Below are 62,650 nucleotides of genomic sequence, written 5' to 3'. Positions count from 1 at the left end.
GAACACGTTTGGGTTCGTTGACAACTTGCAGCAAGTCAAAACTAAGCATAATATCAAGAGCAATTTCAGAACAATGAGAGCAATAGCACATGGTTTGCTTATTTATGTCTGGAAGATTGAAGTGCCCAAGAAGCACTAGTCTGTCGTTTTGTACACGATGTTGCACGTGTTTATGCAGTGATATCATTGCACGTTCGTCAAAGTGCTGCATTACACTCAACTAACAGTGATAGTGGTCGCATCAAAAATCATTTTACAAAAGAATGTCTCAGTACCCTCGACTTACGACAAGACCATGAAAATATTTTTGTTTTCTTTATTAGTATAGCCACACCTCCTCCGCGTGTTAACCTGCCTCTGCGTACAATGGCATAGTTTGGGGGTGCAGTTTCATGAGCGCTTCATAGCCAAGACAGGCCGTGGCGGGACGACGCTCAACGGCAGGGGAATTATAGTTCCATGTTGTCTCTGTGTGAGGTGTTTATCTGTCGGTCGTCGTCTTCACGCTGTTTCAAAAACTAAACACTAACACGGACCAACTAACTTAGACATCATTTTGTAAATGTATAGCACGTTTACACGCGGAATGAACGCGTCCTCTATTTTCCAGGCCAGGAAGTACATTTTTCCCCTCGCTCATGTAATAAGCGCACCTGATTCTTTTTGGCTCTGGCATAGTAAATGCTATGAGGCTCCCTCTCTTTTTTTTTTTTTTCTTTAACCGCGGAACAATTATGCTATCTGTCCAACGTAAATACCTTCATTTTTACCCCACGGGACGGACATTTCAATAAGGATATTTAGCACCGAGGACATTGAGAACCAATAGAAGACACGCCTGCTAACAAAGGTGTTCTTCGATCTGCCATATTAGAGCCTCTAGCAAATTTGCGATTATGAGCTTCGCATTGAATGATGCGAGCTATAGAGTGGACAAATTTTTGTGCTTTTTCTCGACAGCATCATGAGCAGCTACTCATTATGGACAGAAAGGGGGCACAAAATGAGATGAAAGCTAAAGGATATAATACCGGTCCGGCTCAGATAGCTGTTAAGATTACCGGTAGAACGATTGTCTATTATCATATTGGATATCGAGTCAGGCATGCTGACGATGGACGTTCGTTTCACCAGGTTAGATTGGGGCCTTGAGTGAGAGAGTGTCACATCACGGTCTACTATGCATACTGACTTGTTAATTACGGGTAGAAACAAGAAAGCTTGAGATTTCTGTATGCGCGGCGTAATGTCCGTCAAAGATCCGTCAAAGGTCCCCCAAGCAGCCGTAGGTACTCGCAACGCTATCAGTCACTCTCTTAAGCTTTGGTGACACCCAAGTTTTATATTTTGTTACTCATTTGCACATCTGTTCTTTTTTTTTTTTTAATTCAGACTCGTTTGGTGGTAGTGGTTGATTTATTACTTAAAAAAAAATAATCAAAAAGAAGGAAAAGAGTATTGCCGGCCGCGGCAACTGCTATTTCAACAGTCGCCAATAGAGCACTCGCCGCACACGGCGGCATTTCGTTCATTATTCGGCCCACTTCTAGCTCCGATCTTACCGTTTATCTTTAGGCAACTTGCTGGCCTGTGCCGGCGAGCACGTGTTGCCTCAACCCCACCGCCACTCCAGAGACGGGCCTTTTCAGAAACGGAGTCTTTTTCTTCGTCCTTCGCACGCGGTGACTTCCTCGAGCGAGTGTTTGTCATCGAGCGCTTCTCAAAGTCTGATGCGCACCGAGGACATCCAATACACACGGAAAACGCCAGGGAAGCGCTAGAAGTTCCATCGCTCAGCGACGTTCCATCACTGCGCTAGTGTGACGCCTATAGGATGCGATTTGTAGTTGTTTGACAACTGCATACGTGCTGCATTTATTTACGCGTGTTCATTAGATTCCTGTGCGAAGCAACTATATACATTAATCAAATGTTTACGAAACAGCCAACAATATGACATGCACAACAGTACAACGTGCCCGCCTGTGAGGCCCCGCAGCAATGCCGCTGTTTGTGCGCCATTTTGTACTCCCCCCTCATACGCCAGTTTTCAAAAGACCGCTGCTAGCACAATCATAGGCACTAGACGATCCCTTATTGCGTAAACTCCCAATTTTCGCTTACCCTCTTCTCCCTTCTTTTCTTCATTCGTTCCCTTACGATGTAGCTCTGGTGTTTTTGTTTTTTCTTTATTAGTGAGATAGTGCGTCTTCCCTCCTCCCTCTCCTCTCTCGTTACCGACAGCAACATGTCGTCGCAAGAAGAATAACCACATCAAGCCGTGGATGGTCTCTTTATGTGTTTGTCTCTTGGCGTTTCTGATGCGGCTTTAGATATATTTGTGTAAATGTTCCGATGGCGCTGCTGCCCTGTAGATTTAAGGTACATTTCTCCTTCCTCATTGAGTCCTGTACTTTTCATCTGCGAACCAAATGATCTAAACCAGAATATTACGTATACTTCTTTTTACGCCATGGTAGAACGTGCAGACCGCAGGCGCTTGGTAGTGGTAGTGGTTAAATTGGTTCACAGGAAGGGAACCAATTTAACCTGAGCAAGGAAGGTGTCACACTTGCTCACTGGACACCTGAACCGCGCCGTAAGGGAAGGGATGAAGGTGGGAGTAAAAGTGGCTAGAGATAAAGGGGAGCCGTAGTGGAGGGCTACAGAGTAATTTCGACCACCTGGCGATCTTCAACGTGCGCTGACATCGCACAGCACACGGACACCACTTCGTTTCGCCTCCATCGAAACGCAGCTGCCGTGGCCGGAATCGAACCCGGGAACTCCGGCACAGTGGTCGGGCGTCTTACCACTGCACCACCCCGGCGGGGCAATTTATTATCAAATAATAAAAAAGGAGGAAAAGAGTGTTGCCGGCCGCGGCAACTGCTACCTAAAATCTGAAGCGCCTGAGCGGCGGCCGGCGGCAAAGGAAAGGGGATAGGGAGGGGATAGCGAGGGGAAATACAAAGGGACCGGAAGGAAGAAAAGACAGGGTAGACTTTCCAGCGCTACAGGGAAGAAAAACCGCATCGCACCGCCAGCACTACGCCTGCCTCTCCCCGAAACACATTGAAGAAAGGGAGCTAACTTCTTGCTTTTTGCTATGTTCCTGCACGGCCGGTCTCGAGGGAGAGCAGCCGTGGTTCGTGACCGACGGGAAAGGGGGCGCGCGGAGAAGTAGCGGCGGGTGCGACACCAACAGCTGCGCGAGGAGCGGGTCAAATCCGTCGCGCTGCGCTGAGGGTCAGTAGTGTCGGAAGGCCTGTGCATCTGCTAAGCGGTACGTGCTCGGCTGAGTGCCACACAAACCAGGGGCTTCAGGAACTCTGGACCCAACGCAGGTGAGGCGAACACCTTGAAGCACGTTGAAGGATGAATCAGTTGCTCCCATTTGTTTCTTTTGTTTTTATTGTAAGCAAGCTCAACACTCCAGTGTTTCATGTAGGTTTAGGTGAACAACGCGATGTTCCAGCCAGGTCTTAAGCTGTTGCATATTTTCAGTTGCGTTGTTTCCTAGACGCCTAAGTGTTGTAAGCCGCTTCTGAAGATGCCCGCACCACACAATTCTGGCGGAAAAAGACAGCTGTTAAGCAGCGAGTAAGCGTTGTTTGGGCGCCATGGAGACAGCTAGATAGCGCGGGATATTCAAATAGCTTCGGGTTGGATAAACAAAGGCGACAAAGTAGTTAATTCCGCTTGATACGCGTTCTTTATTACCTATTACACCTTTCATTTTACTCTGAATAAATAAAAAGCATTAAATCAAATTTACAAAATTTACAAGTTGACGTCGCCGTTGTTTTCAGTATGTGACACCGGGTGTCGCTACTGCCGCTACCACCAGGGTAGAGCTATCTTCCTCTCAGTTCTCCTATCGCCATTCTCCGCCCCCTATTTCTTCCAAATAACGGCTAAGGTACATTTCTGCGCCCACCCGATTCAAAGGGTAAAGCCACATCATCATGCGCTACATGAAAACGCTGTCGCTTCGTATTACCGTGAGGCGCTTCGAAATGCTTACTCGACGCTTACCCGACCCGGTGCTGTCGAGTCCATGTATACATGGACTCGACAGCACCGGGTCGGGTAAGCGTCGAGTAAGCGAGGTCACCATTACTCGACCCGATTGGTGTCTACAAGAACTCGCTTTCTAGCGAGTAAGTATCGCAGCGGCGCGTAGCGTCGAGATTTGTAGTTATTGTGCAAGTTTCTTACTCGTATTTGATTCCGTTGCCTTTTACTATCTAGAGCTTCGATTATTATTTTTTATCGTTGATGAGGGCTAAAAAGCATTCAACTTCGCTGACGCTCATCGCCGCTCCGGTTGCTTTTTAATCCCAGAGTTCGCCATAACTCGACTCGCTGACTCGACAGCGTCTACATGCTTTTAGACAAGCGGGTCAAGCGAGTTAACCTACCCCCTGCAAGCGAGTTAACGCGACCCGCTCCGCGGCTATTTTACTCGACCCGACTGGGTATACATGAACCCGACAACTGGTTTTTTACTCGACAGGCTTACTCGACCCGACTCTGTCGAGTCCATGTATACAGGGCTGTCGCCTTCATGTAAACACGGCAATTGGTTCTCCCGCACAGAGTGTACGACGCGAGGTCAGTCAAAACATGGATGCACGCTAAAGGCCTGTTCGTCCCTTGGTCAACAAACTGTTTCTTGTGTAACAGACCAGAGACGATAGAACACGCGTTTTTGGACTGTTGGGATGCCATTTTTTTCTGGGATGTTCTTCAGAGAACTTTAAAAAAAGTGCTACCTCTAGATGCATATGGCATACGATTTTTACCTTTTCCTAATACAGAGGAGTTTCCCTTTGATACAATAATGCTCCTGGGCCTCCACAGCTTGTGGTAAACCAGAATGCAGTTTAACAATGCAGATATACAAGTCAATCCTGTACGAGAACATTTCATACACAGTGTTGTGCGGTTCAGGGGAGTGCACATGACACTCCCCGAGCAGCCACAATGGATTCATGTGCTTGACAGTTTGGTAAAACTGAAAACGTTTTAACCCGCCGTGTCACGCGAAAGTGTGCTGGCACGTTTTATTGTTCATCGTCTTGTTTTGAATGTCCAAGTCGGCAATAAAGAAAAAAAAAGCGATAGCTGCTTCGAGATGTCAGTATGCACCTGTCCCTGGTCACGGCGATTACCAAATTGGTGAAACCGCGGACGCATGACGGAGGCTCGATGGCTGTTTTATTTTTGCGGGCGGCACTGTCTCAGAGCGCTCGTTTCGTACCAGTCTTGTCTTTCTGCCACAGATGTCTTTCTGTCGTGCAGCTGTGTACATTATTCACAGCGTTTGATGCCTCTCGTTTCCCTACGTACCAGTCATTCGCTCTGCTCATGTGTATATAGCTTATTGTGAAAAAGCAGGTAGGCAGTGGCTGACCAGTTCGCGAGCTTCAGGTGTTCAGAAGAGGCGCCTGGTTAAGCTGGAGTTGCCATTTCATACGCAGGGGAGCGCTAGTCATGCCACTGTTTTCCAAAGTGCACTAAGACTCCGCGAAGCTATCTAGGCGCCGTTGTACTTCTCGGTATTCGCATTGAAACCTTCAGAATTTTCTGCGATTGTCTTTTATTGCGAAAGCAATACTACGCCAGGTTTCGGCCCGTCGCGTAGTACGTGGCCGCAGTCACGAATGACCTTGAACAACCGCGAAGAATAAGAACGCTCGGTCACCTGCAGCTAATGCTTTCACTCCATATTCAGTTCAGCAGCGTTGAACCGTTCTCATTTTTTATATAATATTATAGAATGTGCTCTGACATATAGCTTTGAAATAGAACATCGGCCGTGTTTACATGAATGCGACAGCTGGCGTATCGCATCACCCAGTTCCTATCGCATCGCATTCGTGTAAGCAGAGGTAATGCCCTAGGGAAGCGCATCACGTTAATACGCCAGGCAGGGCTGGATTGAGAGGGGTAAGTGGGTAAGTCGACTTCTCCGTGCATGTAAAAGATGGTGACTCCCGGCTAAGCGGCGGCCGCTCGCCTCATCACCAAATCGCCGCCGCTCCGCACGGCAAAATAAAAATAATCTGGCAAGCGCGACGTTAAGTCAAACAATCTGTGCCTTTGGTTTGAACCAGCCATGGTTCCCCCCCCTCCCCCCCCTTTTTTTTAACTCTTGTCTCAATTTACGCGCGACACTATACACCCACTATACATACACAATCATAATGCCGTAACTGTTGCCTGTAACAGCGCCGTCGATCAATTTTGTCGGGTGATAATTTGCAACAGATGGATTGAATCACAATTCTGATGAATAACTGATTTACTGACTATGATTTTTACTCCCTTTTGAGGTCGAGTATCCAGCATGAACCTCGCAATATGAATCTGAAGTGAGGTTGAGGAGGTCCCTATGCCGTTTAGAAACTTGAGGTGAGGGCGACTCAGGAGTCCTCATCTTCAACTGAAGAGGTTGAGTGAGGTCATTAAATTTGATATGAGGTTGAGGTGAGGTCAATGTTTGTGAGGTGATGGCAGATCAGGAGTCCGCATCTCCAACTGATGAGGTTGAGGTTGAGTGAAGTCATAAAATTTGTATGAGGTTGAGATGAGGTCAATGTTTTTGAGATCAAATGACCACTTTTGTCTCCTGGAAAAAAAAAAAAAAGTTCCTTAATATGAGAAAGCTTTATATTTTCCAAACTAGTCCAAAACTAGGGGCCCATAAAGTTAGCAAAAGTATACTATTAAGTTTTTCGCTATTAATTAATTTTTTATTAACAACGTTATATGGGCTGTGCGTTTTATTCATGCATCAAGGAACAGTCAGCACAGAATTGATCTTCTTTTATTTTGTTTTTTCGCTGCACACGCTCTTTGTGAACCTTTTAAACACTCCACAGAAAATTTATGAGCTATATAAAACCTGTAATCTAACTGCCGTAACATGTACTCCATTTAAAAAAATGTTCACACTAACTTTGAATCGAAAACGTTCGGGAAAAAAATTGCCAAAGTTACAGAAAGGGGTATTGTACTACGTATGCGTCAATAATTGCATTCTGGTACTCACCGCAAAAATTGCAAAATCATTTTAATCTAATGACCCCTTGTATTGTGATCTTGTCCAGCAATAATTATCAAGGTATTTTCTGGCTCAGTTGAGGAATTTTTTTTTTTGAAGATGGGGGGAAGGAACCACTTCAGTACCGGTCATGATGGCCCCATGCTGTCACTTCACTGCAGAAAGCAGCCTCGGCGTTGCACAAACTGATCTTTCCATGTACTAATTGTGTTCAGACGCTGCTCATACGTTTTGAACGAATCTGGCGTCATTGCTTCCCGAGTGCTGTTTTTACTAGAGCATTGATGTGTAGGTATTTAATATAGTGCCTCGAGGGGGCATCCACAATAGCGACTATGATCGCCGAGAGACCGGAGTCACACCATCGCGTCCCTCATCTTTCTCTTCTTTCTCTTGTTGCTACCAAGGTCCTCGGCTTGAGCCGACGCACTTCGCAGCAGGGTGTCGAACCAGAATTTTTCCGTGCTTGGGTTCCGGTTCAAGTGTTAAGAGTCAGGGTTCGGTTTTCCGGTTTGTACAGGTTCGACTCTGCCCAAACAGGTTCAAACGGGTCCGAATGGGTACAGGAAAAACAAAAAGACCAGGGTGCTTTTTCACTTCGACTTGTTAATATTTAGTTTTCTTTCCTTTTCCATTCTACATTAAAAACTAAAAATCCATATAGTATTATTTCTGTTGTTTTTGTTGTCAGATGTGATGGGGTCTACCTGACTGCACCGACCGCAGCAAAATGTTAATAATGAGACACCGACGATTAGGGGCACGCAGGAATATCATCGTTTTGTATCTCTCATCTCTCGGTACTGCTCTCGCTATATACTCACATCCTTTTGTAAAACACAGAGCAGTTTCTGGTATCCAAGTAGGTGTACGCATATCAACTTTCGTCCCTCACCCAGGAATTCGTCCCAGCCCGCCTTGCGCAGCTACAAGCACAGTGGCTATTTTGCAGTTGGTAGAGAGTCCATTTCAGTGATAATCCGATTCGAAGCAAGGACGTGTGGAAGACACGGCTGCGAAGTTCTCCCCCCCCCCCCCATTTATTGTTCTATATAAAATAAAAATGCTCGGAAGATTAAAGCTGTGCGTGTGAGGTTAGACAACATACTTCACACGCCTCACCTTCACCTACGCTTGATCTTTCATGTAAGCCCCGCCGGGGTGGCGCAACGGCTATACGGCGCTCGGATACTGTTCCCAAGGACGAAGGATCGAATCCCGCCCTCGGCGGCCGCTTTTCGATGCAGGCGAAAGCAAGGCGCCCGTGTGCTGTGCGATATCAGTGCACGTTAAAGAACCCCAGATGGTCGAAATTTACGGAGTCCTCGACTACATCGTCTTTCATAGCCTGAGTCGCTTTGGGACGTTAAAACCCACAACCCTTTCATGTAAAACTTCCGTGAGCGCCAAATAAAGGTTTGTGGCAACATAGCACTCAGTGTCTATCCCTCTTCTCCTTGTTGCGCTGTGTACATAGAGCATAACCACTAGTCCGAACCCTCACCCTGTGATATATATAGCGAAGTGACAGTACAAGGCTACCCCGCTCATCTTCAAAAATATTTTCCCGAGAAAAAAAAAATGAAAATTGCTGTTCGAAATCGCAGTGGAACTGGCTATCAGTGAAATTTATGTTGTAGTTTCGCAATGAGCACCTCAGTATGCAATTTTTGTCCGAATACGCAGCACAACACACTTTCCTGTAACTGTGTTTTCTGATTATTATTCGGTTGAAATTGTGCGTAAACAGCTTTTTCCTAGTTGTTCATGTACGTTACGGCAAGCGGATCACAAGTTTCATATTACTCACAAAATTTTCCGTCAAGTATTCACATGCAGCAATCAGTGCACTTCGCATCATTGATCGTGAATAAGCTTGACCATTCATACGGACGTTTCACAGATTCATACGGACGCCGGGGAGAAGAGTGGCGGCAGCAGACAGATTGTAAAACACCGGAAAGCGGCAAACAATTAACACACGGCATTCTGCTAGTGCTCGACATCAAACTCTTTCCTCATTCTTCGGCTGTTTAACTACGTATGTACGGTGCAATGCCCTCTATTATGTCTGCACTGTCACCTTCAGTTCGATGACACCTGCCACAGGGTAAAGAACTTGCCACTGATTTGTGGTCGCCTTTCCCTGCCACAGCCGCTGTCACCTATGCGAATATATATATGTTCTCCTGTCGCCTCATAGACAGGTGTACAGAGCTAATCAAAAGTTTCTTAGCCACGGGACCCACGGGACTCATAAAGCTACCTAAATCATCTGGAATGAAACTATTCATCACCGCGTCCAGATATTTCAAGCGTTGACAACGGTCTCAAGTTCCCCACTGAACAGGTCGAAAGCAGACCCTGTAGTTTTGATGCTTTTAACCAATCCTGTAAATGTGTATGCTGTCTTATTATACCATACAAGTTCATTTGCTGCCTTTGATTGCCGTCAATCGAGTTTCTTCTCTGTTGCAGGCAAAGGGCCTGTACGCAGACGAAGCATGGCCACAGCGGGAGACCACAGCACGGGCCGCCGACTCTTGCGAAACCTAGCTCTGGCCGTAGCCCATGTTTTCGGCTACGCACTGCTGCTGGTGTTGGAGTGCTGCTTTCTTGCTCTCGTGACCATGGAGAGCGTGATGCGCAAGAGGTTCCACCGGCGCGAGCATGCGGCACTTAACTCGGCCACGGGTTACGCCGCCGTGGTGGCCATCTGGGAGAGCGTCGAGAACCTAGCCGACAAGCCCCGACACTTGGGGCTGCTCGTGCTTGAGGAGAGGGTCGACCTCGAAGCAGTGGCCAAGCTCATCCTCTGGTGCCTGGCAGCGGGAGCCAAGTCCATCTCGGCATACGACATCAACGGTGTGGTCAGACTTGCTTCTAATCAGAAAAGGCTATTATTAACACCCACCTGAACGCTGTCATGTGGCTACAAACAATATATATGCACCTATTTAATATGGGATAAATTTTTGCGAAGGCTCGCTCTTGTCAAGGCATGCCAAGCAAGTAACTGTTAATGTGTACTCCTGTAGTAGGATATGCGTTTCCCGGACAAGTTTATCTAGAAAACACTGAGTGCTGTGGGCAAGGACATCGGAGCATCTTGGCGGTCAGTGTTGCCAATGTAGGCCTTCATGCGTGACAACAAATCTAACTGTTATGCTAGTACTATTTTCTGTTACTGTGTGACTCAAGACCACATTCTAAATTTCAGTGAAAAATGATCGATTCGCCAAGTGCTTTGGGTTTACTCCACATCGTAGTGCCAAACTCACTTTAGAAGAAAACTCGACCCGTCACTCTGCTGGTGCCGCGGAATTATCCACAATATTCGCGGTGCCACAGAAAGGAGTGAATCTCCTCGGCAAAGGTGAAAACAAAAGTGGGAGACGAACACCTGTTGCTAGATACAGCCTTGAGCTCTGGGACCTCCTTCTGTATTATTTATGTAATACCTGTTTTCATGAATAAACAAACAAACAAACAAACTTTCAAAGTGCACGGAGGGCAAATAATGCCGACGTCACGAATCGTAGTCGAAAGCCTACAGGCTAACCTGGTAGCTTGCGAGTATTATCTATCATTAGTGGCATATTACGGAACCATCTAAGTTACGTCATGCAAGCGTGTTAAGCCAACATCGCCTGAACTATTGGTCCGCACAGACTCACGAGGTGTGTTCTTTTTCTTTCTTTCTTCCTTTCTTTCTTTCTTTCTTTTTCTTTTACGTTTCTTTCAGAGCGGGTTGTTTTTATTTTCCTGCCTAGACTAGTGATTTTTTTTCTTATCTTGTTTGAGCGAGTGAATCACTTAATTTCTCCCTGAGGGATATGAATCCTCTTTTATGAATATTGTTGTCACAAGGGCAAGCAACAAGAACGGTGCAGGTCTCGAGTTCGGACACATCACTTGTTCCCGTGCATCTGTAAGCACCGTGTCTGTAGGTAATCGAAACTCCTTCCGACGTGCCTTGACTTGCTCAACGACGACACAGCGACTGAAGACCCAAACGAAAAGGGTTATGCGTTGGCAGGACGGCAGCCTCTAACAGCCGTTCTAAGCGCTAAAGTAGTGGACTGTCTTTTTCTTCTGTTTCGCGCAGCAGTCAATCTTTTACGACTCAGCCTATATATAAGAACACGCTGCGTGCTTTTCCTCCCCGCGTATGCATCGAATCAAAATGAAAATACTCTGTGAACACCTATCCCACAAAACAGACTGAGCGCGCGTATATGCTCAGTTCGCTCTTTCTGCCAATCTTTGTGAAAGCTACAAGTTATATATTTAGTTTTGCTGCAACATTCTTTTCTGAAATGCGAATTTCCAAACGAAAGAAGTGTTTCCGCAGTCGAGAATTGTGAAATAGCACCGGTAAAAGTAGGGAGCTTCTATGCGAAAATGCAAGCTTCTTTGTTTCTGGCTAAAACTAGATATTTCCCAGCAACCTCCTTGAGCCTACTACTCTTTATTGGAAAATATTTGTTATATACCGAACACAATCTGCACTATCGTCATGTAGGTAGCCTGTGCTCTTTCCTTAGCTGCCGCATTCTGCTGTATACACAAGCTGCATTGACATATGGGCTTGAACGAAATCTCCATTATGCCACGAACCATTCAAATCTTTATTTGTTCTTTTTTCGGTAGCCGCCGGCATGCGGCCTTATCACTCTGATTCGAACGCACGGGTGAATTCTGTATTCTTGGCTTGTTAATGTTCGTTGTCGCAAGACGCGGCTTTATCAGATTATTTGTCGCCCAAGATGCGCAGAGATGTGTGTCGAAGATTCCGGCCACTCGCGTGTGTTTCTGCAATGTTCCAGGTTAAGCTAGTCAGGATCTGTGGCTTTATCCAGATGTGCCTAGAAGATTCCGGCCACTCGCGTGTGTTTCTGCAGTGTTTCAGGTTAAGGTAGTCACAGTCTGTGGCTTTATCCAGATGTGTCTCGAAGATTCCGGCCACTCCCGTGTGTTTCTGCAATGTTCCAGGTTAAGCTAGTCACAGTCTGTGGCTTTATCCAGATGTGTCTCGAAGATTCCGGCCACTCGCGTGTGTTTCTGCAATGTTCCAGGTTAAGCTAGTCACAGTCTGTGGCTTTATCGAGATGTGTCTCGAAGATACCGGCCACTCGCGCGTGTTTCTGCAATGTTCCAGGTTGTCACAGTCTGTGGCTTTATCCAGATGTTTCTTGCGTTGACGGATGTGGCGGGGATTCTTAATTCGACGACCCACGAGCACGTTAGCTGTTATGGCAGCCGCGGATTCTGTTATTTCTTTTGCTGGCACAAGTCAGTAACCCGTGTTGCACATTATTTAATGAAACTCATTATTGGGAGTTTTATTCAAGTGCAACGACAGGTAGTTCCATTCAAGTGCAACGGCAGTGTCTTCGTTCGTGGCTACCAAGCTTGTCGCCATTACGTGACAATATCATTTCTATTTACATTTCAGGGACCCTGGTACAAGAACTAGAGAAGCTCAAGGAGATCACGAAGAACACGCTGGTGGATGCAAGGATCGAGAAGAGCGCCGTCGAGTTCGTAGTGAAAAGGCCTGAAGGTCAGGGCCCCTTCGTTTCTGCTTTGTATTTTGGAGAAGATCAGGGGTACGCGAACTTTGGTCAAATATTGTGCGACAACGAAATACTACCAAGTCCCGCCAAGGGGTCGGCGGTCACAACACACGGTATACATGTGCTGCAGCGATCTGGAATTCCCGCCTTCAATGCTAGCGTGGCGACGTTATCAGAGATAGGGTTGGAGGTTTTGCTTTTCCTAATCTCGAGAATTCGGCTGACTTTTTTGGTGTTTATGAACGCGGTATTCGTTTTTCTTTTCTTTAATTTTGAGTGCGTGGGGGTGGGGGGGGGGGGGTGAAAGCCATATTATTTCTCAGCCTGTTATTTCTCACAGTTAATTCGTTCTATTTTTTTTTTTTTTTGGTACGTATTCGAGTGTTGCCAAAAGCTCAGGTAAGGTTATCTTTGCATTTTTCTCAACCCGAACAGCCCATTTACCCGTAATTATCTAGCAAATGGGTGCACTTGCAGTGGTTCTTTTTAAAAAAGTACTAAATAACTGCCCTAAGCGAATGATGAGAGCGATAAAACGGTGGGTATGTAAAGCCCCCTGGTCTGCAAAGGTGTATTAGACATAGGGAGCATTTATTCAGCTCACGAAATTGCGTCTTAACACGTTCCTGGCTTTCCCTAGCTTACGTACTTTGCTAACGTCCTCATCTGACTGAGTTTCACAAAAAGATATACTTAACCTTTTTTTGTTTTCATATAAATAAATATATTCCTAAAATAAGTTTCCCTTTGCTACTTCTGAGCGCGTATTTTTATTATAGAGCGCCCTCGCTCGGCTAGGAGATGCTGGGGCAGCGTCACTGCTCGGCTTAAATTTTTATTTTAGGCGGAACCCTCCCCTCGCGACTCGCTACGACTCGCGACTCATCTGAGCTCAGCCACTCATCTCGACTCTTATATCCTGAGTCGCTTTGGGCTCGCTCATTTCTCTCAAGAGCCATCTGACTCACTGAGCTGAGCAAATTCTTTAGCCCAAGTGGAACAGACGAAGACAGTTGGTGTATGTGTCTGTGTGTGCGTGTATGTGTATGTGTGTGTGTGTGTGTGTGTGTGTGTGTGTGTGTGTGTGTGTGTGTGTGTGTGTGTGTGTGTGTGTGTGTGTGTGTGTGTGTGTGTGTGTGTGTGTGTGTGTGTGTTTTGGCTTGGTTTGCCGTTTTTTATGAGAGTGAATTGCTACTGTGATCTTTGCTTTCTCATCAAACGCAATTAAATTAGGTCGTCAGCAAGCATTAGCAAAAAGTAAGAAAGATTTTGACTAGGCTCTATCCACTATAAGTTGTATATCGGTGGCAACATTCATCATGCACAAAATATGCTAGGGAGCACACGCATGAAGATTCTCCGCCGATTCTCTCTTCCGGTCTCCACGAGGTGTTGCCAAGCCACCGCGCCGCAAGCACGCTTTGTCGCGACAATAAAAACCCTCCTCCGCTGTCAGTATAAATTAGAAGAAAATAAATAAAAAGGCGCACGCCATCCTCACAAAAACAGCCGTCGTCTGAGCCCGAGGCCGTACTCACGACGCAGATTCCGAATACAAGTCCGGACACACCAACGACCCAGATGGTCTGAACGTGAGTCCAAGGTTTGCGAACAACTCTGATCATGATCTGAATGTGACCGTGGATGAGCTCGAGTGAGTCGACTCATGAATGATTCCGGCGACATATAAGGCTTCCACAGTAAGTCTCCAACTTTCGTCAAGGCAAAAAAAAAAAAAGAAATGAATGCCAAACTGCGAACCCCACAGAGGATTCTATAGCCATACAGAGACAGGCAAAAACAATGGAACGCGCCTCTATACGATTACAGCTGCTCATAATTCCACAAGCCAGTTATCCTGCAATGGTCTGTAGAATTTCAAAATCAGAACGCACAGCTGTTATAGTAATTTGCATAACGCATGAATTCTCGAGTGAGAGCGTCTAACATACCGTGGCATCTGTTAAAGCAAGAAGTGACGGAATCTTTAATAGTTTCAGATACGTTAAAATCACAGTGAAGTTCTCATTGGCATATGTCAGTTTGCGATATGGAGCTCAAATTTTACTGTCTTCAAAATCACTTCCCGTAATATGCTGCTTCTCTTCTCGCGGAAAGTTTATAGCTGGAACTGACCTTGCGGCACGCACCGAATAGACTGCAGAAGCTAATAGCCACAATCACGACGAAAGGGTTTCTAAAACTTGAGTTATTTGATATACGAGTTCACGATGCAGTTTCTTTATGCACCTAAGAACGGACAACCTGTTTACCCACAGCGCATTGCACGGTAGTGTAGTGCATTAAACTTCAGAGATGACCCCAAAAATGTTACCGTCGCATATTGCACAGCTGTAACTAGAAAGCCACAAACTGTTTTCCGTTTCGCTATAAGAATATGAAGTTATGAAGTTACGTTAACGTCCTCAAATATTGTAAGCCAAATTTCACAAACAGTTCAAGTTGCAAGGCGATTTCTTCGCAAAGATAAAAAAAAGTTGGCTGTGGTTTAGCTCTGGTTTACCCTAGTTGAATTGCGAAAGCAAAGGCGGAAGCTTCTTTTGCCTGCTACATTATTCCCCTATCACGCCCTATCAGTGTAAGGTGCAACATTATTGGGGACACTTAAGCTCACCCTTCAAGGGTATGACGCGAGAGCGTAAGCTACCAGCCCACATATAAAGTCACGCTTCAATCAAGCTCTATGGACGTGCCTGCGTGTCGAAGGGGTAACGACAACGCAAACGGTTCTGGCAGACTGATTCTGATATCACCCTCCCATATGAAAGGAGTGACCCGAGTTGGCAGCTCCTCCTGTCCGTGGCATAGGTGTAACGTGAATTCGAATGTAATGGCAGGCTGATTCTAATGTCACCCTCTCACATGAAAGGAGAGGCCCGAGTGAGCGAAATGCGCCCCTAACTAACCTATCATCATCATCACCATTATCGTCCTTACGCTATAGAAGGAGAATTAAGATGCGCTGTTCACGGTCCCGCGTGGCTCGGTTGGTTAATGGGGATCCGAGGAACCGAGGGATGCAGGTTCGATCCCCGGTGGCGACAAATTTCTTTTTATGAGGACACCGTAGCTACGTCTCTTCACGGTGTAGCTGCTGCCATCCGAGGTCTCGGTTTGGCTGTTGGAGTGTTGCTTTCGCAACGAAACAAGCCAAAATGTCTGGCGGGAAGAAGCGGCTGCGGGGCCATCTGGCGGGGCTCGGCTAAGCGGTTGATAGGCGCGGCTGTTCAAGGTCATTCGTGGCCGCGGCCACAGCATACGCGACGAGCTCGTAATGATGCTTTCGCGACAAAATAATAATAAATATTAAAGCTATTTTTACCAGGCAGTGGCACTTGAATCGACAGCAGGTTCTCGCACCGTCTTCACGCTCCCCAAACTGACGAATTTTCAGTTCACTTCAGATCCTTCGCCCTTTCTCGACACCTTTTGTAGCGAGAGCTACATTGGCCACAGCCTCGTCATTTCGCCGTGCCTGTCCATGCCTGTCCGAAGAGCAAAGAAAGAAGTAGTGGTAGGCGGTAGCTGGCAGCTGACATGGCCGAGCACTAATTGGACGTAGGGCTTCCCGAGATTACGTTTGGCGGGAGCTGCCAACTCGCGCCTCTCCTATGGGAGGGTGGTATCAATCAGCTTGCCCAAACCATTGCATTCACGCTATCCCTAGGCCACGCTGGCACGTTCATACCGCTCGGTTAAAGCGGGGCTTTATATGTTGGCTGGTAGCTTACGCTATCGCGTCATCGCAAAGCAGGGAGTGAAAACAGAGATAAAGAGGTGCCGTAGTGGAGGGCTTCGGACCACCGCGCGATAGAGGCTTTCGCCTCATCGCACTCTGGTGGTCAAAAGTGCCCCCTATGGCATAAATAAAGCTGAAACCAGAGTAAACTATTATGTGCAAAAGCCATGCATTTACTTTCATTCCGAACCTAAGCTTAGCCATGCAGATAGCCCACGCAAGCGCAAGCTAAACCACAGCTTTTTTTTTTTTTTTTTTTTTTTCGGAATCTGATCACAGCGAGTTTCATGCCTAATACTCGGTGTGATTCCGGGAATAACCGCTCATATTCTAAACTATAACATATTTCACCGCACAGAAAATCCGCAGTGACACAGAGCGCGTGATGTGTTAAGCTCCACCCAACTCTTCGGCAGAAAACCTCGCAAGCCGGCGTGAGTGCGTCTGCGGGCTTACTCGATTTGTCGCAAGCCAGCGTACCCAACGGTAAGAGCTTCATTAATTATTGTTCGTGGGAGCTCTAGTGGCATTTTAATGTAATTAGATTCAATTGACGCAGGTGGAACTCTTTTACTTTGTGTGTACTGAACTGCAGGGAACGCCAGGAACTCAATGAACAGGCTTGCGCCTACACAGACCTTACTTGACATTATCTGGCGCCAACTTGACGCCTGCTAGCTTTTTCGCATAGGCAGTGTACAGTACATATATGTGCTGTAATCACAGTGACAGTCTAAACATGCTCTGCTGTTTCGTACCCAGAAGAAGACGAGTGCGAGCGCAGTAAAGACGCCACGGAGCAGTTCACGGGGCTGCCCGTCTACGTGGTGACGCCAAACGGAAAAAGCGGCCTCATCGCAGCGTTCAGGGATATTTGCGACAACTTCAAGTGCGGAACCACCGACGACGAAGACGTCACCCAGGAGACACTCGACACAGACCTGAAGGGCAAGTGTACTTCCTTCTTTTCCTCTCTCCACCCATCTTCCTCTCCAGTCTTCCGCAATACGCGCCGTTTCCTGCAGCTGTCCCTCAGCCTGTCTTAGACAATAGATACATGCAATAAACTATTTATTTGCATATTTAAGTGGCATCGGACATCACGACAAGCTCTGATTTCACCTTGCATGTTTCTCTCATTCATTCTTCACGCAGTAAACTTTGTCAGCCCGTTTGTCGAACTGTGCACTTTATCATTTCATCTTATAACTTTACTCGCCCATGCAACCCTAGTACAGTTTTAATGGCCGAATTTTATCTTCTTCTCATCTTCTTTACTCCTTTTATCTTCGGCACCACTCTCCTGCCGTCTTTATCTTCCCCCACCCTTGTTTTTTTTTTAGGGGCTCCCTTTGACATTACTTTTTTTTTCTGCACTGATTACTACCAAAAATTACTACCACTTCTACCGTACCCTCAACTACGTCCCAATTAGTGGGGGAACCCCGGCTAACCCGGGACTGTTTGCAGCACACTCCTAGGCAGACGTTTAAGGCTAAAAAAAAACAAAAAAGAACGCCCAATTGAATGCAATTCAGGACATGTGGCGTCTGCACTAATTTGCGTCCGTATACTAGTTTGTCTTCAACCCCAGTGAAGGTTAGTGATAAAAAAATAGAGAAAGAAGGCAAAAAAAGAAATGAAACGCTTAGTTGGAATGGAGTACACTTAGTCACATGATGATTAATTAAGGTGTAATTACTAGCCAGCGTGCATGACACCCATAGAGTACACTTAGTCACATGATAATATGATTAATTAGGGTGTAAATACTAGCCAGCGTGCATGACACCCATAGAGCTGCAAAAATAATACTATACAGATTTAAATCCAGAACTATCGCCTGATTCGGGCAAGTACCACGAAGGCTAACATATGGCGTGGGTTAGACCAAATTAATCAATAATGCTGGAGCTGACGATTTATTCACCCGGCTTTATTCCAATAAGGGCTATACTAAAAGTCCGACCAGCACTGCTATTTCACACAGTCACTAGCTATCACTAAAATTCGCATTTCATCGAGAATAATCGAATGTCGGGAGACTTTGTTTTTGTTTGTTTTTTTTAACAATTTTTCTACATTTCGCTTTGTATTTGCATCACTTAGTTATTGCCGGGAACAGGAAATAATGTTCAATCCCTGTCTTTTTCTTTGATACACCGTTGAACACAAGCGAAGAATTTGTTTATTTCATGTGTTGCTCTTCTTATGATTCCTATCGTTCATTTTCTCTTGTGTGCAGGCGAGTACCGAGGAATGCCTGCGCCACAGCTGTCCCTGCGCTTCAGTGGATGGGACTCTTTCCTTAGCTATCCACCTTGGCACATACACTGCAGCGATAGGATAATGTGAGTGCTTGGGGACAGAGAACTCCTGCTCTCGCACTATAGCACGACGTTCGTGCTCTGAAACTTACAAAACCTTTTGAAAAAAAAAAAGAAAGCACAACCTGCAATAAGGGAGTAATTACTCATTTATGTCTATCCAAACACAGCCATACGGCTACAAAAGAAAGGCGGTGGTCCCGGATTCGATCCCGTCAAGGAAGAATTTTTCTTTAACTGTGAAGTTTCTGAGAAAACTGTATAGCTATCCTTTGTAGCCGTATGGCTGCGCTTGGATGAATGCCAATGAGTAATTACTTCCTTATTACAAATCTACTCCATCTTGGAGGATCCTCCTAAAAATATTCGATCAATATTGGCCTGCCAGATGTGCGTGTGCGCGTGTGTGTTTGTGTGCGTGTGTATGTGTGACCTGGCGCCAGCGCGTCGGCGCAAGATGCGAGCACCAGCTGGACAAGCCCGGGCTGACGAGCAATTCTCTTGGTCTAGACCCCGTAAAAGAGCTCGCCTACGACAAAGCTCGTTATATTCTTGATGTAAATGTAACGATGTAACGATGCAAATCAAGACCGACCTGTAATTTTGAAATTCCTCGATCATCGTGAAAAGATGTCGGTATTAGCGGCTGCACACAAGCTGAAGGGCTCTAATGAGTCTATTTCAGAAGATTTCTCGCTTAGAATTCGTGAAAAGCGCAAAAACCTGTGGAAGAGCTCAGAAAAAGAAAGGGGCGATAAAGCAAAAGTAAAGCTAGTTTACGACAAGCTCAGTGTAAATGGTGTGCTTTATTACTGGGATGATGTAAAGGGCATGCGAGTCAAAGTAAAGAAAAATGGCAGTTTGACGGAATATGCGTGACACTCGCGTACTGAAAATCCTGAACGTGAACTGTAGGAGCGTTGTTAATAAATGCACAGAATTAGAAGGACTCTTGGAAGCCTGTGACCCGGACATTGCTATATTAACGGAGACATGGTTAAGCAAAAGCGTTTACGATAGCGAATTTGTGCCTCGCGGTTACTATATCCATAGAAAAGATCGTGGTAGCAAAGGGGGTGGGGTGGGTGTCCTTTTCAAAGCCTGTCTAACGATGGCAAGAATGCCCGACATACAAAACGTCGAGGGAATATTCTGCAAAGCCTATCATGACAACATTAGGTATATTATAGGTGCTATTTATAGGCCACCTAACTCTTCCCCTGAAGTACTAGATGGTCTTAGAAACTATATGATTGAACATGTGAAGCCTGGTGATCGGATTATTTTGGCCGGAGATTTTAACCTACCATACGTAGACTGGCTTTCCTTCTCACAAAATGTTCGGGGAGATAAATGTGGCGAAATGATGATAGACATAGCGTTTGAGTTTGATCTACTTCAAGTCGTTGAAAATTTTACGAGAATAACAACTAACTCGAGATCAATACTCGATATATTCTTCATAAGTGGAGCAATTGGAACAAACAGCACCTGTGAAGTTCTCCCTGGTATTTCAGATCACCAGGCTGTGTTATTAACGCTTTCCGATGTCTCTCTACGTAAGCAGCCTATGAAAATATCCGTGCCCAATTTCTCGCGTGCAGATGATGTGTCAATAATAGATATGCTATCTTTTGAGTTTGAGTCCTTTTTGAACAGCACCGATGATATTCATGTTTTGTGGGAAAGATTTAAGTGCCTCATAAACCATTGCATTGATCGTTTTGTTCCTCAAATTTTGAAAAAGAAAAGTCGGAACCCTTGGATTTCTCGTGGGACTTTGCAACTGAAAAGGCAACTTAAGCGTTTAAAGCATAAGAAAGGTACTGCTAAGGATCTACCCGCACTACTGAAGAAAATTTCTGAAATTTCTTTTCAGCTAAAGGCACAAGTAGCTTTTGACAAACATCAATACTATGGTGTAAAACTTCCCAATTTCATTTCATCGTCCCCCGAGAGATTCTGGAGGCTGATTACACCTACATGTAGAACGAATGAAGTGTTTGAAATTAATGGTGTTGAATGTGAAGATGGTTGTCAAATTGCAAGTGCTTTTAATTCCCATTTCAAGTCTGTTTTCACTAAAGACAATGGCATTCTATCAAACTTCTATAATTCATATCCACCAATACATGACATTAACATCACTGAACAAGGCATACTCAATCTACTTTTAAATCTAGAGGTTAAAAAATCACCCGGGCCAGATGGCATTCCCAATGAATTTCTGAAACGTTATGCTCCCTGGACTTCAAAGTATTTATGTGCTTTGTTCTCTAAGTCTTTGTGTGACAGTCAAGTTCCAAGAGACTGGAGAACAGCAAAAATAAAGCCTCTCCATAAGAGTGGTAAGAAAAATCAAATTACAAATTACCGCCCCATTTCATTAACTTCAACATCATGTAAGCTTCTTGAGCATATAATACACAAACATATTTCTGAATTTCTTGACAAGTACAACATTCTATCAAGCGCTCAACATGGTTTCAGAAGAGGTTTTTCCACGTCCACACAGTTAGCTATTACCGTACATGATTTCGCAGCTACAATAAATTCAGGTAAACAAATCGATGCAATCTTTATGGACTTTGCAAAAGCTTTTGACAAAGTTTCACATAAAAAGTTACTATTTAAGTTAGATAAAATATTAGCAAACCCACAGCTCATTAATTGGATCTCTTGCTATCTTTCGAACAGACAACAATATGTTTCTTTTAAGAATCAGAGTTCTTCTAAGGTTTCAGTTGACTCCGGCGTGCCGCAAGGCTCTGTTATTGGACCTCTTTTATTCTTGATTTTTCTCAATGATATTACAAATAACATTGATGTTAAGATTAACCTGTACGCCGACGATTGCGTCATTTATTCTGAAATTAACAGCGCTAATGATCAGTTAAAGCTAAATGAATCATTTCAAAGAGCTGTTTCATGGTGTGAAGAATGGCAAATGGAGGTTAATTTTGAGAAAACAGTATTTATGAAAATAACCCATAAAAAGAACCCTCTTCATTTCAGGTATTCAGCCCGGAATATTTTTCTATCTGAAGTTGAGCAGTTTAAATACCTCGGTCTTTGGATTTCAAAAGATCTTAGCTGGACAAATCATATTAAATACGTAGAAAGTAATGCTAATCAAAAACTCTTTTTTCTAAGACGAGCATTAAAACTATCCACACCCGCTGTCCGGTTAATGGCTTATAAAACCATTGTCCTTCCAAGCATAGAATACGCCTCTATTATCTGGTATCCCTATACACAAAAACACACCAATATGATTGAAAATTTGCAGAAGAGGGCAGTCCGTTTTATTTACAATAGCTTTGGGCGCACCTCAATGACAACACTTTTAGCAAAGGCCAAACTTCCTTCTCTTACCGAAAGGAACAGAGCACTGCGCCTAAAATTTCTATTTCAGTTGATAAAGGGTGATTACAAAGTTGACGTGTCACATATAATTTCTTTCTCTACAGGATATGCCACAAGACAAAGACACGCCCTAACAATAGCTCCTTATTCCACTCGCAATAACTGCTTCAAATATTCTTTCTTTCCCAGGACTATCACCGAATGGAATAAATTAGACAATGACACTGTTTCACAGCCATCTGTAAACTTATTTTGTTCACGCCTTAATCTGTCCGGTTTTGTGTAATCATTACAACCATCTGTTTTGCCATGACTTACTTTGTTTGTTGTTTCCGCCTCTTATTGAACTTTGTATTCTTGTTGTTGTTGCCTATGTTATTGTCTATAAGGATGTATCCCACCCTGCTAAAATCCCGCATGGGATTGCAGTATTCATAAATAAATAAATAAAATAGTATAAATATCGCCAGAAGTCGAAGCCGTGTTGTATGAGAAGCATGAAGGTGCGACTGATTCAATTCCAGACGACAGCGTGCTTGGATCACTGAGGTAAATCCGACAAATATAAATGTAAAAAACAAATTACAAGGGTTCAACGCTGCTGAACCAAATATTGATCGAAAGCATTAACAGCGGGTGACCGAGCGTTCTTCTCTTCTTCTTCTTCTCCAGCCCACATATAAAGCCCCGCTTTAACCAAGCCGTAAAAACGTGCCTTGGTGGCCTTTAGTGGCAACGTGAATGCCAGGATCCTAGCAGGCTGCTCTCATCCTAGTGTCACGTGGGGTATGACGTCACAGCGTCACGTGGGCAAGACGTGGCTACCGGCCACTCTACGCAGAAGGCTCAAAACCTAGAGTAGTATTGCTTTTGCAATAAAAGTATCTAACTAAAGAAAGCATACATACTGCGCACGCCTGCACAGCTCGTCCTTACACAAATATAAAATGAGGCAAATTACCGCGTATTCTTGCTAGCAATGGCGTAGTGTAAATATTAGCTTTGAGCTATTTCGCTATACGGGTGCCCTAGCTATGTCCTGAGGGTTCTCGTTATAAAGTCATTTCCCGCAAAAACCTCGTGGTTCCTCGAATGACACTCTCTTTTCTTTTTCTCCCATGCCAGGAACCTGGGAAGCCACAGGAACGTCTTCCTGTCCGAGTTCATCGAAGCTCTGCACAAGTAAAACGAAATAGAGAAATGCTTCGGCAAGTGACCATTCTTGGCCACTTCTAGCAGTGACGGACAGTTGCAGTGGAAATGCCAAGAACTGGAGCGTTCATTTCCCAAGCATCATATACGGTTGTGACACAAAATAAGACAGCGGTCGTGCAGGAGCGGGAAAACTGCAGGGTATGGGAATGTAGAGCGAACAAAGCATGGGCGTGATCCTTACAAGAGGGTTCGAGCGTGAATACGTACCACAATTTTGTTGATGTGAGCCGTAGCCAAGAATCAAAAAACCACGGTCGAGTATTATTATTTTACTTTGTAGTAATAATGACGACCTCAGCAAATTTGAATGTTCACTCTCGGTTGGCGCGAGCGAAAGTCAATAAGGTCGAGAATGCGCTGATGGAGAGCCAGCGGAAGGCAAACGGACATTTGAAAGTGACATCAAAACATGCCATACCAGCTGGAGGGTTTGAAATTATCTCTGCCAATTGCCACACACACCGCACTTAAATACCCTCATGGCAAAACAGAAGTGTGTTCTCCTAAGAGGCATAAAGTATGTATTCTTCCCTGCCACGTCGTACTATCGCGTTTCATCACAACCGAATGATAAATATGATAACTTAGTAATGTAAATGGTAATATGGCAACGCGTTACCATATTTGCCGTAATACTGTGCACTATATAGCATCACATACTATGAAACCGGCATGTGGGTACATCCACAATTTTATCATTGCTACCGAGAGTTTTCTTGCTAACTGCACCAAAAGATGTACCGAATTATGCGTCCAATCTTGCACAGTCGGTTCAAATTCTTTTCGTTTTATTCTACGTTTTCCTCAGTATAGTAGCAGCACGACTTGTCACTAGCATGCGAGTGGACGAGGACTGTCCTCAAATGCGTCACGCCGCAGTCACAGTGCCAACTTCTCGTTTTTGGACCAGCAAGCCTGGATCATCCAGCTAGACGGAGAGCCAGCTGTCACTAAAGGAGCCCGGGACTGGGGACACCGAATACCCAGCTTCTGAAAATTGATTTAGCTAAATAAAAAATGTTTCTCTCTCTTTCCTGGGGCCCGCGGTGCTCACTGTGCAAGAAACTGCGGCCCGGTGCTGGATTTAGACATACTTTTGGCGGCCTTCGATCGACGCTTGGTACTACACCTATTTTAGTTCCGTTTTCTGGCTTTGGAAAGATGCACAGCACATTAGAAAACAGACAGCGATGAGGATTGCGCAAAAATGTATAAAATTTTTGCTCAACCAGTCTCTTCAATTATGCTTTTCCCGTTTCGATTTCAACTATCAAAGCATCAAGGAATGGAATTGGTGCCAAACCCTATTTCTATTAACGTTCGTGTCAGACTAGTTTAGATCACGTGAGGCATACAAAACATGTAGACAGATGAGGGAGGAGGAGGGAATGCAGGGGTGTTAACCAGAAAGGCCTCCGGTTGGCTACCCTACACTGGGGAAAAGGGATAATTGGATCAAAGAGCGGAAGAGATAAGGGACGTGAAGCATAAGTCAGAGTTCTTCACTCAATCAGTGGCTGCTAAATAAAAACAGTGCCAACGTTTATAGCTCCTTATAAACAGTGCCCTGTATGCCTTAAAGGCAGTCAACTGTAGTGGCCACGGACTAATGATCTTATCCGTCGTTAAGGGCCAGGATCGAGGCGGTCCAGCACACAACGCAACTCATGCCTTTAATTCACAAATGCAGGACATTCACATAGGAGATGTTTGATTGTCTCTTCACAGCCACAATTTTCAAAGGCAGGGCTGTCGGCCGTTCCGATCTTGAAAGCATATTCCTTCCTCAAAGCAACATTGAGCCATAAAGGGCACATCAACGCTGCTTCTCGACGCGCGATCTTATGGGGAATGCGAAGGCGCAGTCCAGGGTCTAGTGCCCCAAGGCGGTGATTGCAAAACTCCCCGTGTTCTACGCTGAAAGTGTGATCTCCAGATACAAAGAGCAAAGCACACATGCTGCGTCAACCCTTAATATGGGGATTTTGACTGGGCAGAACGGGCAGCCTCGTCCGCCTGGTGGTTTCCATTGATACCACAGTGTCCTGGCAGCCATTGAAAAATAATGTCGTGACCTTTCGATATTGCGCCATGGTACAGCTGGCAGATCTCTCCAGCGTGGGTAATGTGACCCAACGCGTAGTGCAGCTTGCAGGCCTTGAAGGGCTGCTTTAGAATCTGTAAACACAGTCCAGTCATGAGGATATGTTCTAGGCAAATGAATTCAACTGCAGCGTGTAGAGCAGCTAGTTCAGCACCAGTAGAAGTCAGATATGAGGTTTAACCTTTACCAGAATTGACCATAAAATCAGCCAACCTTTTTCCATTCATTTAATCATTTATTCATCCTTCATCTCATAACCTACTGATGCCCTGAGGCAATAAATATCGACAAAAAAAAAAAAAATGACCACAGACCCCGTGGAACTGGCTGGATCAACTGAGCCATCTGTGTAGGCATGTATGCGATGTTGATGTTTGAAGTGCAGATAATACAATGCCACATGTTTATGAGCAGGCGATAACATTCCGGCTTTCTTCATGATTCCAGCAATATAGATATGTATCAGAGGTTCATTTAGACTCCATATGGGGGAGCATGGTCTTACAGCAGGGGTGAACTGCAATGAATATAGGTGCGATGAGCTTCAATAATTTTAGAGAATGCAGTGCTTGGTTTAATTACTTGAAGGGTTGGTAGATGAGCACTAAGAACATTTGTTAGGTGCCAAATATGTGCTGCCATTGTGTCAACAGCAATATATGTAGTAACAGGATGTTTCTGGTGGACAAGAACCGTCGCTACTGTTGAGGCACATTTACAGAGTCCAAGGCAATACGAAGAGCTTGAGCTTGCAGACTTTGAAAGGTCCTGAAGATCGTTTTTCTAATGTTATTAAATATGGAGAAGCTGTATTGCATGCAGCCCAGAAACAGTGACCGGTACAGTTGAAGCATCGAGTGCACCAGGACTTTCCCCCGAGGAAGGACTTTTTCGCTTCTCATTTCTCTGAGATGGTGACTCCAGGAAAGACTTATCAATGACAACCCCAAGAAAGCGATGACTTCTCTCATAGGGAATGGATTTGCCATTGGTGCATATGGGGTAAGGGCACATTGAAATATCCATGGCCACTACTTCGTATACTTTATTTCGCGTCAACTCTTATACAAGCTTTCTCAACAGTTGGAATCAAAAAATGGATCAGGATACATGACCTAAACTCGTCTTTGATGTCCTAACAACCGCCGCTCTAAGCCGAAAATGCACAAAAAAAAATGGATTGCAAATTATTTACCTATTTTAAGTGAATCACAGATCGTGACTCTTGTACAGTATCACTTGCGCACATTTCCAAAGAAAAAAACGCATAAAATCTCTGGTGTCTCTACTCAAGTCAAAGTGGAAATAAATTGTTTTCTGTTAATATTTTCTTCGGCCACCTCACAGAGAGAATATTTGTTCAGCTTCCTCGAGTATTTTCGTTTCTGAGCTGCTGACGCCGCTCGGGGGTTAGAGAAAAAAAAATAACCTAGTAGAGCAGCCCATGTGACCAATAGCTTTCGCGGTTCCAATTAGGAGCGGCGGGCGTAAGTTTTCACAGCTAACCCAATAGTTTTATACCTCTATTTTCTCTTTCCGCAACAGCGTCCCTTAATTACCCCCTCCCCCGACAAGGAAGCATTTTCCAACTGCAAAGATTTTAGTGAAAGCTCTATGGCTATCTTTTGTTGCCGTATGTGCGCCTATGGGTGATAAGTCCCGAATTACAAGTCTGCTCCATCTCGGGTGTTTCCCCAAAACATTGGACCAGAACATCTTTCTCGTCTTCTTCCTCTATTGACCGTCTTTGTTTTCGTTTCTCTCCCGCGGCCTCAAGAAGAATGCGGTTTTTGCCCTTCAAATGACCCCCCTGCAGCCAACGGCATCGACCGATTCTCGTGAAAAATCTCTTTGGACTGCTAGCGAGACAACCAACTCATCAGGGTGTGGCAGTTGAAATGTGGTTCCTCACGTACGCTTTCATCGGATTAACCACAGCATCACGAGGATAGGTTGACTCCATTGGCTGCAGGGCCTCTTTCGAGAGGTATCTGCCGTTGTTTTTTTAGTTGTACCCTATACAATGTATCTTTGAGACCGAGCTCTTAATTCGCTGTTTCCCATCCCCTCTTCTCTCCTCTTCCAAGTGACTGCTTAAGGTGAGCTCCATATATAGTCCACGCTGCAAAACACAGCGACTATAATCTACCGCCTTAGTTGGCCCTGCCATGAGTGGCAGTTAATTATTACGGAGGAGGCCCCGTCACTGGCTAATCCAGGACGCAATACAAAAGCAAACCGAAATTGAAACTTGTTTTAGGCCCAGAAATAATGTATTGGTTGACGAATCGATGACTACTCATACAGACCTTTGCAACGGGTGAGGAAGATGTCGAACATCCCTCTATCTGGACTTCGGTGCACACAGCCCTGTGAACAATGTGGCGAGAGACGCCCAGGGAGCCCTGGTTGTAAAGATATTGAAAAAACGCTCACAAGCACGTTGAATGGCGTAAAGACCGGCGTAAGGAATAGAGACTGGCGCATGTGAGTGTTTTTTGTTTTTTTAAATACCTTTGCAACGAGGGCGTTGTACAAGTGTCCCATGCAGGAATCAGCTGAACTTGGCCAAAAAAACAGCGCATTATGGAATAGAGTAGCGAAGGAATGAATTATCGCACGGCTCAAAAATATGGTAGAGTGCATCAGGACGGAGGGGAAATCGTACAGTAAATTCTTTTTTCATCAAATGAGTGTTCTGCACCACTTGAGCCTTTTGCACAACAGGCGGTGGTGTACGCGCTCTGCGTAAAAACGGGAACCAACTCGCCACTTTTCGAGCTTCTTATTGGCTGTAGTGAATTTGAAACATCATTAACAGCGCAAAACACATGGCAAGGAATGATACACAGACACAGGAGATATGTCTACCTCTTCCTTCTTTGCTGCGTTGCTAATTTTGTGTCAGTTCGATGTTACGTACCAACTAGCCGGGCCAATTCCTCTCTTGTAGTGAATTGCAGATACCGGGATGCCAACTAGCATCCCACTGTCATCTGCGCTTGGCTCACAAGGGACCACAACGCTGTCAGTCTGAACTGGCCTGTTTACAGAGAGATCTGAAAACCAAACTATACCAATTTTGCCCAATTTTAGAAGTGGACCGAGGTGAGATACGCTAACTGAACAAGATGGTTCAAATGAGGTTAGCAGTAAGAAAGTATCTGTTCTGAATCGCAAATATTCCAGTATAGGGCTAGTTTAATATGGCTATTGTCAGTGTTTAAAAAGTCTGCCTTGAGGCCCGTCGCGACGGTTCAGTGATAAGGAGACACGGGATCAAATTCCGGCCGCGGCAGCACCTGCGTGCTGTGCGATGTCAAAGCACATGAAATAACGCCAAGTGGTAGAAATTTCCAGAGCCTTCTACTGCAGCCTCCCCTATAGCCCGAGTCATTTTGGGACGTTAAATTCTATATACCAGCCTTGCCTGCAGCCTTCATCGAAGAAGGTCTACAATGATTCGAGCACAGGTGGAGAGAGAAATGAAGAAAACAAGCGGCTCGTTGTCTGCTTTGCAAAGCGTTTTATACAGAGGGGTCGGCTCTAAGCCATATCCCCACATGGTACACAGGGTGGCAGAAAATGAGCCTTAACCCTTTCCCCCCTCCCCACCACCTAACATAGTCACTATCATTATTATTATACAAAATGGAGAATATATTTAAAGGTTTTTTTTTCTTCGATAGACCTGAAATAAGAGGATTCGCTGGACGGTTTTGCTATAAGGGTGTATATCTGACCTATCTAGCAGCGCTGAGTGCATTAATTGCAGGAATGTTTGTAATAGTATATGTAATATATTCACGAAAACACCATCTTAGAGTACTTTCGACATATCATTTTCTTCGTATCATGTTTTAGAGAACATTATTACTGAGGTCCCTGCAAAACATTCGAAACAATAGAAAATAAATATTCCGGCCGCCAATGCCAAGATGTTGCCTGTTATGCATGATGATGATGATGGTGAATACTTCATTGTTATCAGTTAAAATAGGGAGGCCGGGTAATCAGACGGCCTCCACGGCCTACGCCACAGCTTGAACGGCAGGGCTATAGAGCTGCGCATCAGTGCCTTCCACTGCTCTCTGCAGTGGATATTGATGGGCTGCAGCGACAGTATAGTGTTCTCGTGCCTGGGCCACGGAAGCTGCCATACATGAAAAAAAACAAAAAAAACTCAGCAGAGAGAGCGTAACGTCACACGGTCACCCTTCGAAGCCAAGTTATGGTTGCTGTAGGGCTGTTCAGAGTAGCGATGATGACGGCAGGTGGCGCTACAGGACGCCCGACTGTGTTTAAGTGGTCTGTGTTTTGCTGTATGTGTGTATGCTGTGACTTACGACATGTAAACGGCTAGGGCACACACCGTGCCCCCCCCCCCCCCTCGATGCAAAGGGATAGCCACATAATCATCATCATCATCATAGTGTTATCGGCAGCACGTTTCGCGCCCATGCGAGAAGGGTTCTGTGCTTTCATCTGGTCCCTTTGCTTTCTGTCAGCTAAATCATGTTCGTATAACGCTATAACGTTGAAGGCACCGTTCATCGAAAGCGTCACCCGCCGGAGTAACACCAGCCACCGGCCCTGCACCAGCTAACACCAGCTAAAGTCACTGGAACTCTAACACTGGCCGCACTGTAGCGCCTCTAGCGGCGCCGCGAATTTTCATCGTGGTTCGCGCTCTCCCGAGCAAGGCGCGCATACCCCCGCCCGTCACACTTCCCGCTAAAGCCACTACGGCCAAGTCAAGTGCTCACGTTGTTGATCCCTCCTTACCCGCCGCCGAGGCCAGGATTCGATTCCGCATTCTTGGGAACTGTAATCTAGCGCCATAACCACTGCGCCAGCCCGGCGCCAACGCGGAAGGGTTGGGGGGCTTCGGGATGAGGTTTAACATCCAAAAGTAATTCTGGCTATGAGGGGCACCACAGTGGAGGGGTCTGGAAACTTCGACGGCTGAAGGTTCTTCAATATGCACTGACATCACATAGCACATGAGTGTCTTGCTTTTGTTCTACACCGCAAAGCGGCTGGGATTCGGTTTCACATCTTTGGGCACAGCAGTCAAATGACCAACACCTGCACGACCGCAACGGGGCCCAATTCAGGATAATAAATACACACTACATATATATATATATAGACGGTAAACTCCATAAACAGCTACACTCTAAGCCTTTAGTTTGTCAGTAGATAAATTAGTAAAATTTTAATTTAGAGTGAGTAGCATTAAGTTGCCTGCACAGGAATTTGACCATTATTCTTCAAAATTCAGATTTTGCTAGTGCACTAAGTAACGTAAAGAATGCAGCTCCAATTTCTGCAATTTTTTTGGACGAAATGTAACGTTACGCAAACAAGAATGGTACATGGAACAAGTGTACCAATTTGATCACACTTGCCTAGAGCGTGCCAGCTGTGTGCCACGGAGAAAATTAAGTGAAATTAAAGGGTCCACTTCAGGACATAAGCCAATTTCGATAATGTTTTCAGGAGTCTTCCTCTTACTAGAATATATTTTAAATTTCATCACCTTAACACAAATAAGTCGTAGCTGTCATAATGAGTAATTAAGTGTGTCAGTTAGAAAAACTGCCTTTCAAAACTAATGAAGATGTTTTAACCATTAGCACCTTATGGGAAGGTCATTGTGCAGGATAAGGTGAATTGTGGGTTGTTTGACATTTTTGCAAAAATCCGAGCGCTTCAAGAAATGACCTTCATTTTTCAATTTTCATATATGTCACATATTTGATACTTTATCTTAGAATAATTAATAATTACTTTACAACAATTACAGAATTAGGAATCCAAAAAGTACCTTATCTTGTTCCCAACAAAATTTTAGTCCAGAAATCATAAAAGCAGCCTCTGGCAACTTTTGAAATGACAGCTTTCCTAATATTTGTGCTCTTTCAAAATGGGCGAACTGAGAAAAACTAGTTCAAAGATATCGGAACATGGTATTAGAATTTATGGCCTAAAATAAATCACAAGCCTGGTGCATACTTTGGAATTTCCTTTTCAACATGACACTGCTCTGTGGTAATTGCTTTGAATTTCTTTGTTTAGCTTTATAGCTTGTGAAATGCTTTCCTTGCTTGCTTGCTAGGCATGCCTCTTCATCTAGGCTTCTATCCTATCTCCAGATTGTCGAGCACTTTGGTTAGCCAGGCTCCCAGTAGTGCAAAAACAGTGCCCGGAGGTTTCGCATATTAGTCCATACAAGCTTCCATTTCGGTTTGCCAGAAAATCTGCTTCCACGGCCCAAAATTTGCCTTTCCTTTGTGTTTCTTTTTCATTGTCTGCTATACTCTTGATAGCAGGTCCCATTTGGCTAGACAGCACTACAAAAAAAGCATTCTAATTTGGGGATGTACTCCGCATTCAGTTTCTTGTCCGCTACGTGGCTGCATATTGAAATCTGCATTCATACTCACTTTCCATGTACTTTCCACTTTTTTTATGAAAATTGTGATTTTAGCTCCCCATCTCAGGCACTTGTGTGCCTCACAGGCTTCTGTGGCTGCATCAGAGTGCAAGTGTTATATCAGTAAAAATCTGCACTGGCCTTAAAATTTCAATTTACTACCTCTAAACGACATTGCTTAAGCGCTCTAGAGAAGTTTGATAGACTCAGTACAATTCCCTGTTCAAATACAAATTCGAACAAAGACATGTTAAAACACACAAATTTTAATACTCATCTTAAAAAACAATGCAAGCACAGCATCACAACAAAACTCCTCTAAATGGGCTCAACAATTCTGCAGTGATCAACACACGAATACAGGTACCTTGAGACTCTGGCCACGCAAAAAAAGTTCTGAGGTTGGGCAGACACTCTGCAGACTAGCCAAACATTCGGATGCTGTAGTGTGGTCGTTAAGACTCAGCGATATGTACTACCCTGCAGAGGCAGAAAAAGGCTGTCCAAAACAGTGAGCTTCCTCTTGGCAGCACAATGCCACGAGTAAATAACTATGCCGGCCTACATAAAAGTGCACTTGGCACTTGCGGACCTGCCGCGATGCAATGAAATGTGTTGAGAGACTCTCCCCGTCAGTGACATCACCGAAAATCCTTTCAAGCTGACAAGATCTAACACTAGTCAACTCAGCTAGATTGAAAAGGGCAAATATTAAAAGTTTTCCAGCTGTTGCTAGAATTATGTTACCACTTATATCACATAAGTCGGCTGAGCTGGAACTGTATAAAAATGAAAGGCTTTCTTTATAATAAGCAACCTTTTTGCCTGGACGCACTGAAGCCAAAAGAGCGATAAAAGGCAACTGTGTAAAACCTGCATGAATCCTGTACGTAAAGAACTAGCAACTCCTGACAACATTCTTTTCCAACAAGAACCAATGCATAAATATTGCCTCAAGGTTCACGTGATCACTTCTTCATTGTTGTGGTGGCTTTTTGTGGAAGCATCCTCCACCCCTTCATCGTCATCAAGTAGAGTCTTGTTTTCCGTATCCTGAAAATAATAGAAGCATGTGATTAATAGTGTTACATGAATGCGAAGCAAGGATTTTGTGAAAAGAGAAAGGACGACGACAGTGGCACAGCATTAAAAACACGCTCAGTGTGAACAAGCGCACCTCATACTATTTATGAAAACCGATTCGCTGCAGTGTCTATACCAAGGGTACACTTGCGTCGTAAAACTGCTTTTACTCTCCATGCAGACATCAGCAGAGCGAGATTTCTGAAGCATCGCGGGACTTCAAACATCTTAGGTAACTTACCTGTGGATGAAACAATCCTGCAAGGATCTTGCCAAGGATGCAAGCCCCGACAATAAAAAAGAGAAGGCCACCCAAGGATAGCAGCAAATAAGCAAAAAGCATGCTGTAGAATATTGGGTCTTCCATTGTCCATTTCAAATGGTTGGCCATGTCATCATTCATCTCGATGTGCTGTAAGGAGCATATATCTGCTTGAGGTAAAACTAAAGAGGTAAGACTAAAAGGATGTAGAATTAATAAAATGCATGTAGATAAATTGACAGCATCAAGACAAACAGAAAGAGAGAATGGAGAGAGGATTGGTTAAGAACTGTCGTCAAGCTTCTTGTCAAGCAGCTTTTTGTTCTTAACCAATTATTCTAATTCTTGTCAAATGGTTACAAAATACCAAAATAGTAAGAATAGTGCACATGCTTACGATTTCTTCCCACAGGAATGGATAAACCACCTCCAGTGCATCAGCCAGATTCCTTTAAAGAAAATGGTCAAGGTCACTATCAAAGGCTGCAAAGGACATAGCAGAAGTATTGACATGGCCACTTAGGGTACCAAACTGGATTCCAAGGGAAGGAAAACGTAGCAGGGGGCGGCAGAAAGTTAGGTGGGCGGATGAGGTTAAGTTCGCAGGGGTCAAGTGGATGCAGCTAGCACAGGACCGGGCTAATTGGAGGAATATGGGAGAGGCCTTCGCCCTGCAGTGGGTATAGTCAGGCTGATGATGATGATTGACATGGCTCTACACAGGCAGTAAAAACAACCTCAGAGCACTACAATGAAAAATATGGCTTACGTGATCAATTTGTTCTGCTTGATGACTGTATTGAGCTGTATACGGGCCCTCAGACTGACCGTGAGGCCCAGCTTCTGCAGAAAAGCAAACAGTAAAAAGAAGCAGCACTTGAACACACTAGGTAGGATTTGAGTAGGTTTAACAGCATTTCAAACACTATTATAATTCACACAACAGCAGAATTTTTTTCACAGCTTAATTGGATACACAACAATTTCGTGCTAGACACTACTGCCAGCAAAGGTCTCATGGGTACAGAAGTAAAAGGTCCCTGGTATACTGTCGCAATCCTAGTGCATTTCAACAGCACAGCCCAGTCTAATGTAGTCTCAGGCAAGCTTAAATTAAGGCCATATAAAGCCCATTAGGCAGTCACATGGCCTGTAGAATAAATGTGAGAAAGTGCCTAAAGCTTCCAAGAAATGCTACTGCTCACTAATCAGGCTTTGATGACTTAATGCATGCCAACCAGAATAGTGTCAAGAACAGTCTAATTCCCATGACGACAAAAAGAAGTGAATTATGCACTATATGCTAAGTGAGTGTTAACGTTAGTCTGGGACCATTTATATTGAAGCTTTTTGATCACCATCCTACTGCGACACAACATTTGCCCTCACGCAAAGAGTTGAGTGACAGAGTGTGCGTTGACAGCTTGCAGCAGTGAAGAGGCTGACACCAAGTTAAGTATGGTGCAGAGTGCATAAACAGCATTACACAACTGCTTTGACAGCTTAATAAGTAGATATGTTTACCTTAATAAAACATTCATCTTTTCAGGTTGTGCAGATTTAAATTTTGGATATGCAATCCAGAGTGTAGGCCATGAAAAGGCTGATTCACATGACAGTTGACCATTGGCTCGTAGACGAGTTGTCCGCTCTGTGAGGTCCACGCCTGACAGGCATGCGAAAGCCACGCCCACGGTTAGGCTGATTGTTGCCACTTCTCTGACATTCGCCTCCACAGGAGGTGACAATAGGATTAGGCATGGCCATGGTCTTTCATCGTGCTGCTTAAACAATTGCTGGCCAGGTGCAAATCTCAAGGAGAAAGGAAGTGGAAGTTGGTCATCACGTGATGCCTGTGGGCCGATGGTCCACCTTGCGAGTCTGAGGTATGCATTCATTGCCCCGTTAAGCCCTTCTCGGGGGGCATATTGCACAATATGCAAAATAGGACAGTACTACTGCTACTACTTGAAACTTCACAGCCTTTAGACAGCCTAGCCTATACCCATGCTCCAGAACTTACTGGTTCAAGGTCAAGCTGGAAGCGATGAAGAGTGCTGTTTGGCTGAAGTCCCTCCACTTGTTCCAGATAGTAATGATCGGCCATATAAAAGTGTGGGAAGGACAGTGCTACAGGTGCACCTACACATGGCAAAAGAACAAAAAAAAATGCAATTCTTCACAAAACAGGCTGGAGATGTAAAATGCAAGAATCTATCGCTGACTGCAGTGCTCTACTTTACAAACAAGCACTGCATGCAATTTTAACATTGTGAAATAAAATGTACATTGAAAATAAGAGCAGTGCAAACTCCAGAATCACCGATTACTAATTCAATTTGACACATGCTAATGTGCTGGCCCATGGATGCCATTCTTTATGCCCTTTTTACGTTGGGAAACTAGAAACTTAGGAACAATCAGTACCGTCTCAATGTTCTGTTTGCAACTGTTTCCACTGTGTAGTAAAAAAAAAAATTAAAAGAAATGAGCATTCAAAAAACTATTTCTGCCTTCTAGGTGATGCCTTCAGCCACAAGTAACATGATTACTCTCAACTAGTAACTTTTAATCACTCAATAAAATTTATTAGTAAAATGTTACAAACTGAATGATTCATCATCTTTCTATTCCCTACAAAACGACAAGGACTAGTTTGCTCACACCCACTCCATTTAATAAAACTGAGTTTCGAAGCCCTGCTGCCATCAAGTTAAGGACACAGGGTGAGTTAAGAAATTTTAAAGAAATTCAAATTTGTTTTTGATGATATTGGATTTCTGCTTTTTCTTTAAAAATGTTCAATACCTCATGTGCATGGGACATTTTTATAACCTAAAAATTTCATTTCCAAATCTGGGTAATGACTTATCAAACCCCAATTTCATAACGTGTGCAATGCGTAGCCTTGCTGTGCTGTGCTGAGCAAGAAATAACAGAATAGGTGCACTGATTCTCTCCAGGTTAAGCAGAAACATTACAGTGCACCTGGCAATAAAAAAAAAAAAAAAAATGAAAGCTTCCGAGCATTTTGCTTTTAGGCAAGTTTAGCCCTTGACTATGCAATTTGCCTGAAACAAGCTGTTTACTGTTGCGCTGTTTCAACAAGATTTCATGCAAAATATATATATATATATATATATATATATATATATATATATATATATATATATACATATATATATATATATGTTTTTAGCACTGGGGCGTGCATGTAACTGTAACCATCAGCAAAGAGACTGCGGCAGCAAAAGACACCAACACAGTTTCCAGCCAAATGCAGTTGTGGCGCCAGCTGGCATCGCTGGAGGAAAGCGAAACGACTGAAGTGTCCAGGCAAGCGTGGTATGTTTTCACAATGACGCTAGATCACGGCACCACTGGCCTTAGTCAGAAAATTGGTGTTCGCAGCTTTCGCTAGTGCAATCTTGTCACGGACCATTCTGGTTTCGCATTATGCGTGGGCCAGACCAGGCAAGCACCACTGAAAGGCTTACTACGCAACAAAATGGTCAACATTACGCAAGCTTTCTGCATGGTTTCACTGCAAATGTGCTTCTGGTTGAGGCGGGAGAGGTTTTCGAAACGGTTCCGATAACGTTGCAGAACACTGTACATTGAGCCTACCTTGCGCCTTTAAAGGGAAATTTCAGTGTCTTTTGATCTCTTCGTATTTTACTGAAGCTTTCTCGAAAGTATGCTCAAAGTTTTCTGATCATTTGTACCGATTTCCTAGCGCTGTACTGTTTTGTTGCAATGCAAATTAATTAAAATTTTTTTTAATTCAAGGCTTTAATGGGAGGTTTCTACGGAAAACCTTGTATGTGTAACATCACTGTAAGGCCATGTACATTCACACTGCATTTGCTGCAGGATAAAATTTTGAGTTCACTTTTAGTCCCTGCAGACACAGTGGCCCCAGCTGTCACTTACAGTAGTCAATTTAGCTAATCAACATGCATATGACAAGCTGTTTTGGTCGTACTCGTGACGTCACAGGTTGGTCAAAACCTACTTTCAGTTCTGGTTTCCTAGTTTTTAATTTATAATTGAAAAACTGTACTGAAGAAAAAGAGCTCAGAGGGGGGAGAGAATGATGCAATTATGAACTTAAAATCTTCAAAAACCTTGATGCTCTGCCTCAATTAAGATGAGCCCTCTTGTAGAAAGGCTCGCTGGCACACTGAAGCTTCCCCTGAACCCCAGTTCATTTCAATTTTTTCTTTGATACAGGCCATTTCAGTGGTGAAAACAGCTGAAAGTATTTATCAGTTTTTTTTTCCTGCTTCATACAAAACCAAATGCAACCACTAGCAACGATTCAACGAGAACCTAATTTTCCTTTCTAAATTGTTTGCTACGACACTGGCCATGCTGGTGATTAATGCAAGACTATGCAAACAAAAATTGACTTTTTGCTAAATTTAACTCAACCTGATCACAGCCTTAATTCCATCCGAGAACTTCTGTAGGTGATCCATCTCCTTATTTCTGTTGTACATGCCACGCATGAAAATGGAATAATAACCTATGTGATCACATCTTTGAAGACTGAAAGCAGCAACTAACCCTTATCTGCTTCAGCAGGAGAGCAATTAAAGAACATTTTTGTAGTTAGAATAAGGACACAAGGAGACAAATAACAAGTAGATGTTTTCTGCACCATCACAGCTGACATGCTGAAGTGTAGGTGAGGATGCAAACTGTTTGAAATTCACTGCAGACACCACGCTCAAGCCACTCAGAAACAAGAGACACCACAGATATCATCTGAGCAAGGGTCCAGAGCAAGGCTACAAGTGAATTCATAGTTTAGAATAGTATTCCAAAGAACATATTATTGCGGAACATGGCATGAAAAATGGGCTGTATAGGCTCTGCTACTATCACCAATACAGTCAAACAGTGAACAGAAAGGATGTGATATTGAATATAGGCATTTTAAATCTCTGAGACAGACACGAAGAGGCCCTGCCTCTTCACGCACCAACAAGAAAGCTTCCCTACAAAAAGGCTCACTCTCGCAATCCACCTTCCTAGCACTTTCATGCAAATGTGTGTGCAAGCTACCCTGAAGTGCGCTTTGTGTAAAGTGTGGTAATTTTTCTTCCTTCGACAAAGCCGAGCAGAAGCCCCGCAACTGCCACTGCAGTGTTAGCGTGGCTCACGACAGCTGCGAAAGTTAGTCGCACATGAGAAACAGTTTATCTCAAACAGATTGTTTTACACTGTATCCTATAGAAAGCAGACAAATTGTCTCACACTGTTTATCTCATCTGAGAAATAGTCTAAACAAGAGTTTACTACTGTCAGAGTTAGTGTTCAAGTAGTGAGAGTTTCATACCATGTTGGCAGGGGCCTAAATCCATCACTCCAGAGCGAAGCTGAAACTTGGTATCGAAACAGGCGTTGGCTGAATAATTATCACCATTTTGGAATGTGGACCTAGGAGCCACAAATCGTTCTAGATTTATCCCCATTTTTGCGACATATCCATCAGAGACCATCTTGAATGACCTGGAAGCAGGGAAGACGGCTGCAGATCAAGAAACTTAAAATGTGCTGCACTATTTCTTTTAATGGTGTGCCATGACAAGAAGGTTAGGTTATTGGCATATTGATTATGTTTAGCACTATCGCATGGAGTCAACCTTCCTAGAGAAAAACGATCTGAAATTTGGCTGACCTCTTTGTAGGGTGTAAGGTAGCTTTGGACGAGCGGCGGGTAGCACACACACTGTAGTTTGTGGGGTTTAACGTCCTAAAGCGACTCAGGCTATAAGGGACTCCGGAAATTTTGACCACCTGGGGTTCTTGAACGTGCATTAACATTGCAGAGCACACGGGTGCCTTGTTTTTCAACTCCATCAAAGAGTGGCTGCAGAGGCCGGGATTCGATCCCGCATCGTTGGGAACAGTAGTCAAGCGTGGTAACCACTGCGCCACCTTGACAGGAGCACACACACTGGAGTCCATTCCTAAAGGAATACATAAATATGGCATGTTCCCAGTGGTACACATCAAAATAATAGTTAATTCAAATTGTGCACTGTCTGCCTGGCTTCGTTTGCACTGGTGGCCACTCCCTAGGATAACCGTTAAGTAGTGAAGGTGTAAGTTACAATGGATAATCTCTAGAGTGTGTGCCGTATAATCCGGAATCACATGGCCGTGCAAACTTGCCGCAAGCTTTTCAGCCCACACAACGGGAAAGGCAAGGTGGAGCACCTTTTTGTTGTTTTATCTCTGCTGGCATCATAATCTGTTGATAATTTATTGCTTCATGCTATGAGTGTTGTGACACCATCTCAGAGAAGACTAAATCAAAGTGCATATGCAAGGGGAGTTTTTGCTATTAATTTTTTAGACTTGAGTGACTGCTGTGTTCGTAACAGGTTTCTATAAAAATTAGCAAAGCATATTCTGGAGGACTGCTTTCAGAAAAGTATCATCACAAGTAGTATATATATATACAGTCGAGTCCACTTATAACGATACCGGTTTTAACAATATATCGGTTACAACAATAAAAACCTGCTGTACCGTCCACTTTTGTATGTTTTCTATGGTAAAATAACCCGCTTACTACAATGCCCCCTTGCCACATTATCAGTTATAACAATAAAGTCTCGCTCCTGAGTTCTCGTGCCAAAAAGTAGTTGAATGCGAAATCCTTGAAAAGAAAAAAAAAAAGAAATTCCAGCTGCTGCACCCTCCCCTCGCGCCCATACAATAGAACCTGTTTTCTGGCCTTCTTCGCATTGTAAGCCCACGCGCCTTTCTTCCGCTGCCCTTCCACCCCTCGGAACACAAATGGACTTTGCCTGTAGCTCTGCGCTGCCTGGCCACACGGTTTCTTTGTCTCGTTTGAATCGCCGCTGAAACGTAAGATGGCATATCCATCCACTGATTATCGGACAATGTTGCCGGTGAAAAGAAAGCGCACGGCTCTCGATTTGGAGACGACAAGTGCAGTATCGCGAAGGAGTACGCACTATCGCAACCGACGGTGTCGACGATCATCCGCTCCTCTGAGAAGTTCGACAAAGAAAAGTCCTTGCTTGACAGTGGGCGCAAATGCGTTCGACAAGAGGCCTGACGACAGTGACGATGACGCGGTAGGGCAGGCCGCCTCAACGTTGATTCAGTCCCTTCAGTTGATTCAGTCCCTCTGGGGCTTTGTTTTCGCGAGGGACCTTCCGCTGCACTACGTGGTGTATCTAGATGCCATGGAGAAGGATGTCGACACACTTCGCGTGAGGCAAGCAAGGTTAACGGACATGGGGTTTTCTCATGCAAGCCAGTGAGATGTATGTACGTGGCGAGATGCGGCGATTTCACCCCAGGGGCCTGCGTGCTCCAATCTCCTCTGCTTTTAAATAAAAGTTTCGTCTTTCTCTCTCTTCACCCCAGCGTTACTTCGGGATTTCTCAAGCTGAGGGGCAGCCACGGCAACCTTCTCATATTTTTTACAAGACCCCTTTCGGGGCCACCAAAACGATGTCTCGGCGGAGCTCTCATGTCACTTGCCGTCCGTGACCCCTCTCTGCAGTTGTTATACTTTTTTTCGTGCAAACCGTTTATAACAATTATCGGTTATAACAATGGAAATTTTGTGGCAATTGAATACTGTTATAAGTGGACTCGACTGTACACACATTATCTGCCCAACAAGATACAAACCTCATAAGAAGTGTGAAATTTTCAGCATTCTTGTATCAGAAAGTGCTTAGATTTCAAATGAATGCTAGGATGTAATGACAACAGCCAGCACAGGAATAAAAAACCAAGTGAACACCTTGACTTGAAGATTTGGCCTTTTGAACAGCTTTTCGAACAAGAATATCTGGCCATAAGAAGTTCTGAGAACTGGACATAAATTCAAACGCTGTGCAAACATACCATATTTTCACGATTCTAAGCAATACCTTAACTTTGTAGAAAAATTTTGGAAAACAAGCTTGCATTCGAATCTAAGCCCACCCATTTTTGCGAGGCGAAAAGTGAGGCACGCAGCAAGGCCCCCAGCGTGCTTGCTGACTCAGTCATCGAACTGGAGCCCTTGGAGTTCAGAGGTAATGCGGTGTTCGTGGCGTTACCTCCAGCTTCTTGTGTTGCTGCATTCCGACACTACACGACAGCTGGTGGCACACAAAGCCAAAAGCCAACTGAAAGAAACCCCGATAGCAACGTCGGCATATTGCCACATTTCTGATCAATCTCGTGGCGCCGTCATGCGGCCTGACTTAGCCATGCTGGCTAAGTCAGCAGTGACCCCGGTGATTCTTCGTCTTCCTCTCTAGCTTCCGGCTGCCTTGCCTACGTTTCAGTACACTCATTAAACCTAGCTTCTAGGAAAACCTACTTTGGCTATTCTGGCTGTTTGACGGTGACATTTGGTGGAGCCGTGCAGGGTATAGTCCCATGTATGCCAACTATGAAGGCACCTTTGAAGCCAGTTCCAAGTGCATGGAAACAATGCCTGTCCACAAGGCAAGCCGTCGCCTGCGAGGCCTACAGCACAAATTCAGCGGTCTGAGAACACCTCCAAGAGCCATGACTTCTACCACGAGCAGCCATACACCGCCGTTTGTCCTCCGCGCATCTCGATCACCCCCTTCATTCCACAGTGATAGGTTCGAGGACAATGAAGACTGGCTGGCCAGTTTCGATCGTGAGGCGGGCTTCGACCAATGGGACGATGACGCAAGCTACAAAACGCCCACTTCTCATTGCTGGGTTCAGCCAAAACGCGGTACGAGAATCACGAAGCTTCTTTTACCATCTGGAAAGCTTTTCGCTGAGAGTTTGTTGGAGACATTTTGTACCAACCAGAGAAAAGAGAAAACTGAACTTGCCCTGCACTCAAGATCGCAACAGACGAATGAAAGGGTTGTCATGTTCATTGAAGGCATGACACGACTCTTCAACCGGGCTGATCCAGCTATGCCCGAGGCCAAGGAGGTGCGCCACATAATTTGGGGATGTAAAGAAGCAGTTGTTTGCCAGACTTGTCGGCGACCCTCCGAGAACTGTTGCAGAATTTACAAAAGAGGCAACAGGTATGGAGCGCTCCTTGCAAGAGAGGGGCGCGCAGTGCAGCCGACTGGCTTCTGTAGCAACCGCCCATCACTGCATGCCTACGTCACTGCCCGCTGAGGAACTTTGAGGAACTTTGAGTTTATGTGGAACATTATGTGTGAAGAGCTCCAGAAAATCCACTTTAAAGCTCCACAGGCAAGCGTCGCCGCAGTAGCAGACGTGGTCCGGAATGAAATCCAGAGAGCAGTGCAGCCACCTCCAGTAACCTCGCAGCCGGAGCACTACATAATGGCTTACTGCGACTATGAAAACCTGCGCCAGTGCCACAAGCCTTTTCTCCCGTTACTACTTTAGCTCCTGTGCAGTACCAAGTTCCAGCTGTGCCCGTCCAACAGCAGGAATTCAGGCCCGCCATTCATAAAGCATACATGTGGTGAACACGAAACAGCCGGCCATTGTGCTACCACTGCGGGGAGCCCGGCCACATTCGGTGCAACTGCCCCTACCGCCAAATGGTTATCAGAGGTTTTTCTTCCGACGCACCTCGACCACACTACAATCCATGCAGGAGATTGAGCACTACCTTGCCGCTGACATGTAGCCCCCGACCGCACAATGACACCAGTCCAGATCCCCATCACCAAGAAGATTCTCTTCTTCCAACCGCCCGTCGACTTCTGGCCAGTTCAGAGGTATACGTCCCTATGGTGGGAAAACTAAAGATGGCGTCCATTTGGGGTAGAGCCGCTGCAGCTGTACAGAATCAAGAGTCTCCACCCAACGATTTGATGCGACGTGCCAACCGATCGAGACTTAACCCGACGAGCCTAATGAAGAGCTGCGAAAAATTAGTTTCCGCCGAAATTACAGTAATCACCGACAGCTGTAATGTGAATGCACTCATGGACACAGACACTAATTTTTCAGTAATGAGCAGCCAACTATCCATGACCCTCGGAAAGGTTTAGACACCTTAGACTGGGCCGTAGATCCAGACAGTCGGCGGCCATGTGGTGACGCCGATTGGTGTATGTACATCGCAAATACAGATCCGCGGTGTAGCTTTCCACGGCTTCTTCACTGTCCTCCCCGATTGCTCTAAAGACCTGATACTCTGCTTGGATTTTCTCCGGCAGTATGGCACTGCAATAGACTTAAAGAATTTAATCGTGTCGTTTGCCGCCCACCATACTCTTGACGCCGAACCCCAGCAACACATGTTAAAGCTGAGAGTCTGAGAAGATCAGGTTGTGATACCGTCAAGAGCCAGCATGTAGAGTGCGATAGCAGCCCCGGAACTCGTGGCATCGCCGAAGCCAATATGTCGCTGCTCCTGGGTCGGCAAGTCTGTGTAGCTCGCAAACTTATTGAACTGAAGGACAGGCAAACCAAACTTTTGGTGACGAATTTCGTTTGTGAACTGCAATGTTTGGTGAGCAACACAACGACTGCATATTTTGAAGAACTCGCAAAATGCGCAGGACTGTACACGCTGCCCAAAATCACAAAGTCATTAGAAAAGCAGACTAATCCACTTAAAACAGACGTCAACCCGGACCTCCTGCCTAATCAAAAACGCTGCTTGGAGATCATATAGGCTCTTTCAGAGACTGTTTTGCATCGACCTCCAGGGTTAGAGAGACTTGTTAAACCTGGAAAGCGCATAAAAAACAATGGACAACAGCAAGAGACAGACACACGAGCGCTCGTGTGTCTGTCTCTTGCTTTTGTCCGTTGTTTTTTTATGCACTTTCCAGGTTTAACATATCTAACCAACCTAAGCGCTCGTGCGTCTGTCTTTTGCTGTTGTCCGTTGTTTTTTATGTGCTTTCCAGGTTTAACATGTCTAACCAACTCGCCCAAACGCTGCCATTATTGAGTTAGAGAGACACTACTCATAAAGCGAAAACCAGAGACCATTATGTCAGTCGCCTTATAGAGCCTCAAAAAGAATGAGATGCAATTCGCTGGTAAGTTCTTGAAATGCTCTAGGACGACATGATACAGCCATCGACAAGTCCATGGGCGTCGTCTGCTATCAACAGGAGTTGATAACAATGTCAGCATTTGTCACATGGACCTGAAATGGGCGATCATTCAGCGCAGCTTGGAAGGCTTCGCAGGCATCGTGGGTCCATGTTGCTCTTTTTGATGTCAGCTGTTTTGACAAGTGTAACGAAAGCCGGAACGAGTTTGAAGGCATTGCCACAGCTTGAAGTTCAAGCAAATTGTAATCGTCTTTGGCGAAGATGTTTGCCAAGTTTGTTTGCCAAATAAAATGTCATTTCTCGAGGCCCGTCTTGTTAAGATATTGACGCGAGAAAGAGAGGGAGGGGAGGGGGAGGATATAAACTAAACACCCTTTTCACTTTCGGCATCGTGATCAGAAAAAAAAAAAGGGAGTGCTTATAATTTGATAAATATGGTAAATCGGTGGTATTGATTATATAGGCCAGAAACTAAAAGAACACACACTGATGCTTTTGTCGAAGCAAGTTCTACTACACTGGACATTATCAATGTTCGGAGTTAGTAAGAGCCTTCTTAATTTGACCTGAAAATTGGTCTTGTAAAATAATGTTAATTAAGAGCTTTTGGTTCCTTTTGAACTGGAGCTGTCAAAAAACCATCACACAAATAAATCCATCCAAAACATTGGTGAGCACTATAAGAAAGCATCCAATATGTCAACACTGCACCTACCTAGTGCTAGGCAACTTCCTCAGGAACTAAGGAATCGTTTACAATAGTAGAAGCACTGTGAAAGATATGAAATTCTTCAACAAGATGCAAGCACTTGCTCAACTAGGCGACTTAAACCATAATGAAACCAAAGAGGCCAATCAATACCTTTAAGCACTGCTTTTATTCCAAAGAAAACAAAGTGCCAGAACTCGAATTACTGAAAACCAAATGCTCAGCCCTTTGTGTGAAGATTGGCATGCCTGCAGCAACTACAAAGCACACATTAGTTAGAGCTGTCTGAGAAGGAATGCTAGTAAATGAACACTCCATACCTGCAGAAGTCAGGGTTGAAAATGTAGAGGGAGTCTTGTCCCGGGCTAAGCGGAGGCACGAGCTCACCATCTGAGAAATGGATAGAGAACAGTGTAGTACACAGTACAGCTTACTGCACTTGAAGCTGCAATCATTCTCTGCTTAGGTGTAATGCCCAAAATCAACCATCTACTAGCCGAAAGCTTCCCTGTCACTTCATGCTGCTTTATCTGGCCACAAGTATGCCCATTAATGGCTTTTTGAAAAGGCAATCCCTGCGATGCAACATCTGCAAAGCAAAAAGCTACGCAGCGAAAAATTAAAATAAGAATCCATGGCTGTCTATAGCACAAGTTGAAGCCTGCCACACAGTCGTCTAGAAGACCTCCAAGCTACTGCGTACTGAGCAAAATATCATCCTAGTGTCACCACGCACATAGCTTTAATGGTCTAGATCTAGCTAAGTGCCAGCATGAAAGGCAGAGGAGCACTGCACATATCAAGAAGTGTACGACATTCCACACTGACTGCAACAGCACATTTCTGTGTGTGCTGTTTTTGAGCACATGCACCATGGAAGAATACTCGAAGCAAGTTAAATGCAACAAGCCATTCGCAAAACAAAAGGATAACTCGTATTCAAGAGAGAGGGAAAATATGCAATCAAGAATCGTTAAGCTGACAGTAAAGAAGTCACTACCTCACTGCTACACACCGTGATGCATAAATGCACGCAGCAAACAACAAGGGCAAAAAAAAATTGACCAATCAGGTGTAAGTAACTGAATTATTAATAAAGTGTTGCAGCTTCATTAATAGCTGCTATGGCCATAAAGAAGTGAGCGTCCTAAAACCCCAGGTGGCATCAAATGTTTTAAATGAAGAGAGGACAAATAGAGGTCATGACCATGATGAGGCCTATATCAATTTATTACCACGTTCCAATGACAGACACTGCTTTTGCTGAGGACAAGGCTTTTAAAAAAATTTTGGGAACACTTAAGCTCTGCTGTTAAAGATATGATGGAACAATGCCGATAGCTCCTGTCTGCAGCTCTTCTTACTCGTTCACGTACATGCACTTGGCTTCTGGTTTAATCACGAAACCTTTAATTTGTGCCTCTGTTATCTCATGCTCATTAGTGTAAGGTCATAAGCTGCCACATTATATGAAAGACTGCCAGACAGATATAAAGTCCTGCTTTAGGCGAGGTTTACAAATGCCTGTGCGGCCTAGGAGCAGCGTGTGATTCGGGATCCAAAGGTCCCAAAGGGTTCAGTTACCACCTCAAAGCTGCCAGCATTTGAGTTGGCAACTTCTGCCAACACTTCTATGTCATACGGTTTCATGATGTCACACAGCCTGCGTCAACTAACCAGTGCCAGGCCATGTCACCAGCCAACTACCATAGGTATGTTCATGATTTTTCGAACTCCGATGTCAGGTTTCCTGCACAACGGGACCTAGCAACGAAAATGTGTTACAAAGAAATGCAGGTATTGTCCACATGCTGTGTTTTCAAGGAAACTGCTATGTCATGTGCTCTCTTCTATGTGGGTCTATCAAAAAAACAACCAGTCTGAATCATTACTAAAAACAAATAGGATGAAGCTGTCTTCAGCATCGACTTGTTATAAATAGTCCTTGCAAAATAATGCACATTCTATTTTGGCCATGCATAAGGACTACAGTTAAGTAAAGGCTGCTTTCTCAAACTATCAGTAAAATTTGGAAAAAAGAAATAGGCAAAAAGCTACCATGTCTCACGTGCGCGTAAAATTTCTTGAGTGGAAAGCTCTCTGGAGAGCTGCCAGATGACAGCTGGCTGCTGTTATTTTGAAGCATGCATCCATGTGAAGCCGTGCAACATTTAAAGTAGAATCAAGACGTCTGTATGCAGTGCGGATGGTAAAAGTCGACTACAAAGTGACAAACTGGATGGCGAAGAACAGCTTCCCCGCCCATGGATTTTGAACTTGTGAATAGCGATTCACCCAGGCAGTGTAGAAAATTTCACTCACAGGAATGCAATTAGCGGAACCGCAGATGACTTCATTCATGAGGTTGTCAAGGAGCTGGGGCCTATGTAGCAGTGACTGTGAAAGTGACAATTCCCAGGATAACTCTTTGTCTAGTAACTGCAGCCATCAAGACTGTGCAACAAAAGCATGGCTGCTAGCTGGGCACGACTTCGATAGAACAAAGTATGGTATGCAGAACCTATAGTCCACTTTGTGAAGCTGAAATTTTACTTTACTGAAATTTTCAGTCAGCTAACACCCGAGGAAAATTTTTTCTGCCCCTCGCATTCAATGTCTGAGTGTTTGCTTAGAATCAAGGTCAGCCTAGATTTAAGTAAAAATGGTAAAAGCCCGTAGTTTAAGCACAGAAAAATCTCTCAATGGTTTTCTTTTTTACCCAGCAACAGCATTATTAAATTTTATTCAAGCAACAGGAAGACCTTGCTGGCATATAAACATGCAGAAGCATTACTTAGCCTCTCAGTAGTACTCACTTGAGCCGTTTATCATCCCGCAAGTCCCCCTCCACCATGTCAAGTTTCTGTGGCACAAAGATGAGCACACAAGCAGGATCAAAACATTGGTGTGATGAATGCCGTCCAACAATGTACCTACGCAAGCTTCTGCCCGAATGCAACAAAAATACACCTTCAGGCACGGACTTAAACAGCTATTATTAACAACCTGTTATTTGCTGTATTTGAACAAAATTCGGTTCACATCGATTGAGGACCATACACAATAAGTGCAGTACAAAGTACAGCAGTATCTAAAACTCAATCATCACAACAGCACCACTAAGGGAAAACATTGTTCAGATAAAAAAGGAAAAAGAAAACTCACTGCAGGCCATTCCAACGAGTGATTAAATTGTACTTGTCCATTTCACCTTTCCCAGTGTAGACAGTGAAAAGACCATCATTGGAGCCATTACGCTGAAAGTAAAATTGAAGCAGCAAGAATAAATATTACACAGCACGGTGGCAGTAATCAATCTATATAAATTTCGGTTACTGCGCAGCGGCTTGTAGCTCTCTCCCTCAAAATATTCAGAGTAAACAGAACGCAATGACCATAATGAACCATCTGTATTATATATACTTCAGAAGGTTCAAAACAGAAAACTGAGGCAATCAATGGAATGCTGCACCCACAAATGGCGTAGAAACTAATTTGACAAGAAACTAGACTCAAGGAAATGACACAGAAGCATCCCACTAAGTCACACGAGAAGAGCTACTGTGCAATAGACTCATCAACATGATTTATAGGAGCATAGACACCTATATTTTGGTCTTCTTAACGATGCATAAGGCGTTAGCATACATGGATTACCGTGTGGTAGTATTCACGAATGACTACTAAATAATTTATAACCAAACGTTTTCTCATGCTGTTTCGGTTTCAACAGCTGAACACTAACTAAGATGTCACTGTCACATGTAGGTCATGCAAGGCATAAAAAACCAATATACTCATTGCTTCTTCATTTTAATTTGCCATAATGCTAAAGACAGCCTGCTTCAAGAGTTGGAATAATAATGAATGAAGAAGCAGCAGTTTTTCATGCTTCATAAAACCTACACAGAACTTTTTTGACATCGCAGAGCTGTTAAAACAAAACAGCACAAGAGAAAAATTCTATTACAATTATTTAGCAAGACAACACACAAGGCACAAAACAGGAAAGCTCTCAAAGCACGAAGTGTCTGAGGACCACTCAGTTCTTCACAAAGAATGCTTAGCGTTAAAATAACCAACATTATTCATGGCCTTGACAATTTGATTGGATTGATTTAATTGTGAGAATGACCTCTTTGAACACCACTGAACTAAGCAGAACTTGGGCTGACATACGACCAAAAAAAATGAAAGAAATGATTACAAATATGCAATTCTCGGGAGGAAAGCCCACACTGCTATATTCTATTACTGCAGTCCATGTCTTTTCAGCTAGGTAATACCAATAAACAATGAAGCATACAAAGTAACTATTCAAATGAATCCAGTTTTAATCTTATCAATATGTAGGTTGGTTTAACGTCCCAAAGCATCTCAGGCCATGAGAGACGCCGTAGTGGAGGACTCTGGAAATTTCGACCACCTGGAGTTCCTTAACGTGCACTGACATCGCACAGCACACGGGCACCTTGCTTTTCGCCTCGATGGAAAAGCGGCTGCCAGGGCCGGGATTCGATCCCGCGTCCTTGGGCACAGTAGCTGTTGAGCGCCGTAACAAATGCACCACCCCGGCAGGGCTCTTATCAATATATATTTCACAAGCTTCAACTACAACTACTTCGATTATGCTAAAAAATGCAGCTGCGTCACCATAAGTATTGAATTTATTTTTTTCCCTGTTCACTGAAAGGTTTCTCAAGCACAAACCTGATATCCTCATGAGATTTTCAATCTAAGCTATTTTGATGTTTGCTTTCAACCTTATTTGGCAAGGGGTGCAAAGGTTAAGTATTAATTTATGAGTGCAATGCTGCAGTGAAGTGCCTCGGCTAAACCTTAAAAAAAGCAGGTTGCCTGCCTGTAACAAGCACTGAAGTCAAGGATATGTTATCTGTGCTTAGCAGCTAAATGCTGAAATCGGTTTCAGGAATATTTCTTGAAATATTCCCTTAACTCGGGCGAGATTCCACCTGTGGAGCTGTTAAATGCATGTCTATTCTGCAAGTTCCAAGCTTGTCATACAGCAGTGCCCCATAAAGCATGTGAAACAATTGTTCAGTAGTAGAACTTATAAGGTGCAGGAGCTGAGTTGGCAGGTCACAGTTACGGTTGGCTGAATGAAAGCTATGAATGACCTAGTGGCTGTACCTTGATCATCAGGCCGAACTTTCCATTGGTGTCTGGTATGGTTGGATCAATGATACGGCTCTCCTTGATAAGCGGGTCTGGGTAGCCGTCGAAGAGGAGCTCGCTCACTGTATGCTGCACAACCAGTTGCTCGTGAAGCCGGTTGATAAAAAACGCAACTATTCTCCGCTCCAAAGGGTTTTTCACTTTATTAAGAAGGGCGCCTGCTGACTGAAAGGAGAGTAAATTGCAACAATCAGCAACATTTAAGAAAGCCCATTATAACTAAGCAAAGAAGAATAAAACTATGCTGAACCTGCTGCTGTTTGCAGGCTACATTCCACAACTGAACGTTTCCCTTATGCTCATTACTGTACTGTAAATATGTTACAGGAAGACTTTCAAATAGAAGTCACAACAACAAAATATAACTGCCATATTTTCCTGTGTATAAGTCCACCCCCCGCCCCCAAGCCCTATTTTTCTTTTTCAAAATTTTTCGTCAGTGCATATTACACAATGGTCAGATATATACGACAACAGATAATGTGCCCCTGTGAATCATCTTTTTCCGTGCTTTTCATGCCCAGTAACTGTTCTAAAATAGAAGTTTAGTACGTCATCTTATGGGCAGAATCGCAATCTCGCTATAGCCTGACCAAATGAAGTGAGCACTTAAAGAAAAAGATCTGCGCATGACAGCTTGCCGCAGGTGCGTTTTTCAAAGCACTGACAAAGATATTAGAACGTACAGGTGCATCTTATACAGCCGTGCAACCTATGTGCAAATTTCTTACGGAAAAATTGCTGTTTGCTGAAGGGTACAATCTGCAGACTAAAATACTGTAAAGCATGATGGCGCAACCTATACAAGTACTATAAGCATAGCATTTTTCTTCGTAAAGGTTTCTGACATGCTCACCAAGCACTACTTTATGGAGCCACACGAGAAGTCACTTATGTTTTGAAACGAACAGTAGCAAAAAGGTCAAAGACCAAGCCACACAACAGAGACTGAATAGAAGCAAATGAAACCTACCACAAGAGGAATATTGATGGATGTAATGATGTCCTTTTCAGTTCCAACAGATGCATTCCTGTCAAAAACATAAGTCTTGACTTCTCTGTAGGAAACAGTACCATTGGAGTTCCACGTGATATTCTCCTTGATCCATGTTACCCTGAAAAAAAGAGAAAAAACCTTCAATATTCTAAACAACAGACAATGGAAGAATAAAATATTATGTACTTTGAACACGAAAAATATCTGCCTTGTTTTCATTGACATATCAGTGCTACAAAGAAGCGGCAACATTGCAGTAAAAGTGCTTAATTGGTTACCATACTATGAAGCCCTTCAGCTTAGGCATGCTCAGCTACCACTGCAATTAATACCACTGAGGCCAGCTTCAGTAGCAAGCATGCTTCATTGCTTAACATATTACAAAGCCCTTTCACCTAAGTACCTTTAGTTATCCTCACGATTGCCACTAAATCCATCTGAAATACATCTGAAATATCCGTTTCAGTTCATTCACCTGGAAAAAGACTACTTCAAAATTTCAAATATCAATTTATCTTGCAGTGGCAACTGGAAACTATACAATACAGTACTTAAAAAAATAAGCTAACATTTCTATAAAGTGTCATGTCTCCATCAGGAGCAAAATTATTATCCATGGGGTAAAAATGTTAAATTCCAATCAATAGCATGCAAAGACTGGTCATAAATTCATATCCTCAAAGGCACATGCTCAGGCCAGCCTCTACAGAAATATCTCCACAGTATGACATGTTTTTAGGACTCAATTAAGCTACTTTTGAATCATTTCTGTCAAAAGAATTAATGACATAAACAAAGGAGCATACTTTAAACATGTTAAATCACTCATCCTTGCAAAACAAAAAAGGAAAAGTGGAAAGAACGGAGCCAGAGGTAATCCAAAACAGAGAAATGATGTTGAAGACAATTTTCTGCATTCATTTTTCATGACTAGCTTGAAATGACTCCAAACAAAATTTTGCACATTTAAACCCTTTCCTTACAGTGTTCACTTTCTTCAAATTGCACCCTGCACAAGGATCTATTTATTAATGTGAAAGCATTACTATATAAGCAAGATTGTGTGTACAGAACGTGTCTGCAGCCGTTGTGTCATTCTCGGAAGAGTTAGGATCAAACATATGGTTGTGATCGATAAAGGATGATGTGAGGATGCTGCAGAAAAAAAAAGTCAAGAGGAAGATTATTTAATTAGAGCCAAAATGTAAAAGTAAAATCAATCAGACATCGAAATAACCATTCGACTAATGTCAACGTCCAAGGGATGTGATGCTACGCCAACCAGAAGTGGATGTGTTTCTGACTTAACGAGCCAAATAAATGCATGACAGTGATCAAAAGTGTGCAATGAGTATAGAGAAAAAATTCCGAGAGCACTGCAGAATCTGCACTGGAGAAATGCATAAGCCTGAGCGTTGCTGTGTTGTCCGCGAGATGTGTCAACGAGATTCCGTGAGTGACAGATACTGCGCCTTTCCTTTCATGTGAACCAATTAAAAAATGCCGGTGAACTTCGATATGTTCAACGGAACGCTGGTTGTGTTCGACAAGGGGCGTGCGATGTGCCGTGTGCAGCAGCATCGCTCAGCCTTTCGTACAGGTTCTGCACTGCTCCCAGAATTTTTAATTTGGATACTCTAAAGGTCTCTGGGAGACTGTGTTAAATTAAAGAGGATATTACAGTGCTCTGGTTATGTGCACAAATGTGCATAAAGGGCCTGAAGGAAATATAGCTCCTACTGTTCAGATTCCCCTCCTGGGCCTCAACAGGCAACCACAGTTTTACCCCAATGTCAAAATACTTTATATGTAGCATCATGCCCTTGCAATATCAGTTACAAGATGACTGCCCTCGTAAAAACATCAAATATGAAAGAGCACTGATCAAGCACTGGCTATGAACAGCACTGTCAGAAGAAATTCACTGTAAACAACATGCTCAGGCATAATGTGCCAAAGCTATGTCAGGGAAATCTGTCTGTTCAGCATCATTAAGCTATATATATATATATATTGGTGGCGAGATGGACAAAATGCATATAAATATGTTAACAAGGCAGGTCCACGAAAGATTATGATTTGAGTCACGTTCAATTCCCAATTGAAGATTATAATCACGTTAAGCTTAATGACATTGCCAAGTATGCATACTATACCATTTGCTCCCTACAGGTCATGCTATGCCTCAAAATGTTACGCCTGCACTAATAACAAACGGTATTCCTAGTGACAAGGTCAAAATGGGAGCATCAGTATCACGTAAGAAAGCTGCAATTCAAACGCTTAAAAAAAAACATGTGCATGGATATTTGCTTCATGAATCTATGGTTACCTCCACGTGAAAAACTTCAATATGACTCAAACAAGGGCTGCGGCAGCCGACAAATTCCTTTCATGACATTCAGTGTCACTTGTTAGAGCTGGGTGCACACAGTAGATTAAATATTTTCCAAAATGACTGCTTAAATTGTTAACAATAAGTGTAATGCACTGCATACATAAAGTTGAATATATATACATACCAGGTGTTCCAAAGAAGTCAGCCACTCCGATTTTTTTTTTTTAAGTAGGCTTTGAAATATCAAGCTTGCTTCTGTGGCACACTGTACCAGTGCTGGCAGACTACGAAAAATAATGTTGGAATAGTAGGCTGGTTTACTAATTTCGATAAATTGGCCTTTTAACTATTACAACTAGGCATCTAGTTTCAATTAGACTTTAGCAGGCCATAATAATTAGCCCCATCAGATTTTAGAATTTCGAAACACTTATCCTTGGCCCTGTAGCTTAAGAAATTTTTGGCTATCTCGTGCCATAAGACATCGCTGTCAAAAAAACCCGCACTCTAAGCACTGCCTGCAGCGCTGCCGATAAATGGCACTATCCAAATCCAAAAGCCAACTAAGAATTTAGCTAACCATGTAACTAGTTAATGTGATTATCCTGCTCTCTGCCAACACTGGTATTACCTCGCCAAATAAGCAACCTTTCTACTTCAAAAAGTATTTAAAAATTAGTGGCTGGCTTCCCAAACATCTGGCATACAATTTCACTGACAACAAGTGCAGAATATAGGAAATACATAGAATAGGGTTTACCTGTAGGAATAAGGCCCGACCTCCTCAAGCTTTGGCTTCTCTTTATGGATGACGAAGTCAGTTGGGTTGGTCAAATTAAAGAAAAAAAATTTTCTGTATATAGGAAGAGGAATGTTCTGCCAAAGATTGAACACGTCTGAGTTGTTCACCAGGGGGAGTTTCTAGAAAGTGGGAAGCAAGGCCAAGAAACATTAAGTATATAGCTTGGCTTTCCAGCTACTGGCACTACAAAACACGCAAAAGATGTATAAATGAAGCAGCAAATTATATGCTTGAACACGATGCCTATTCATATGCCATACAAAGACTGGTGTGAATGAAAGTGAACTATTGAGCTCACAGCTACTGCAATAATTGCAGACTATTGTACCTCTGTCACATGAACCCTTTCGATCCTCACTGAACTCAATCTGCATTCAACTCAATGCAGATCTAGGTTCTCACACAGCACCTTTCAAGTGCAATCAAACCCAAGCCTGCTTGGCTCAAAGCTGCTTCCTGAAGGGCTCGAGTTTCGAGCCCATTTGTAAGTGGGCGTCGACACGCACATAAAGGAAACTTCCAAATAGTAATTCAAAACGCTCGTGTAGCACAGGCTGCTTCAATCCTTAATGACCTCAATGCAGATAGAGTTCAATAGGATTGAAAGTGTTAGTGTGACAGGTATAATTCTACATCAGCCCATGATGAAAACAAAGAAGTGGCTTGCTCAAAAACGGGAATGCATTTTTCTTTAAGTTTCAGTTTTGCTTTGTTTTATTTGTGTGATATACTGTAAGGCTTATTTCTAGCTATACTAAGCAGGAAAAAAACACCAGTCCAGAACATAGTGTCCATATTTTTCAGCTTATGGCACAACAGGAAAAGATACTGTTCAAAGGCAGCATGATAAAAGCAAACTTCTGTGCTGATGCTGCTTACTGTTCTTGTGCACGAAACACACACACGCACACACATCGCATAGCATAGCATCTTTAAAGAAAGATTCTCTTCAGTGTATCACAAGTACTGTTTGTGTGAGAAAGAGCCCCAATGGGTGAACCTGATAGAGTCGCTTTCATCACCTTGTCTAGAAGGCTTTTGAATATCCTAGGCAGGAAGATGACACCAGCACCACCAAGAATAGCCAAGAAAAACCCAACAACACCAACCACCACTGCAACAGAAAAGGAAATAATTACACTGGATAGCACATTGGCAACAGTGCAGACTGACAGAAAAAGCCTTCTATTTGCGTGCCTATAAAACCAAGGGTAATTGAGACTTTCATCAAGAAAACCAATGAATTTACATCAACATGTAATTTGCAACTATCACAGCTTTCTCATCTGAGCAACAAAACCATAGCTCAACACTGCATTAACTCACCATTTGTTATTACCAGCACTTTGGAGAATAATGCCGCTTCCACCGTGCTGACGTCAGGCGCACACAACAGCCCAGAGAGCAATATGGCGACGCCTAGGGGGCCCTCGTTGCAAAGGTCTATACTGGGCACGCGCACAGGTTTAAAGGACTAAAGACACCAAATTTTGGTGGAATTTTTCTTCTTGTTAATGATGCGCAAGTCATTACTGTATATCAATCCACACGCATTTTTCGCTTAAGACCACTAAATAATTAATCATTGAATTTTCTTTTCTCACCAGTTTCGGTTTCGTTATCCGAGAGATAGCTGTGACGTCAGATTCATGTCTTGATGCGTGGCATAAAAAAACAACAGTGATATAATCGCTTATTCTTCACTTGTAATGACTCATGTTCTTGAGGCAGTCTGGCTTTATCATTGCAGTGAATTCAAATGACACAGCAATGATTATATCGCTGTATTTTCATCCTTCGCGTGACCTAGACTTGACTGTGATGTCACAGCCATCGCTCGGCTGTTGAAACTAAAACAGGTGAGAAAAGAAATTAGATTATAAATTATTCAGCAGTCGTAGGCAAATGTGACGTGGTGATCCGTGTACAGTAATGTCCTAGGCATCATTACAAATGATAAAACAAGAACCCAAAAATGAGGCGTCTATAGACCTTAAGGTACTACGTGAAATTTGTGATATAGCTAGGTTGTAACCTGAACAATACTACATTTTTCTGCTGAATCACACACACACACGCACGCGCGCACACACACACACACACACACACACACACACACACACACACACACACACACACACACACACACACACACACACACACACACACACACACACACACACACACACACACACAGGATATCTTGTGGATGCCATGAAAACAGCCCAAGACCACCATGAACATATGTTAATCACCATTTTATAGTATTTTCTAAGTAGCCAATCCAGCCAACATGCCCCAACTACAGCCAGCTGAGGAGGAGTCCCACCGGACATGAAAACATAACAAAACTAGAACGACTTGGTGGTTGTGCAACCAAGCAGAAATGCAACGAAGAAACTCAATCCTCGAAAAGGAGAACAGGTTTCCGCACTGTTGCCCATGCAGACCACAGAGGCTCCGACTACGCTGAAAATGTAAATGCACCCAGAAAGAGGCCCAGCCTGCACGCAACTGCCTCCTGACATTGAACAATGAGGCCAGATAACGTCAACAGACAGGCCCACCTATGCGTGTTGCCCCTTTCACTCAACCTGCAACAATGAAGGACCCTTACATCACATAACATTATATCACTGAAGTGAATGAAGTAGTTACAGACTTCAGCCCACCACAGGATTAATGGATTAAGCAATAACGCTTCGACCAACACATGCCACAACACAGTGGCCAAATGAAAAACAGTGATTACTCCGTTATTACAGATATACTCCACCTTGTGGGATTCTCCTAAAACTTTCGACCAACACCGCCCCCATTTCGAGTTGGTGCTAAATTTGCGCTCGCCCTACCATCTGTTCTGCTGGCTGTTCTGGTAGAGCCACTGTCCCATACAGGCGGTCCCCGGAAAAGAGGACACTTTTTTTTTACTACGAAGCTTCTGAGAAGGCTGTACATTTTCCTTTGCAGCTTTATGGCTGCGCTTGGGTGGATGTAATGAATAATTGCTCCCTCATTACAAATATAATTAATCTTGTGGAATTCCTCTAAAACATTAGACCAATCCATTAAACTGCAAGTTGTGAGAGCAAAGGAGGAAAGCAGTAGAACTGCAAAGCTGTCACCAAATTAGTAGCAAAAAAATTAATAAATAAAGCAGTTAAGTGCATGTTACGGGAGTAGAATATTCGTAAATGGAAAGGATGGGATTATGACCCCACAAACATAATGAAAAGGAAACTCCAATAAACACGTGAATGTCCCAAGTGCCTGAACAACAAGACAAAGAAATGGCAGTCTGAAACCTAATGCGTAACGCACAAGGTCAAGCAAATAAAAAAAAAATATACCGATCTCTGGATGACGTCCAAAAAGCATCCTTTACATATACGGCCACTTCCTTGTTTGGATTTTCTCATAATGACGCCAGCCATATGTTGAACTATCGAAGAATGCATTTCCAACAAAACGAAACTACCATTAAGTGACACTTGGTCAATAGCGAGATATGCTAGCAGATCAGGTTAAATTGCTGGTAACCGACAGGGCTTATGAGCGCTAACTCGAACAATGCTATCAGCCGACATTGGCAATAAGTATGTGTTTTTAAAACTTTGTTTTCGCTGAACTGCTGTACACAATATTCTGTCTGTCAGCAACGGACCTATACACGAACTATATTCTCTCTCTTACCACAAAAAAAAAAAAAGAAGAAAAAAAAGACCGCGCTTACTGCACTGAATGCCTGGCGCTAAATTTATATAATGAAGTGCACGCGTGCGCGCCTGCGCGCTGTCAACACGCACGTGTGCAAAGTTCCAAACGGTGCATGGTGCTATGAGCGCACACATGTGCAACTTTTAAAAGCGCTTTTTTCCTTCAGACAAATGCTAAAGTGAAAGAGCATGTAGTACACGTGTGTATAACATGAAAGTAACTCACCCAGAACACGACTCAAAGCCATTTCTTTCAAGCCGTCACACCCACATGACGTCCCAGTTGGCTAGTCTTCCGAAAGCCTGAAAAACACAGCAACAAGCCGACGTTTCCGCACGGTCTCCACAAGACACCTAGCAAAACGTATGGCCTCGATTTCACGGTAAGTGCAAAATCAAGGCGGCAACCGGTCGGTGCTATCGTAGTTATCATGTCCTTCACGAGTCGAAGGCAATAGCGACTTCACCGACCCCAAGCAGCGGTTTATATTCGAACTGCTTTTCAATCTTATTCCAACTTCTAGCGTTCAAATGTACATACACGAATGGCACTCACAGTGCGGTGCAGTAGCAGACGACGAATCGTTTCTGTCAATGCATCCGCCAGCCAGAATACAACAATTGCTCCCCAACCTTAGGGCCACTCCACCCTCCCGTTACTACCGCCACACCAAGCGTTGCACCTGGCTGCACTTGCCGACTCGCTTCTAAAGCGCGTGCCAGCGCTGCAGCTGCTTACCGCTTTCACTGTCGTGAGCCGCCTGACCGTCATACACGCATCCACGCACTGGCACTCTCCATGCACTCGCGCACAGCACCGCCAGCCTCTGCGTTCCGTCCGCGACTTATCGCTCCCGATCGCGCCTCACACCGCAAGCGCTGCTGCTGAGCTGCTGGGAGAGCAGTGGGAGGGCAGCGATGGGGGCAAGTACAACTTTGGTACCTAGGCGCCAAAATACCTATGTGTTTACGTCCTTGTTGTCCCTAGGAAGGCATGTGACCGTTGCCGCTGGCGTTACCATTAGCTATTAACATTATTAATTTGTTACGGCGCATACATTTGTATCGGATATTTAGAAGTTGACATCCGATGCATGTTCATGAAAGGTTGATTGCAACAGAGGTATTTTGCAGGTCTGCCAAAAAAGCGTCAGCGGAAGTCGAAAGAACTAACGGCGCTGTGGTCGCCTATGTGACCGCTGAGTGCGTCGTCTGTTACGAATCTGGTGGTGATGTGCATGGAATTATGGCCTCCAAGATCACCGCGCGCGCGGATCTTGGAGGCTATGATGGAGTGAGCAGCAGGCTGCATGCACGTGATAATTCGCGCCATCCTCCATCGAGGGAATGATTTAGACATATTGCAGTGACTTACTAACAGCCCTACCTATGAATTTTTGTATCCTTTTCATTACGTAAGTCCCACTATAGCAAAGAGTCATTTATATGCTCCACAGTCAATTGCTTGTATTCAGTGTTGCATCGCTCAGATCACTGAGGGAGGCAGATTTAAACATAAACGATAAGAGTGCAGTAGGAAGGACTCGGTCACTGCATGTCTTTGGCAACAAGATCCACCACTGGAGCAAACTGTCTGGCACTTGCACTGATATAACAGCACGTCAAATTGTAACTAACCGCATTTGTGCTGATCAATGGCAACTTTTGATTTGTATATATCCTGCGTTTAACGTCTCAAATCGACACCTCAAGTAGTACAGAAATGTTATAATAACGTTATTTCTTTACTTGAGTCAAACGCTATACAATATTCTTAATAAAAGTTTAACGTCACACGCAAACGGTAATATGTTATTTTAACATTAAAACATTATATAACAGTTGAACAACCTTAAAATAGTGTTTTATCTAATAACATTGAAGGACCAGAGCCAGCATGCAGTTGTCACATCGCATCCATGAGGGCTAGAAGGTCAGCTCTGCGTGATCGAAGAATGCTACAAGCGCGCCAATAGCCCAGTGCAACTATAGGCATGTCTCAATCAAGAACTCACCTTATTTATGCTGTTAATCCGGTTTCATTAGTATATATACGCTCAAAAGTGGAAGTGGTCGACTGTTAATAAGTGCAGGTTTTCAAAAGAATGCTTGGAGTATATGTATTTTCTCTGGCGGGTACGGAGCCAAGAGATTTAGTTGTAAAGCTATGTTAGTTGGTCTATTATTACTGCCCAAAATGGGAGAAGAAGCTATAACAGTGGTAAACTTAAGGCTTAAAGTAATCAAGCTTATATTGACCTGGAACGTTTCTTAACGTTGCAGGACATTTTCCTAACCTTAGAAGTTTAGAAGGTTTGCCTTCGTAAACATTTGTACTGGTCATTGTTCAGACATTGATCATGAATTTTAATGGTACCACAAGCATCATGTGCTAAGAATTTCCACACTACACCTGTGCTTGTTTCTAATGCTAAGTTCTTATATATGAAATGATTAAGTTTCAATATGTTGCTAATTATTCTTAGTATTTAGCCATATATCTGGAACAACATGTAAAAGTCTAAGACAACACAAATAACGCTAGAGTTTAAATTTTAACTTCAGCTTTTTATTTTATATGAAACAACGTGCAAAAGTCTAAGACATCACAAATAGCGCTAGATGTTAAATTTCAACTCCAGCTTCTCATTATAAAGTAACAATAATAACAAAAGTAACGTTAATATAGCGTTTTGTGCGGCCTGTGACATAGGTTGTGACTTGTGCGGGGTACCACAGTGCAGGGCTTCAGAATAATTTATACCGCCTGGAGTTCTTTAACTTGTTCTGACGTCGCAAATTTCTCTTATTTTAATTTAATCATCCATCAAAATACAGTTGCCGTGGCCGGGATCGAACCAACCTGTGCAAGTTAGTCATTTGGAAAAACTGGCTTCAGGCAGAATTAGCAGGGAGCAACCGATTTATATCAAACTATACTGTTCGTTCACACGGAGACCAAATAACATATATAATATGAATCCCTTAGGTAACAATTTTTATTCTTTATTTTTTTGCGCATATCACCAGTATTTATGCGCCATGTAACTCTTTGCTTATTCTGAAAAAAAAAAAAAAAAAAAATGGCGCTTTTGTGCGGTTCATTTTATTAACCCTTACTGAGAAGTGCGAACACCTAACTATGCATTGCATAAGAATAATACTAAATCAATGTACCATTTCATAGAGCGTATTTGATTTATCCGGTTTACAGTGTTATTTTTTTTTTTGTGTGTGGTACAAAGTTTGTTTAAAATCTTGATGACTATTATAGTAACGTTATTAGAGCGCAAAAAAATTCTAAATAATGAAATTAGTTTTATAGCATAGTTACTAAACATTGAATGCTTTATCAATTGTTACAAAAAAAAAAAATAGCGTCCTGGTTCGTAGGAAACCTATTTTAGAAGTGTTATGCAAAAGCTTTTTTTTTTTTTTTTCACTAAGTATTTATATTCCAGGAAACTTCAAACTCTAACATGAATTTGCTTCCGCATGCAAGATATTTAAAAAAGTAATTGTAAAGCTAGAAATGCCAGAAAATTGTAAAAATGTGGCCCTCGAGAGGGCGCAGTGGTTAAGATGCCCGACTACTCTACCGGAGTACTTGGGTTCAATCTAAACCGCCGGCGGCTGCGTTTTGGTGGAGGCGAAACGGAGACACGTCCGATTATTGTGTGGTTCAGCGCACGTTAAAGATCCCCAGGTGGTTGAAATTACTTTGAAGTCCACTGCGCTCCTATTTCTTTCTTGCCACTTTCACTCTCACCTTCCTTTCCTCACTTACGCGCGACGCGGTTCAGGTGTCCACAGAAAAAGTGTGACAAACACTGCTACTTTCTATTACTGTAAACTAACTATTATTTTGATTATTTTAAAGAGAAAATTAAAGTAATTAGTTAAGAGCAAAACTTCAAGATATATGCAAATATACTGAAAGGGAAAATGACCAACGTTTATCCTGTGTACGAAATGTTTCAAATAAATATGGCTACACTGACTCTGACGGCCCAGACGAAGACAAGCCCACTCTTCGAAGCGTTGGCTAGACCTGCGAACTGAGGCTTCCCACCCTCTACCCTTGCTCAGTGCTCTTTCATACCGTATAAGCCATCTCCTTCTTCTCGTTCTACCTACACTGACTAAAAGCAACACACCAAAACAAAGTTGCATAATCTTTTGAGGTACAAAGTGTTAAGTGCTGGATCAAGGATCACGTGCCATCGCCGATCAGGAGCGCTTGCCGAATCCGCGAAGCAGTCCGTCACATTCAAATCAGAACTCAGCGTCTGATTCGAAATCTCCAATTTGAGACCGCTCTTCGGTTTCGTCGAGCGAGAAAACTTGCTTCGGATGCCGATCGGAATACACCAGTATAGTTTTGAAAAATGCATACAGATGTTCAGAAAACTGCACAATGTCTGCGAAGATAAAAAAAAAAAAAAGACCTAAAGGATGTGCGCGAAGTGGCACTTTTTTGAAGCCATCGAATGACGTACATTTGTCCTTGCGATGGTTTTTCTCTGTTCTATTTTTTTTTTTGTCGTTTATGAACTTTAGCTAAGTGACATGACAGCTTAGGAATATTATTCGTGTTTACTGAAATCACACTTCAAAAAAAAAAAAAAAACATCCTGTAGCCCCTACTTCTTGTA

General features: G+C 43.6%; 2 protein-coding genes across 3 annotated transcripts; one reads left to right on the top strand and one right to left on the bottom strand.

The window, feature by feature from the left end:
• Positions 1-3,046: 3,046 nt before the first annotated feature.
• LOC146190747 (dehydrodolichyl diphosphate synthase complex subunit NUS1-like) lies at positions 3,047-24,345 on the top strand. Its single transcript, XM_084601132.1, has 6 exons — positions 3,047-3,347; positions 9,551-9,937; positions 12,531-12,638; positions 17,174-17,359; positions 18,657-18,762; positions 23,230-24,345. Exons 2-6 carry the CDS (start codon positions 9,577-9,579, stop codon positions 23,288-23,290), a joined length of 822 nt encoding a protein of 273 aa, XP_084457258.1. The 5' UTR covers positions 3,047-3,347; positions 9,551-9,576; the 3' UTR covers positions 23,291-24,345.
• Positions 24,346-32,112: 7,767 nt separating this feature from the next.
• On the bottom strand, positions 32,113-58,905 carry LOC146190746 (lysosome membrane protein 2-like). Of its 2 annotated transcripts, none has more exons than XM_084601130.1 (15): positions 58,735-58,905; positions 58,222-58,298; positions 55,302-55,393; positions 54,238-54,398; positions 51,116-51,257; positions 50,098-50,307; positions 48,112-48,203; positions 47,763-47,809; positions 45,267-45,336; positions 38,552-38,724; positions 35,231-35,349; positions 33,977-34,050; positions 33,605-33,656; positions 33,187-33,357; positions 32,113-32,915 (listed from the first exon to the last, which is right to left on the bottom strand). In XM_084601130.1, exons 2-15 carry the CDS (start codon positions 58,241-58,243, stop codon positions 32,823-32,825), a joined length of 1,518 nt encoding a protein of 505 aa, XP_084457256.1. In that variant the 5' UTR covers positions 58,244-58,298; positions 58,735-58,905; the 3' UTR covers positions 32,113-32,822. The 2 variants fall into 2 exon arrangements, with proteins under 2 accessions (XP_084457256.1, XP_084457257.1); XM_084601131.1 differs by lacking the exon at positions 58,735-58,905 and adding an exon at positions 58,552-58,695.
• Positions 58,906-62,650: the final 3,745 nt, after the last annotated feature.

The sequence above is a fragment of the Amblyomma maculatum genome, chromosome 4 (genome assembly GCF_055883805.1).
Source record: "Amblyomma maculatum isolate TAMU_Amacu chromosome 4, ASM5588380v1, whole genome shotgun sequence".
Lineage (NCBI taxonomy): Eukaryota > Metazoa > Arthropoda > Arachnida > Ixodida > Ixodidae > Amblyomma > Amblyomma maculatum.
This window is presented reverse-complemented; position numbering and strand designations above follow the sequence as displayed.

Excerpts from the sequence above, each read along its gene's own strand:
- LOC146190747 (XM_084601132.1), top strand. The coding sequence starts at position 9,577 with ATGGCCACAGCGGGAGACCACAGCACGGGCCGCCGACTCTTGCGAAAC. Across the intron at positions 12,639-17,173 it reads CGTAGTGAAAAGGCCTGAAG|AAGAAGACGAGTGCGAGCGC; the intron begins GTCAGGGCCCCT and ends TTTCGTACCCAG. Across the intron at positions 17,360-18,656 it reads ACTCGACACAGACCTGAAGG|GCGAGTACCGAGGAATGCCT; the intron begins GCAAGTGTACTT and ends TCTTGTGTGCAG.
- LOC146190746 (XM_084601130.1), bottom strand. The coding sequence starts at position 58,243 with ATGGCTTTGAGTCGTGTTCTGG. Across the intron at positions 54,399-55,301 it reads TCAAAAGCCTTCTAGACAAG|AAACTCCCCCTGGTGAACAA; the intron begins GTGATGAAAGCG and ends CCCACTTTCTAG. Across the intron at positions 48,204-50,097 it reads AGTTCGGCCTGATGATCAAG|CGTAATGGCTCCAATGATGG; the intron begins GTACAGCCACTA and ends TTTTACTTTCAG.